The sequence below is a fragment of the Magallana gigas genome, chromosome 9 (assembly GCF_963853765.1).
Source record: "Magallana gigas chromosome 9, xbMagGiga1.1, whole genome shotgun sequence".
NCBI classification, from domain to species: domain Eukaryota; kingdom Metazoa; phylum Mollusca; class Bivalvia; order Ostreida; family Ostreidae; genus Magallana; species Magallana gigas.
In genome coordinates this window covers 19,510,584-19,571,531 of record NC_088861.1, presented here as the reverse complement: position 1 = coordinate 19,571,531, position 60,948 = coordinate 19,510,584, and the positions used below count along the sequence as shown (strand labels likewise).

General features: G+C 33.0%; 4 protein-coding genes across 6 annotated transcripts in view; all 4 read left to right on the top strand.

The window, feature by feature from the left end:
- Positions 1-2,715: 2,715 nt before the first annotated feature.
- LOC105319943 (uncharacterized) lies at positions 2,716-8,958 on the top strand. Its single transcript, XM_034478417.2, has 5 exons — positions 2,716-3,177; positions 3,400-3,443; positions 3,799-3,933; positions 7,831-7,921; positions 8,365-8,958. Exons 1-5 carry the CDS (start codon positions 3,053-3,055, stop codon positions 8,558-8,560), a joined length of 591 nt encoding a protein of 196 aa, XP_034334308.2. The 5' UTR covers positions 2,716-3,052; the 3' UTR covers positions 8,561-8,958.
- A 10,155-nt stretch (positions 8,959-19,113) lies between these two features.
- On the top strand, positions 19,114-26,703 carry LOC105319942 (scavenger receptor class F member 1-like). 2 transcript variants are annotated; one of them, XM_066071890.1, is made up of 7 exons: positions 19,114-19,301; positions 19,754-19,797; positions 20,122-20,256; positions 20,609-20,743; positions 21,479-21,607; positions 21,868-21,958; positions 22,831-26,703. In XM_066071890.1, the coding sequence occupies exons 1-7, from the start codon at positions 19,222-19,224 to the stop codon at positions 22,943-22,945; spliced, it is 729 nt and encodes a 242-aa protein (XP_065927962.1). In that variant the 5' UTR covers positions 19,114-19,221; the 3' UTR covers positions 22,946-26,703. The 2 variants fall into 2 exon arrangements, with proteins under 2 accessions (XP_065927962.1, XP_011415982.3); XM_011417680.4 differs by having other exon boundaries at positions 21,479-21,613.
- Positions 26,704-31,132: 4,429 nt separating this feature from the next.
- On the top strand, positions 31,133-33,590 carry LOC117691744 (uncharacterized). Its single transcript, XM_034478406.2, has 4 exons — positions 31,133-31,271; positions 32,133-32,267; positions 33,123-33,213; positions 33,302-33,590. The coding sequence occupies exons 2-4, from the start codon at positions 32,168-32,170 to the stop codon at positions 33,504-33,506; spliced, it is 396 nt and encodes a 131-aa protein (XP_034334297.2). The 5' UTR covers positions 31,133-31,271; positions 32,133-32,167; the 3' UTR covers positions 33,507-33,590.
- Positions 33,591-52,803: 19,213 nt separating this feature from the next.
- LOC105336903 (beta-2 adrenergic receptor) overlaps positions 52,804-60,948 on the top strand; it is an 8,684-nt gene continuing 539 nt past the window's right edge. The window contains exons 1-2 of one of the 2 annotated variants that reach the window (XM_011441387.4): positions 52,804-53,011; positions 60,239-60,948. The exon at positions 60,239-60,948 is cut by the window's right edge and continues 539 nt beyond it. In XM_011441387.4, coding sequence (XP_011439689.3) covers positions 60,239-60,948 — 710 coding nt within the window. In that variant the 5' untranslated portion in view covers positions 52,804-53,011. Of the gene's footprint in view, positions 53,012-59,199; positions 59,239-60,238 lie in introns of those variants that run through there. The other variant, XM_011441388.4, reaches the window with a different exon arrangement.

The following is a 60,948-nucleotide window of genomic DNA, read 5'->3' as shown; positions in this document are numbered from 1 at the left end:
CAACTAAACAAATCAAAGTATCGATCTCATAATCAAACCTCAAAACTAATCTGAACTAGAAATCACTCAATACATACGATGTTGCGCTGGCTTCGCTCAACAAAGCTTCGTCGCATGACTCCTTAGTATAGGTTTTGAGTGTTGAACCGATTTCATTTTCTCTAGCTCGCAAAGTGCTTGGGTGAATTGATGGTAGATTTAAAGCTGTGAGAAAGTTTGAAACCTGATACGGTCCAAGCCCTGCATGATCCATTGCTAAAATATACAGATATATTTTTTTTGCTATAAACTACATTTTTAATATTTTCTTATTTTTTATTTTTATTTCTTTATTTTTTCGTTTATTTAACAATTAATTAATTAAACTTTAGAAAAAAAATTATTTATCATACCAACCAAGACCGCACTTCGTGTTGACATCCCATATTTTCATTCCTTTGATCGTGTTTTGAGATGTTGTTTGCCGGTATATATCTTTTAAAGTTCTTTTTTGCATGACTGCCATTTGATATATAATATGCTTCCTAGGCCGTAGAGTCGCTCTTTTTTGTAACAATGTAGATAAAGTGGTGTAGAGCAGTTCGGACATGATTTCATTTGCTCTGCCAAATCTCCTAGCTCCACAATTTTTCGTCCAAATCCAAATCCAAATTCTTCCTTATTCTGATTCCCATTTTCAAAACTAGGAATTTTAACTTTTTTAGAAAACTGTGAATACCTTTTCGGATAAATTTACCCTTCTTGTCGCGGATAGTAGTCGCCATGCCTTTACAAAGCACTATGATTTTTACGTCAATAACACAAATATGACGTAATTTTTAACGTTATGTTATTTTCCCGATTTTTTACATCAATATATGGTGGGAAAAATATGTGACGTCACAAAGAGTAAAACGTCATTGTATTTCATCCAAAATCATTTACTAGATCTTGACCAACTTTTTGATCCTATATACAACACAATATATTTTTCAATATATGTACAACAAAAAAGTTCCAATGTTTGCAGGTCGACTATGTCATTTAAACCTTAAATATGAAATTGAAAATGTGTAGCTATCAGAAACTCTTCTAATGATAAAGCATAATGATAGATGGTTTGAATGCTTTATTCATTTCAATTTATGCAAAATTATATCAACTTGAATAGTTTTCGATATATATAAGATCATGAATTGTTTGTTTGTGGGTGCAAATGTGTTATAAAATGAAAAACTGTAAATAAAAGAAATAATGTTTTCTACAGGATGAAAGTCTTTAAGTGGCATAAATAACAAATAGTAAATGTATTTAATGTTCTTATCATTATATAGATATAATAATCCATAGAAAAACCGATGGTTGTGCCCATTTATAGACTGTATTTATCTCCTTTAGAGATAGAACTCTATCTAAGAATATAGTAAAAGGAATGTAATATTGATGAATTTTTCTTAGGTAAAAAAATGATATCTGAAAGTTTTAACTGGATATGATGGTTTATTTAATGACCATCGAACCTCCTTAAGTGCCTAACCTTAATACATGTACTTTCTGAACTTACAGCCCCGCAGTTGACGTGGTTTCCGCTAACTACTGTATAGTCTGCCCCAAGTAACTGTTTCCTTCTCTTTTTGAAAAAAAAAATAATGGAAATACACAAACCTATCAAAAAGAATTAAAATCAATGTAAGGTTAAAAAATAATCCATGATACTTACACTCCTCTGTGTTTTCCCATTAAATTATGGGATTTTTAAATGCCTCTGAATGCAACAACTTAATTACTGCGTATGAATTTACATGTAATTTACAGAAGTAGTTCCGAAACATTGATTTCTATGTTATTTTTTTTTAAGTTAATTTAATACATGTGAAAACACCATGTTCGACAATTATTTAACAATGAAAAAGATTTTATTGTTATAAGCATAATTTCAGGAGTTAATTTTCATGAATTTTATTTTTATACTCATATCAACGGTCTGTGTGATAACCAGTTTAAACCGATTTTAGAAAACAGCGGCTCTCGCTGTTACTAGTATACTCTCTCCGTGATCTACAATTTGTACCGATTTATTTCAATGAAATAACTGATTTCATCAATAAGGGACTGTAAATATAAACATTATGCACTTCAAGCAAAATCCCCGCAGAGACCTGAAGTGGTAGAGGGGGCGTTTCAAAACAGAATGTCTTGACTATTTTGTTCTAGTGAATAAACGTAGTTTAGGCGCAAATTTATTTATAATTATCTAGATATTCAGCAAAATGCTGTGGATTCAGAAACTTGGGTCAAAGTGAAGTACATAGGTAAAAATATAACGTTAAATACCTTCTAATCCCTGCATACTTAAAAGGTTTTGTTTACGGTATTTTTACAAGAAAGTCATTCTTCCTTGGATGTAAAATAAAGTATTTCGCAGAATGTTTGAGTATCAGTGTATTTTTGCAATAAGGGTTATTCATCCTTTGATGCAAATTAATGCTTTGATAAAATGTTTGAGGAGAAATCCAACCTACAGCCATATAATATAAAGTATTAATAATGCAAGAATTAATATATAAAACAAGTAAAACAAGCCTTTACCATATGAAGCAAACAAGATTCACAATAGAAGATTCTGATTGTTGAAGATACCAGTTAAATTATACAATTCTGATACTTTTAAACATTCTTTCAGAAACAATTTTTGTATGTTTTTTTCTGTACACACTTAAGTCCCTCTCACACACATAGTGATCATGTATTTCGGTTTGAAGAAATACTTATAGTTGCATATATGTAAAATGTTTATACAACTGGTAGGATATGAAAAGCATGCTCACAGTATACTTTTAATCGATCTGACACTAACACCACCGACTGAACGTATTTATACCGATCGGTCCAACACATGCCAGATAACGAACAAATAATTGTTTAAACGGAAGAATAATCCTAACTTGTTAAACATTTCACATTTTACAACCACAAAATTTCTCGATTTTCAAAACGTAGAGTGTCTTTTGCAGTGGAAGAGCGATTTCAATTTTAATTATTTCCGTGTATTGTTGAATACTCTCTAGCTTTAATGACACAATTTCGAGCATTGAATAGGAAATCTGAAGAAGTAGGAATGCAACATTTATGGTTCTTCTTCTGTTTTCTTCATCTTGGCTATACGACTGACCTTGATAAGAAATGCGGTGAACACAGGTTAGTAAATATACTAAAAATTGATCAAATTTGATAATTGATTTCCCGCAGTTCTACATTCTTGCTGTAAATGCATTGTATGTATAATTTTAAGTTTGTTTTAAAATGTCTTCATTTCTTATTGATTTTAAAAATTTTACACTGATAAATACTATTTTCTTCATATTTTATGCCTGATATTTTTGAAAAATGATGAAGTAAAATTGTTTAATTACTTTTTAGTTGTTGTTCAGGGTTCTATTTTGATTCGTCTGGGGATTGTGTAGGTGAGTTTTGTTTTTAAATCAACTTATTTTTTGCTGAGGTCTTTGGTTAATATTGCCTTTTTAAATACCAATCTACGTTAATCATTTTAGTTGCTTTTAGCTATCAAAATTGAAAGCAGTCTGAAATAAATACCAAATGTCAATTAAAGCCGACATTTTATTTGAAAATAACTTTGATCATTGGAACGTCCATTTAAAGGTTATTAATTTTATTTCCATGAATGTTTACTTCCATATCAAATGTTTCCTAAATAAACAACAAACGTACCAGAAAATTCTATATCATAAACAGTAAAACAAGTTAATATATATTTCTGTAGTTTAACTTTTTCATTATGAAAATTGATTGTTTTAGCTTGCCTACTGGGATATTATGGAGTAAATTGTTCTTTTCCCTGTCCGAACGGTTACTATGGAGACAGATGTCGAAAAATTTGTGGTTGCACTCAAGAAATGTGCAATGCAACATTTGGCTGCAAAAGATCGTTTGGTATGTTGTATTTCCATAATTTTTTTTATCTTAAAAGAATTCTGTTAACATAAAAAGTAGGATTATTATCACATTCAATTCATTTGCATTGAAAAAATATCTAAATGGAAGTATGACGTTATTTTATCTAATGTTTTATTAGGCAAAGTTAACAATTGTGCCAACAACATGAATAATAACATTATTTATCACTATTTGTACAAACGTATGTATCATTGAAGGCTGTATATTTTATTATCTTCCGTTAAACATGGTTGAAGTAAACATAAAATGCTTTCTTTTGGGTTTATGAGTATGATGGAACCAAGGTTATTCGGTAGACTTTGTCAGCAATGATCGATACCTTCATAACCCGTATAAACCACCAAAGAAAGCATTTTACTGTTCATGTATACATATCTCTCTTCAATTTTCCATATGAAGCGATTAAAGATTCATTTATGATCATTTATCATTATTGCCAATCAGTTAGTTACATAGACCCCCCCCCCCCCCCCCAAATAAAAACTATAAATGAAGATACATTGTACTATAACATTTTCATTATAAGTCCCATATCAGCCTGTACTCTTTTTCTAATTATATAAATCTCCTTCAGATGACGAAGAGATCTGCGCGGGGGTGTTAAGGTCGGACGACACGTTCCTAAATTTTATATAACTTTTTCCATGAATTTGTTAATGGTTTACTACTACTTTGACAAGCTTTCTTGCAGAAAATTAGGGTACCTTACCAGGCATTTCTGCAAAATACTAGAGTATGCAATGTCCTATATAATCTTCTTGAAAATACAACTGAATTGCTGATATAAAAATAAATAAATATACAGCACAGCTAAATTCACTATATTGGAACTCTAACTCGGCCGGGGCAGGGGTTTGAACTCGCGACCTCTAGAACCTATACGCTTCTGGCAGTGAGCGGCCACGGTCCTTACCACTCGGCCATCTTGACATATAACCATACTCAAGTAAATTTTAATCATTTTTAAAATAATTATAAAATCAATATTTTTTATTGGAACTCTTTATTACGAGGAGATACAAAAAAGATTCTCGAGGAACGTGTCGTCTGACCTTAAGGAAGCATATGGGCAATTTAGCGTCTTATTTTGACTGTTATATTCAAAATCGTGAAATTGAATAACTATTTTGAATAAAATCAAAAACTTAGTATTATCCTTTAAAAAAATTGGCAGTGCAATGAAATCGGGTAGTACATTACTGCCACATCGGTGCATTATCACGTGACAACTATAAATAGCCTACGTATATTCCTTAACATAAATGAGATAGAACATCACTACCCCGCGGTTTCCAAAATAAAACAAACATACCAAGTGAAGGCAAAACATCTCAGTTTAATCAGAACCGCTGCTAGAATTCTATGTTCTACTTAATTAAATAGTTATTCATCCGGCTCTCGTAAAACATTCCCAACTTTTATAAAGTTTGCACGGAAAATGGCATGTTGCATCAAAACAACACAAAACATGGGATTCTAGCAGCACTTTTCAATTTAAGCATTTATCAGACTAACGATACGTATAAAATTTCAAGTTCAATATATACGGGGTAGTGTTGTTCTAGTCGGATTTTTATATCGTAAACAACGACAGAGGAAAGCCTGGCCGAGAAATGAAAGCAAATTTACATACCTTTTAGCGAATGATTGATAAAACTAACATCTCTCCCAGTATTCATATGTCCAATTCTCAATAAATCACACCACAATACTTTATTAGAGTTCTTAGATTAGTTATATTTTGAATATGTTTACAATGCTTTCCATTCAACTTTTAGTCGTGACGTCATCAATGTGTAAATCTACGTAATACAAACTAATTTATGAAAAAAAAATTGTCTTCAGTATTTTTTATTTGTATTTGGTCTACATTTCGTTTCTTAGATATTTGAATATGTACATGATAACTAAGATTTGTGATTTCACGGAATTACATGTAACTCAGATTCCATATGCTTCCTTAACATCCATGCGTGTATGTAGATAAATAGAGGATATCTATATTGTGTGATTTTATATTTGCTTTATCCAACGAGTTGAAATGGTGTATATATTCGCGAGGCTTGCCGAGCGAATATAACCATTTCAACGAGTTGGATAAAGCAAATATAAAATCACACAATTATAGATGTTCTATTTATCTCATACAATTTGATTTATATTATGAAGCTTTTGAGACAGTCCCTTGTGGGACCCAAATTGGTGTTTTTTTTCAAAGATTAAAAACGATGATGCAACGTTGTGTTATGCGGCTATTGTGACCTTGCGCAATACAATTTAGTACGTCATTCCTAAGATAAATCTACTGTTTTAATATAAAGTTTCACTGAAATAAACCTTAAATTATTTTTTAGCTCTAGATAATTTTTCTTAGAGCTTATTCACTTGATTAAATGGAAATTCCGATTAGAAGACTTGAATAATCAAGTTTGTTGACAATCACAAAGTTGCGAATGCTCGTTAGTTTGAATTTACTCGAACGAGGAACAGTTGTTGATGCATGGTGTTTAATAAAACAAACACTATGCTAGCCTTATGATTCAAAATTGAAAATAGTGAATAAGGATGCTTACTGGTGGTGGAATAAAAGTCTCATGAAACATTATTTCGGTAAGTTCTTGTATATAAACACAACCAGAGCGCTCTGTTTTCATCGCGTCGTCAGGATAAACTCCTTGATAGTTAACGTAATTTGTAGTTTTATAAACTTCACAAAGCAAATTGAAAGTTGGAACTGGGATAAATTTATCAAAAATCTTGACAAACAAGAAAAAAGGGTCTTGTGGTTACGGTAATGAATAACTTTGCAAAAAAGGTGGGGGGGGGCTAACCCAACCCCCCCCCCCCCATCCCCCCCCACTCACAATAGCCCCCCGGTTCCGACGCCTGTGCTACGCAGTTATGTGTTTTTCTTCATATTTGTAATTTAAATCTTTGACAAAATCAATTTTATATTAATTTTTATAGTAGATATAGTTATGTTGAAAGTACTAGCAAATCTTCGAAAATGATCACTGAAGCGTTGAAGCGAGGGGCTGTGTCAAAAGTAGTTCCGACCGGAAGTATTTGATATAGCATCACCCGTGTGATATAGCAAAGGTTTATCACACGGGTAATATACACCACACGTATGAGATAAAGGAACTTATTTCCTATGTCGCTTATAACGCGAGATCTGACGTCACAATGCAATTCTTGTTTACAACTGCACCAATAGATCTTTGCGCAAAACTTTTTTTACGTTCAATGAAGTAAATGAATAAATAATTTGTCAAAATCTCTATTTCTTACTATTCTATTGGCATGAATAAATGATTTTCAATACAAATTCAATTCCATTTTTTAATATTAATTGATTTTCAAGTTGCAAAGCACTGGTAAAACATAATTTTAAAATTTGCACAACATAGGAAATAAATTTGTTATCCAGGTCCAGTCAATGGTGTACGGGGGTTTACCCCGGGTGGTATTCCATTCACCGTATGGAATACCTCCCTGAGGCCTCAGGGTGTATGGTTACCTACCGGGGTAAACCACCGTACACCCTTGATTGGACCTGGAAAACTAATAATATTCAGATTTTGAATATAAAATATTTGTGGTTTTTCTTAAGTAGTGAATAGGTAATGACCAAAATATCAGTTTTATAATTTGAAAAAAATGGGCAATTTATTAACCATTATGCTTTCGTAATTTTGGATCGATCTCAAAATCATCCATGCAATATCTACCTCAAAAGATTTATTAAATGGTCAGATATAAATCATAATTCTATACAGCGTTTGCGCAATAAACCAGATGTTTCTCCAAAATTCTTTTATCATAACATCTTATTGTTTTGTGCATTAAAATTGAATAGAATATCTCTTTCAGATGTGAATTACTTAGACCCTGTAACACTTCCAACGATAATCGTTACCGTCCTTGGGCTTCTCGTTTTGTTCATCCTTTTCGGCACTCTCATGTACGTATTACCCATTTTATCACTTTTTCCCTTTTTAACAAGAAAGACAAAGTTCTAGCGCATAGATATAGCTCATCAAAAAATATAGACTCAACTTGAACATCATGACCTTCTTATAACGGATGTAGATTTCACTATGATTATAATGCATCACTTTATCATCTAAACTTATTAAAGAATGATGTATAATCTACATTGGTTAAAAAAACAAAAGAATCGAGTCAGAGGATGATAATGTACCTTTTGATATCAACAAGCTACCTCATTATTGATGTCATATCATGTTTTCAAGATAAACAAATATTATTCTATATTTTCTTTTGATTTTTTGTTTAACATAATTGGCAAAGAGCTTCTAAATTGCATACCTTTACCATGTTATATCCCCGAACTTTATTCTTAACTTATTTATCTAATTTAAATATGTGTTTGTTTTTTAACAGAGTGTTAAAAATGAGACAAAATACACAACTGGAAAACTCGCAAGTAAAGTTAAAAACCAGTGACGTCACATCGCCTTACGAGAACGACTTACCAGTGGCAGACCTGTGTGGTCCAGTCGATTTTCCTCCATTTCAAGAAAATAAAAACGTCACCGACTCACAAGAAAAAATTTCTATGTATGACACATGTTTTTGATACATGGATAAGATGTACAAAATGGGATATTTAAATAAATGATTTGTAGGAAGTAGAATTATTCATACATTTTAACTAGTTTTGTATTTTTTACGTCAAGTGGTGTTACATGTATTAAACATCATGAAACATATCACGTGCTTATTTTGATTTAACTGTAAAATATAGTTCAATCTAAAATAAATGTCGATGATGACTTATGTACATGAAGCTGATGACTATCGCAAAGGTCCTGATCGACGTCCCTTAAGGTAAATGAAGACTTGTCTGTGTCAAACGATTTCTGAATCTTTTGCGTACGAAGCAGACCATTAACATGTTACTGTTACAGTTCTATTTCATTCAAGAGACAACACTGACCATGTTCAATATTTAAATATACATGTATATATACAAAAAAGATTGAATCGTAAAGAGAGATTAGAAGCACAAGCTTTCAATTAGATTATACTGTTCTCAATATATATATATATATATATATATATATATATATATATATATATATATATATATATATATATATATGTATATGGCATTTTGTGATGCATTTGATTTGGCGGAAGCTGCTTTCTACCAAAACTCTAAAAAACATTACCCTGCCAAATATGATCATTTACACTAGGATCCATACTGTGACGTGTTGACGATTCTACTCGGTGGAATAGATTATACACACGGAAACTGCATGAAAATTAGCAATATCAAACCACGTACATGTACATACAACGCTTACAGGACACAAATCAGTTAATTACAAATCTAAAAAGGAATTTCCTTCGGTGTTAGGAACAATGACGATTGTTGATTGAAACACAGGGACTTTTTTGAAAATAAGTAGCTTTATTAGCCAAATAAGGCGTAAAGCTGAATGTTTTGGCAGTTTATTACTCCAGTGCGAGCGATTGACCAAACGGCCAAAACTTTACCAAATATATTTGAGAAATAAAGTACGAGTTTTCGTGAATGTTGCAGAATAACCTCCGAGGTCGAGAAATGTTGTTTATAAATATTAAAGCCGAGGCGTTAGCCGAGGCTTTTATATTTCAAACAACATTTCGAGACCGAGGAGGTTATTCTGCAACATTCACGATAACAAGAACTTTATTTCTATTCTACTAACAGCTCAGTATTTCTACAGATCATTTCTCCTATAGAGAGACGATCTAGGTCATTTTGACAGCTGTTCCGTGTAACCCCAATGGTTTTGTTAGTAATGTTTACATGTGTATCGATCAAAAGAATCACATGCAGACGACAGAATTTTTCTTTGGATGTTTAATACTCTTTACTTATTTATAAAATATCTTTGAATCATGTTCCTGATATTTTAAGGGCAATTTAATACGATAATTACTACTACACGTTATATATTTTATGTAAAAACTAGAGACGAGCTCGTTGCAAGCAACGATTAGGTCTTCCGTCGTAGCTGCGTCATACTTGTGACGTAATACAAAAATTGATACCTGACCATGGTGCAATATTAGATGTGTAAACACTTTGTGAAAGAAACAAAGTACATGTATATAAGCAAATACAGATCTTTAAAAGTTGTCTGAAGTTTGATTCGCCGCATGTTGTTTTTTTGCATGTGCATTTTATTTTGAGAAACTTATCTAATCATCATAATTGACTCAATATACACAGAATATGGACGACGATTATAATGACACAGTGGGTATGCCCGGTATGAACGTAAAAAGACCAAACATTTTACTCGCATTTTTTATCGAAAGCAAAGGCCAATGAATCTTTTAGAATGTATGCGGAGATCCTGGAAATTTTACAGGGGGTTCTGAAGAATAATTTTGTTTTTTGAGGGGGGGAGGGGGCATGCACGGATAAGAAAAATTTTCCTGGGGTGGAGGTTGAGTGTCTGACGGTTATTTGAGTTTGCCTGGGAATGTCCGGGGCATATTTTTGTAATTTTATATTGTACATGTAATGGAAAGAAATTTTGCGGGGGTTGGGGTGGGGTCTGGAACCCTCACCCTACTCTTCTAGATTCGCGCATGGGGAAGACCGATGCCGGTAATTTAACGGTAATTTTAACCATTTTTATTTAATTAATCATTTTCAAAATTATCGGAATTCCAATATTACCTTTAAACGCAATTAAAACTTAAAATACGAACCATTTAGTCTCGGTGAGTATTCGGCCAACATGCGTCCGCGTACGAAAGAAATGGCAACTTTCAAGAAATTTGGATGGACGATCTGGGTCCTAGGTCGTCCATCCGATTCTTTTTCAGACTAAGAGCTACAGAACTGCACTTAGAGAATGTCAAACTGATTATGTCGATTTATTTTGTCTCAAAGAATCAGTTTTTTTAATCAATAAAGATTTACCTTAAAAAAAAAAGAAATCGGGCACAATTTTCAATGTTAGCATTTTACAATATAAAGGTCTAATAAAATTTTGAATGATGTTTCAAGATACTACTCTTCGTTGTTTTATACGAAATATTGCATGGAAAAAAGATTTACATCGCATATATATTATAGAACTAATTATACCCCCGCTCCGAAGGAGAGGGGGTATACTGTTTTACCCTTGTGTGTCTGTCTGTCCGTCCGTCTGTCCGTCCGTCCGTCCGTCTGTCTGTCCGTCTGTCTGTCCGTCCGTAACAAAAATTTCTGTCGCATTTATCTCAGCAACTATTTATTGCAGATGCTTAAAATTTTAACACAGTGTTTGTTAAGGCATGCCATATCGTGGGATATATTTTTGTACCAATCGGACGTCAACTTCCTGTTAAATGACGACTTTGCTTATTTTTTAACCAAAAATTTCAAACAAATTTTCGTCAAAGATTTCTCAGCAACTGTTTATCGCAGATGCTTGAAATTTTTACACAGTATTTGTATAGGCATGCTATATCGTGGGATGTATTTTTGTACCAATCAAACGTCAACTTCCTGTTAAATGACGACTTCATTTATTTTTTGCCAAAATTTTCAAACAAATTTCCGTCAAAGAATTCTCAGCAGCTATTTATCGCAGATGCTTGAAATTTTAATACACTATTTGTTTAGGCATGCCATATTGTGGGATATATTTTTGTATTAATCGGACGTCAACTTCCTGTTAAATGACGACTTTGCTTATTTTTTAACCAAAATTTTCAAACAAATTTTCGTCAAAGATTTCTCAGCAACTTTTTATCGCAGATGCTTGAAATTTTTACAGAGTGTTTGTTAAGGCATGCCATATCGTGGGATATATTTTTGTACCAATCGGACGTCAACTTCCTGTTAAATGACGACTTTGCTTATTTTTTAACCAAAAATTTCAAACAAATTTTCGTCAAAGATTTCTCAGCAACTGTTTATCGCAGATGCTTGAAATTTTTACACAGTATTTGTATAGGCATGCTATATCGTGGGATGTACTTCTGTACCAATCAAACGTCAACTTCCTGTTAAATGACTTCGTTTATTTTTAGCCAAAATTTTCAAACAAATTTTCGTCAAAGATTTCTCAGCAGCTAGTTTTCGGAGATGCTTGAAATTTTTACACAGTGTTTGTTAAGGCATGCCATATCGTGGGATATATTTTTGTATCTATCAGACGTCAACATCCTGTTAAATAATGACTTTGTTTATTTTTTGCCAAAATTTTCAAACAAATTTTCGTCAAAGATTTCTCAGCAGCTATTTATCGGAGATGCTTGAAATTTTTACACAGTGTTTGTTAAGGCATGCCATATTGTGGGATATATTTTTGTACCAATCGGACGTCATCTTCCTGTTAAATGAGTACTTTGTTTATTTTAGCCAAAATTTTCAAACAAATTTTCGTCAAAGATTTATCAGCAGCTGTTTATCGCAGATGCTTGAAATTTTAACACACTATTTGTTTAGGCATGCCATATTGTTGGATATATTTCTGTACCAATCGGATGCCAGCTTTCTGTTAAATGTCGACTTTGCTTATTTTGCATATTCACATCAGAGCGGGGGTATCACTAGTGAGCATTGGCTCACAGATATCTTGTTTCTTCTCTTTTTTATTTACATCAAAATAAATCCAAGAAAAAATCTAAATATTTTTTTTCCTTTATATTTGTTAATGAAAACGTTGGTCAGCAAGGGCCGGTTCTATGTCGTGCAAGCACCTACTTAATATATTGCTACAAGGATCTACCATGATGAAAAATATCGAAAAGGCAATATTGTGGGTGAAGGATGAAAGTGTAGTTGTTTTTTAGGTTTAGTTTTGATAATTATATTTATCTGGATCAATTTGGTCTGTTGGTTTGTTTTGTTTATTGAAAAGGGGAATAAAGAAAATGAGTAATTTCCGATATAAAGTCAAGCATATATTTTCATATTATTATTGACTTAAAACATGTTGGAAAAAAGAAATATTGTATCAAGCAGTTAGTTATTATGCGCAGATCATGCATTCCTCTATGGTTTTCACAATTGCATGTATCAGTTACTACACGTATTTGCTTACGGAGAAATAAATTTCCAAAGAGATGATATAGTTATCAGTTAAGTTCCAGATTGTCTTCTGCACATGCAAGCACGTGTGTAATCCTGATTTTAAAATAGGTATAATGGCCGGGGGGGGGGGGGGGGGGGGGGGTCATCGCAACAAAATTGTGTATTAGCGTACTAGAGTGTACATTGTTAATTAATAATTGATGTTGAATTGTTATGAACAAACAAAATCATAAATTTATAATAACATACACTAAAATGCCAGGGAGTTCTGCTGGACGCAATTTCATTTGTCTTCAATTAATAGGGTGTAAGGATGCCCGCCTACTTAATACATATGCTCACGCCTCAACCGATTAAAAATGACTGTATTTTGGATTTATAAATCGTTCTAAAACATTCGATCTGATATATCGTTGTTAACAATTCAAAACTTTGAACGTTATACCTACCCCGACCCTCACGGAAAAATCCATTCAGATCAATGGAAATTTCATTTACAAGACTCCGCGCCAGAATCAGAATGTCTCATTCATTAATTTGTTCGTAGTTAAAGTGGACGAGTCCAAAATAGGAATAGAATAGGAATACCATGTGAACATATGCCGTGAATGCAGTTTACTTTGCGTCTATTTTCTTATTTTGAGAGTCCTTTTTATCATGTTTATCATGGCTTGAAAATGACGGAAGACCCTTGAATGTTGTTATCTTTATGCAGGCACGTAGCATCCTTTTTGAAAGTGGTGGGGGGGGGGGGGGCAGACTCATCCAAAAAATCTTGACAAGCAAAAAAAAAGAAAGAAAAAAAGACTTTTCCCAAAATCTTCAAAATCCTAATCCGGAAAAATTAGTTGCTGTGAGAAAAAGTGTGGGGGAGGGGGGGGGGGGGGCACCCACAAGCTTGAATTAATAATTGCCTGACGATGCATCTTTAATGTGTCAACATTTATATTCATAATTGATGAAAACGTTATATGGGATGTAATAAGCAACAATGAGCAAGAGTGTTCAATTAAAAGGGCTTTTCACATTGCACGTGTGTAATCCTGATTTAAAAATAGATTGCCATATTTGAAAGGTCAAAAAAAAAAAAAGAGGGAGGTGTCATCGCAACAAGATGATACACATTGTCTAAGTAGTACAATGTAAGTAATAGTTGGTGTTGGATTATCATCATTAACAAAGAATCATCAGTTTGGATTAATTAAAACAAATATAAATTCATATAATTGGAATATTTACTGGAGGGGCTACGTACAAGTAATTCGCCGAAGTGGGGTACGTGTGACCCGATTTTCGATCAATTGGGCGATTTCATTCATCTGGAAAAGGGTTTCACTCGCGTGTACAAATGTAAATGTACATCAAACAATTGCTAGTCAATTAAGTGTGTATGTTAATTGGATAGATTTCTTCTAAAAAAACATTCAATCCAAAGTATAATATATGTAGTTATTAGTTGACACCTTCCCAATGGATCTATGCCGATGGATCTATCCGAGATCTCAGCTGTTGCGTGAATGGTAAAGAAAGACTTCGCGCCATAATACGTCTCATTCATAATTTTGGCTCGCCGATTAGTGGGCGAGTCCAAGTTAGGCAAGAGCACATGATGTGTAGATGGTCTTACCCACTCTATTTTCTTAACTGGTCATATAATAAATAGAGATATCATGGATCTTTCACTTTTGCCGGAGCATGTAATAAATGGAACCAAAAAATAGAGTAATTCTAACTGAATTAAATTGAAGTTAAAATGTAAATACCCCCTCCCACCTACGGATTAGGATTTTCAAAATTCCCCATTTTTTAAATTCCTTGTCAAGATTTTTTTTTGATAAAGCTGCCCACCTACCCCCCCCCCCCCACACACACACACACTTTCAAATAACGATGCTACATGTACGTGTTTTAATATCCTTTCCTATATGGTTAGAAATAACAAAATGTCTTTGATTTTGCATCTAATATATAACAAATTCAATTTTCAACTTGGCTGTTTGAGATTATTCGATACATGTACATTCCTAAAATGATTTAAAATAATGAAATGATTTAATTTCCAGTGATATACAGGTACATGCACTCGATCGAAGAAAAAGATTTAAATTGCTTCTAAACTCTGCACGTTCAGTTTAATAATTTATGATCCGCAGCGAAAATTAAATATCATTTCTTATAAGATAGCCTAATTGATACATGCATGCTTCCATTGAATAAATTTGGGTAGTCAGGCAAGCTTTTTGGAAAGCTATTGCTTGTATAATTTTAAGGTCAGACGCGACCTTCATGTATCTTCCATTTTTTCCTATCTCCACAATGTGAATTAAGATTTCCACTTTGTTATTTCATAATTAAATTTTTATGTAATATGATTTTTTTGGTTTGAATATAAAGTGTTCAAATTAAAATATATAGTATGACTTAACTTATAAGCATTCAAATGCATTTTGCGTGCTATTTTAAGGAAGGTCGAAATATTCTAGCTCCAAAACGAGCCTGGTAATGTACTCTAAATTTTTGGAATTTTAATGAATTTATGAACAGCGGCAAATTCTAAGGTAATGTTAGCTGCAAGTCTGTATAGCCCTTGTATGAAAAATTTCGGATGGTACTCAATTTTTCCAGACGGAGAGCTACATATATGCAGCTAAGGTAACTAATAATGCTTCCGATGAAATACTTTGTTTAGTAATGCAAGGTTTTAAGAGAGCAATACTTATTTCTTAAAAAAATAACACCCTAATACTTCGCATTTCATTCGCTGTTTGTAGAACAAGCAGAACCAGTATCAGTTCGATCCCTACCGTATGTACATTGTTCGAATTTAATAGCCCTTGCATTGCCTTGCTTTGCATGTACAAAATATCTTTTAAAAATTCAATACTGAAAGTTTTTATCTATATGGCTATTAATCTGTATGTACATGTACACATAGCGTACACATGTGATTCAAAATACCCCAAACGGAAAAATTCACTTATTGAGTCTACATTTTATAGAATTTGCAAAAAATACATTGCGGGTCTAAATGTTTGTTAATGTGTCAATCTATCAATATACAGTTTGTTAATTATTTTCGATTGCTAAGGCTACATCGTTTTTTATGAACATTGAACAACATTTTTTCCATGCCATTATTTCCACGGAAGATAGCGAGTACAATTATAAAGCACAATTTATTTAATTATCTCTTTAATATTGTGTACTAGTATGTAATAAATAATTTATAAATTGCTGCCGAAGGTTGTTTGGTATTTTCGTTTGTAGATGCATTGCAAGTAAAAAACGTGAAACGCGGGGCAAGTCATAATTAATATCCCTAATAACCGTTACTTAAAAAAAGCGGCTTTGGATTCATATTATCGTATACGAATATTAAGTTCACTTTTTAAAATCATCTCCACGATGATAATATTATATCCATCGGAAATCAGTATTTGTTTTGCTTTAAAAGAAATGTTCTATCGGGAGCAATCCGCGTTCGTTTAAATTGCCAGCGTACATTTGTCATGTCAGTAATACACATTGTGCTTTATATGACGGCCGTGTATACGTACTGTAGAAAAGTTGAGTTTAATTACCATGCATTGGAACCATTTTATTAACACATCTCCCAGTACTGAAACAATTCAAAATGTCTCTGTTACAGTAACACAGTGGGGCGTTAAACATGTGTACGTCCAGCTCTACAAGCATATGCACTGTCGTCAAGGCGACGGCCTGAATACAGCTAGCGACTCTTCTATCGATCGGTTACCTGAGTCTCGTAATGCATCTAAATATAGAAAGGGGCACAGTTATGAAACAAACAACAAAAATAAGGTCAAAGACGTTCATCTTTATGAAATGAATATGTACATATGAATAAAAACATTTGGGAATTTTATGTAGAATTTATTTTTGCGCGCTGCATGTATCAGTTAGTGCATTACAAAAAGCCCTTTCATAACCTCCTAAACGTGCGCACCCCCACAAAAATGGACCGAACTGACAACAATTGTTTCTGCAAATACTGGCTATAAATTACGAAAACATTAAATTGAATACCACGGAAGGATTCAAAATTAATTTCTTTACAACTTTGCTTCAATAATGCATTAGAAATTTTCATTCCTTTACAAGTTATTGACAAGAAACTTTTGACGCATCTAACTCCCTAATTATAGGGGCCAGCCCCTTTTTCTGTATACCGAATGAAAGGTCTTGGTAAGACCAAGATCTTTTAAAATACATGTTATAACAAATTTTTATCAGGTAGAAAACTAACACGGAAAATACGCGAATTTTTTTGAATTTTTTTCTTACCTTTGGTTCAACATCAATACCACCCCTTTTAATTGCATTTAAATAATAAATAAAATATATCTCGCACAAATTCAATGTATTAGCTTCCAAACCAGCCCATCTTTGAGACTCTGCCAGTCATCGTTATAGCTAAACCCCCCTGGACAAAAGAAGTCGTTAAATTTTACTAAAAGGGGAATAACTCAAAACCGGATGGGGATTTTCCTCAACTAAAATATGCAACGACAACATCACGCGGCATGTTATCAGTCCTGAAAATTTCAAAACAATCGGTGAACAAACGAGCGAGATATTAAGGATCAAAGTTGGCGTCTAGAAGAAAAAAAAAAATAATAAGAAATTTGAAAATTTTTCAGAATAATAGTAAGGTCTTCCGTTGGAAACGGAAGACCTTAACAAGCAGTGAAAATGTGCTAGGGAGGTCCTAGGAACAGCCGCATTGATCTCTTAAAAATAAACATTTGAGGCAATACACATCGTTTTGACTGGAACTAACACGTGAAATTGACATGGTTTTAAAAAATTTTACGGTTTGAAGTTGTACTTTCATGATCAGTGCGAGACAAATAGGTGTTTCTGATCTGATAATTTACTGATGACGTTCGTGGTATATTGGAGAATAATGTCCGCGGCATCTCTTTGATCTCGGCAATAACTGTAGTAGAATGACATACAAACTGTATATGATGTTGTAGCTGTTTTTTTTTTTATAGTTTCTTTCAATTGCAAGTTTTAGTTGTAGTGCTATTTTTTTGTTTTGGATGTTTCTATTTTTATGTAATTTCTTTGTCTAACTCAGGGACTTGCTGTCCTGAAAATTTGACAATTTTTGATTTACTGTAACAGTATAATGTAAAAATGACAAACAAAAATTGCAAAGAGATAACTAAAAATCATAATTCTGCTGAATAATGATGGAACAATAATATTATTAAAAATCAGTTAAACGTGCCTATATATTTGTTGGTTTATTTAATAGTCAATGAGCCCAAGACTAATTAATGGACTTATTGATAATTAAAAATTACTAATTAGTAAAAGACATATCTTTTAGCTAAATTAGTCTTGTTTCTGTATTTTATATTTCAGAGTTTATTCATCAGACTGATGATATACTTTCAATTAAGAAAATTTCAACCATAATGTAAAATTTTTGAGGACATTTTATGAATTTTCCACTTTCCACTTTCTAACCTAGTTTTTGAAAGTAAAATAAAAAAACCCCACTATAATCCAGGCTCTGTAGGATACAAAATATGGTGTTCCATTATTATTAGTTGATTTTTTTTCATTCTGAGGAACAAAAAAAAAATCCATAAGTAACAAATCAAAAATAATGTTCATGTTCAAACTCGAATTATTGGTTAACTCCATAAAGGCAACTTCGCCACATATGATCAACATATGTTAATCATTTGGGTGTTCATATGATCTGCCAAAGATGATACACATTTGATTTGATATAAATACATATGATACACATATGTTAATCATTTGGGTGTTCATATGATCTGCCAAAGATGATACACATTTGATTTGATATAAATACATATGATACACATATGTTAATCATTTGGGTGTTCATATGATCTGCCACAGGTGATACACATTTGATATAAATACATATGATACACATATGATTTGATATACATATGATACACACACGATTCTCATGTGATTCTCATATGAGAAATTGTTATGAAACATCTTATTAAAATCGAAATATGTGATTGCAAGTTATTACGCATGTACATGTACGTCTATTTTTCTCCCATGCAACAATGCCGGGTATTTAACTATAACTTCCCGATGAGTGTTGTTAGTTATCGTTGATATAATTATAATTTTACAGACAAGACTTTAGGCTGATAAAATAACGCAAACCATAATAATACGGAAGAAAGATGTGTAGTTTCTATTTCATAATGGCGGTATTTGTTCTTTATTTTGAAGGGACAACTGAAAAAAGATGTAGCAATACGAGGTAAGAAACGATTACATTCTGATAATTTGTATATATGGTAACAAAAAAGGAAGTTTTGGGAAAATGATACAATTTTAAAATTAATGCACAAAACAAGAATTGATCAAAAACCAATCACAATGCACAAGTTTGTGAACATTGTAACTACGCAAAAAAAACCAAAAACTTTCAAAGACAACATTGCATGCTCATCCTAACTTTTGATGAAAAATATACATCTAAATCCAATAAAATTGATTGTAAGAGATAATAAACTGACACTGTAATTCTGTAACTTTGCAATTACGATCAAAACTGTTAACCGTGCATTTTGTTTTATTCGCGTGATTTTTATCAATATGTAGCTATAGGCTGTTGTATCCGTTACTCTTCACTGTCTCCCTAATGTATTAATTTGGTATGCATTGCATTCAAAAAGGCAATTGTTCAGAGATAATCTTTGTATATTTCAGTTGTTGTGCTGGCTACATGTTTGATTCGTCCAAAAATTGCGTTGGTATGTTAATATTTGTTTCTTGTGTGTGTAGGTTGTCAACTTGATCAAAGCTTTCGTTTAATTTGCAAACGTATCTGAATTGTATTGATGCACAGTTTTGAGAGAGAGAGAGAGAGAGAGAGAGAGAGAGAGAGAGAGAGAGAGAGAGAGAGAGAGAGAGAGAGAGAGAATTTGTTTATTTAAAACGTTAAAACGTAAATTTTCAAACAAACATTCACACGAACAGATTAAATACGCACACATACAAGCCAAAGTGTACAAAAAAAACCAGAAGCGCTTACAATATCGAGTGACATTCATTTAGCGGTTCTGTTTGTATTTCAGTTTGTCCAAATGGACTCTATGGATTTCACTGTTCCGCCCCTTGTCCTCGAGGTTACTATGGAAAACTATGCGCACATCAGTGTGATTGCCCGGTCGAGTTTTGTAATGCAACAGTTGGCTGTGTTCTTAAAAAGGGTGCGCATGTGTTTTCTTCTTTTAATAACCAGAAATAGTTTTTTGCTAGTCAATAAATGAGTTAGTTTTGTATTTAGTTTGATTTAACTTCACGAGTATCTAATGAAATATATTATTTACATTAAAATATCATAAATAGTCAATCATGGAATCTATTTTCCATAATATTTCTGTGGATAAAAAACTTTCGGGAAATTTCGCAAATTGACAATTTATCCCAATTTTTCTTTTTATCTTCTAAAATGAAATTCACGGGCCCTTAATTGCATGGGTTTGGTTTCATGCATAACGTTTTATTTCTTTTGTTAGGTTGTTTCAAGGGCATCTACAAATGCCTTTGTGTTTTTTTCAGAATGTCTGCCTGGTTACTCTGGTGAAAACTGTTCTACAAATTGTCCTCGGGGTTACTATGGAAATGATTGCATAAACAGATGCGAATGTCCTGATGAACTTTGTAATGCAACGACTGGATGTGTCAGTGAAAAAGGTTTCATTTTAATTTAGAGTTTCATGAAAAATTGAATCGTGATTTTCCTTGTAAACGGGAAATGTGTTTCTTTATTCGAATATTGCCATACCAATAATTAGATGAAATTGGTTTGATTCCTTATTTCATTTGTACGCAATTGAAATAATTTTAATAAACATAAAAATTCTTAGAAAATCTAATCATAGTATACTTTTTCTCAAGTTACAATTGCTCATATAAAGTAAAAAAAAATGTTAAAGATATCATATTTGATTCTATAATGTTTCATTTTAATCTTCATTCGGTCGTATACCTTAGATTATTCAAGATACAATTTACTCAATAGTGCTCTGTTTCACATAGAAAAACGTATTTTTTTATGCTTTGATCTCCTTTTAAAAAATACAGTAACATTAAAAAATTATTTCCTGTAAATATTGCTTATACCTACTCTGTAGGAAATATAGTTTAATGCTTTTGTCTTCGCATACTCGGTGTTCACACAAGAAATGTTTTCCTACATTGATGTATGAACTTTCACAACGAATATTTCCTAATACATTTTTGTGTTCTTGTCAACATGTAAAAAAAAATGGATGAAACGGGTATTTCTTTAAAAATGTTGAAAAAGTTTCCTCGTCAAAGTACTAATGATTAAGCTTATTCATATTCATATCATATTTTTTCATATTATATTACTGTAAAAAGTTGATATTGACACAAAGACCAAATGATTACCCCTCTTTGCTTCAGTTTGCCCTCCAGGCTATATGGGAGTCAACTGTTCTACCGCTTGTCCGCGCGGATTTTATGGAAACGAATGTGGAGAACATTGCGATTGCTCTGAAGAATTCTGCAATGCAACATTTGGCTGCATTGAGGGTGATGATCTGTATTGTTATTTGATTAAAATATATCGTAGAAAACTTTGACATTTTGAAAATTACTGTAATTATGTAAAGCAGGGTTTAGCATAATTTTTATTTGTATTATGTTGATACGCTGATTTAAAAAAAAATAATGAGACGGAAAAATACAATGCTTTATTCATACAAGAAATCATATTACTTAACAAACAAGAATTTTCAGTTGTATAACAAAAATAATTATAAAACATGGTATAACATAATGTTTCTTTTAAGGTCATATCTATTTTGATGCTATTACACTTCCCACCATCATACTTACCACTGTCGGCCTCGTCATTTTATTTGTTCCATTCGGCACAATCATGTACGTATTTTTTTTTTTACCACTGACATAGTTCCTTACTAGAAAGACTAATCTAAGTTGGCATATTTGTTAAATGAAATACATTTTCTCTTAAACTCATTTGTCATTAATATTCTCAGGTGCCGCAGTCACCATTTTTTAAAAGTCAATACTCAGCCTCTAGTCTAAGTATTGACATCGACTTAATGCACGTTTCTTTTAATGATTTTAGTTGGTAACCGATACGAGAAATTTAAAAATTTTGGTGACGGCAGGGCCTGACTTATATTACAAAAATACCGGGAAACAAACTAGAAGTTCGGTGATAATTTTCAGTAAAATTCTGTAAATAAATGTTATTACAAAATTTATTTTAAATCGTCTGTACATAATCTATAATAAACAATATCTTAAAATTTATGATTTGAATGGTTACTACATGTTCTAAATCTAAGGCAGTCAGAATAAGTTTGATTATTAAAGGTCTTAAGGTGCAGTCACACTGCGACTTTTCATCCAATTTTTTTTTTCTCATTCCATTTGCTTCCGACTAAAATCTCAATGAATGACACCCTAGGTAGAAAGTCGAAAGCAAGGTATGGAAGTCAATTAAGAATCTGAAAGTGGATTGAAAATATTGATGATAGTGTACGATTTTCAAACGACTTTTTGATGAGAATCGGGACATCACAATGACTTTTTACTGTACATTATCATCAATTTGAATTGATTTTCTTGACTGAAAATTGGTTATTAGTTCTTATAGTGTGAGTACCTCCAAAATCGACTCCAATCGATTTACCTGAGCTAGTTGATTGAAAATCAGGTTAAGATAAATAGCATTGTGTGACCGCAACTTAAGTGAAAGTAAGATTTTAAACTCTCCTTTATAGTGCATATAAGATGAAAAAGAATACCGAACGTAAAATCACGCAAACAAAGTTTATCCCATCATCATCTGAGGATGAAAGAACTTACTTTGAACTGCGCACACCGGCCATTTCTTAACCACCTCTCTGAAGTAATGCTTTAATGACCATATCATATCGTCGCCCATCTAGTGACGAAGTCATAGAGAAGAGATCAGAGATCAATGGAGAAAAAAGCACGTCATACTACTAATATTGACCAAACCAAGTTAAGGATACTCAAGTAGTCGGAGATAACTGATTTTTTAAGTTTAGGAAATGATTATTTAAATAAGGAATGTTGCTTATTGGGAACGCTGTCACGCATGACGTCACACACATTTCAACACCATGTAAATATTAAGGTCAACGAACGTTTTTGTGAAGATCAAGCCGCTGTTGGTTGAAGAAAACTTCAAACAGGCTTTATGCCCTTACTGAAAACAACATTGTTTATTGTAACAAAAAAAAATGTATAAAACAAGTGAATGATATATCAAAATGTTGTAAATACGTGGTTTTTAGCTCACCTGAGCTGAAAGCTCAAGTGAGCTATTCTGATCACATTTTGTCCGTCGTCCGTTTGTCCGTCTGTCTGTCCGTCTGCAGTCTGACTGTCTGTTCGTCTGTCTGTCCGTCTGTAAACTTTTTACATTTTGAACTTCTTCTCTAAAACCGCTTATCCAATTTCAACCAAATTTGGCACAAAGCATCCTTATGTGAGGGCGAATATAAATTGCAAAAATAAAAGTCCGATCTGTATTCAAAGCGGAGAAAACCTTGAAACTGTAGAAAAAGGGGGTGCATTTTTAAAAATCTTCTTCTCAAGAACTACTGATTCCAATTCAACGTAGTTTAGCATAAATTATCCTTATGGGAAGGAAAATATAAATTGCAAAAATTAAGTGCTAATTCTGTTTCAAATCTGAGTTATTACGAAAGGAAATGCGTGTTTCAATCAGTTTAATAGCTTCGGGTTCGGCATCCGGTAATCCGGCATCCGGTAAAATGGGTAGGCAAGACTTGGTCTGGGCAAAACAAAGATTGGCAGTTATTAATCTGCCAATCTCATTAAAATTTCAGGATATTTGATGGAGTAGTATATTTGTATTCGCTGTAAATATTGCTGCAAAATAATGCGTATTTGGAATTGACGATTGTCGATCTGCCTTGGCTTTTATTTTGCCACGGCCCGGGTTTGCATACCCATTTTACCTAGACTCGTATCCCATACTTCTAAAACGAGGTTCTTTGTTTAAAGCAGCCATGACATTATACGAAAAAGGGTCGATCTGACTATGATGAATTTGCTTGTTGTGCAACAGTTCGCGTATGAAGGGAAATTTTTGAAACATGCAAAATATATTGGTGCCGATTTTGTGAAGTAAATTGAGGCTAAATATTTCAATGCGTGGACAGTTTTCACACATGACGTTGGTGTTAGCTTGTTCCGATTTTCGTTTCGTTTTCATTATTTCTGCTTGTAACCTGGGAACTATCGTCTGTATTATTTCGTGATTTTTACGTATCTAATCAAACAGAGACTTTGGTAAATCAAACAGTTAACTGTTTACCTGCGCAAATTAAGCAAAATCTGATGTATCAAAAAATAATGCAATACAATTCATTCTATAGGTAATTCGATCGGCATTATCTTTTGCGTAATGGTAGATTAATGCAATAGGTTTTGTTGCGATGCTCGGCATTTTCTCGAGTTTATTCAGTTTAAATAAAGTTTGACATTGCTGACGGAAATATGTAGGTATATACATGTATATATATGATTCATTTCGAAAAAATAAATTTGTGTTCTTTATTTGTTATAGTGAATGTTTCTTGTGTTTAATTGTTTTCAATTTCTATTTACTAACCATATTTGAGTGTTAAGCTTAAAATTATAAGCAAGATACTGAGATTTGCTCACAATTCTAAGTTTGTACACAGATCTTAAAACCTAAAGATTAAAAAAGTAAAAAATTTGTCAATATTTATTAAGAAAATTTTCAAAGTCTGTTCGTTCAGAAACCAACTTTAACATCTTATTGTATTGTAAACTTAACATTTTTCGTCATTATTACTCCTACTGTACATGTGATCCTTCACTGTGTTTGTGTACATTTGTATACACTGATTTTGAACCTCAAGTACCAGTGAACTGGTCTTGAGTTAATAAAAGAATATAAAATCTTAGGCCATTCTTTTTTTCCATTTTAAATGCTGAATAGGAAATACCAAGTTAAAAATCATAAGCTGAATGTAATAAACTCATGTGAACAAAATATGAATCAAACCTAGGCAAACTGTGAGCTCTGTATCTTGCTTATAATTCTACAATTGACGCTGAAATTTTGGTTGAACATTAGAAAATCTCTATGAATTAGAGCATGTTAAATACTTGTACAAACAAAATAAAAGAATGATACTCAGTATTCTGTATATATCTACTCTCTGGGGCCCTCTCTATATACAATAAATAATGTGAAATCTACATCAATTTTGATAGTTTTTCAGACATGAGTAAATAAAAACGACATCTTTAAAACAGTTTCCATATTTCTGACACATTTCTGTTGCGGAGATAAAGTAATTATCGCTATTCCTAAGAATACTACAGCGGAAAATTATCCTGGTTTGTACGCGAAGTAAATAACAGTCATTTAATTATAATGGAGAAGACAAATAAAATTTTTGAATGTTTTTAATTTGAGGAATTGAGCACATTGAGGTACAATTTTCTTCTTCACATCTATACATGTGGGGTTTTTAAAATAAAAAACAATAACTACTATTTTTTTTAATACAATAACTAGTAAGTACTGAGTAGTTGATGAAAAAAATGTACCTATATGCTCTCATATATTTTGATCGCTTTACAAAGGGGAGGGGGGGGGGGCAGAACGAAAATATAGGGATTTGGAAGTTAACAACTTAACAGTATACCTCTACCAAATGTTTAGTTTTATATCTTGCGTAGAATTTTCTTATTCTGGTAAAAAATAATATTCCATGAAGGTACAATGTCAAAGATTACATGTATACAAAAATAAGTGTAAAATTCGAATACTTTACAATATTTATTTTTTGTTTTTCTACCGAGGGACCATATGGCACAATATCTTTTGAACGCCCATTGTTGCTCAGGTGAGCGATGTGGCCCCATAGGCCTCTTGTTTTTATGCAGAATCAATATGTTTGGTTGTCATCTAAATGGTAACTAGAAAATATATATGTGGATACATTATTTTGAAATAATAGATGACGAATTAATCTACTTTAAATTAAAACAATATTTTTACAAAAATTCATGTATCATTATGAGTTGTCATTGCTCGGGTCTCGTAATCAAGAGTAAAAATTGTTTTATAAGTATATAATAATGCAATAGAAATATAAAATGATGATAGCTGTATAAACTCTTAGTTTTTGAATAAAAATGCAGAATGTTTTACTAGGCGTTTAAAATAATTTGTTATTAATATAACCGGTAACGATTGCTTTGATTAGCTAATTTGTATTTTCATAAAAAACATGTGTATTTACATTAAATGCATTGTTATTTTTGTGTTATATTACTTTGCAAGAATTTGCTTCATGAAATGGAATTGCGATAAGCAACCCTCACAGACTTTTAAAATCTTTTCTTATCACCTGCTATTTTTCTGGCTGTTGTTCACGTTTTTTTACTTATTCTCAAGAACCACTGGCCAAATTTAACTAAACGATACAAACATCCTTATGGACAGGGGGATATAAATTGTTAAAATAAAGGGCGAATCTCTTGAAAAAGGGGAGATAATTACGGAACAGTAAAAAAGGCGTGCGACATAAAAACTTCCTTTCAGGAAACACTGAACCAGAAATGCAAATATTTACTCTAAAGCTTCTATATATAGTAAAGAGTCTAAATCTCCTTATGAATTACATGTAACAAATTATAAAATTACCATGCAAACATCCTCAAATAGTATAGAACACTGTGCCGGATAATCATGCCAATGCCAAGGTGGCATTTTTGCATCCGCTTAAGATGCAGTTTTGGAAAAATCCATGTAAACCAAATGATAGACCATTGTCTAGAGAGTATATAACCACTTTTGTATTTAGTGTGTTTCGCCTGACAGGTGAGATATTTACCTTTAAAAATTAATATCCCATCGGAAAATGATAATTCCCATTGGATAATTGATTCTCCTACAGGAAATATTGACAATCCTATAGCAATTTCTAAAGTCCTAAAGGAATTATATTTCCTATAGGAGAATGGTATTTCCTGTAGGAATTTTATTCAGATATGTAGTTTTCCTATAGGATATTAAGTTTTCCAATTGGATTTCATTAAATCCTATCGGATTTGAAATTCCTATAGGAAGTTCTTGTATTCTGATAGGAAATTTCAAATTGGCTATAGGAATATTGTTTTTCCTATAGGAATTTATTTTTGGAAGGTAAATATCTCACCTGACAGGTGAGATCCAATGATAAAAAAGGTGGTTGTTAACTCTTTAAGCAATGGTCTATCATCTGGCATATTTGAATTTTTCGATATATGCAGCTTTAGCGGGTGCAAAAATGCCACCTTGGCACTGACATAATTATCCGGCACAGTGTTATAGATTCTTAAAAGTTTAAAACACGATACCCGGAGCAGAATTAGGGCCCCAAGAGTAATTCATAGTTCAACATAGAAATATATGGGAAACATTTTTTAAAATCTTCTAAAGGTTTTAAATGCTGTAGTTTGTGGAATTACTAAGCAAGCATTCTCAAATAGTGTAGATTCTGAATTGTTAAAAACGGTAATCCCTGGGCCAATATTGAGGCCTAAAAAGGGTCCCAAGTTCTAAAAAGAGATAAATGGAAAACAGATTAAACATCGACTTCTCAAGAACTTCAACACCCCTGCGAATGTTATTGTCATTTAAATCTAGACCACGTGGTTTTATTAGACCCTTTCAGTTTCGCAGTAAAAATCGTGCCTCGTATTTACAGTCTATTTCCTAGAATCTTTTGGTACTTGTAGTCAAAAAGTCTGCTATTGCAACAATTAACATGCTTAGTAGCGATCCCCTTTTTAGGATTAATATTTGATCCGAGCCTGACCTAGTTATAGCATCAATAGTGAAACAAACTTTAACATTTTTTTAACATTTTGTGCAGAATGTTCCTTTACAATAGCTCGATTTACTAAGTTTTCAGACACCCATTCTTCTTAAAAAAAAAAGTCATGGTATTGCATGCCAAAAGTTTCAAGCATGGCTATGATTTTGTTGAGCAACCCATGTTTATATTGTTAATCACGTGTAGAGTGGTTGAACACGAACGATAACTCTGTTTTAAATATCATCGTTTAGTTTATATAATAGCTACATGTAGCTGATGAAATAAGACCTGTATTTAATAGATTTTTATGTTAATCTTAAAATCAAAGTAGGATATGTTATAAAAAATGACCAGTACTTGCGTATTTTGAGAATAATATCCGAACACTAATACGTCCGCTCGAAATTTCACAGGAACTGAACAAATCTCCACTCGATGAAATCTTGTGAACTTTCATTCGAGCGCCTCTGGATTTATAATGTACAAAGCAACGATAAAGAAAACATTCCGAACACATTCGCAGGGGTGTTTAATGCTTCAGGTTTTTTTTATAATGAAAAAAAAAGTTCAGGTGAGTGAAGTAGACCATGGGCCTCTTGTTTATTTATCTTTCACTTAATAACCATAGAAAACTATAATTATGATGAGATACCGGCATTTGCTATTTGATATTCTCGCGATATGTAGCAAAACGGCGAAATCGTTGTGTTAACAAGGAATCTACAGCAAACAAAATCTATAAAATGCAGTCCCTAAATCTAAATAATTAAAAAAATTTAAACAAGAGGCCCAGGGGCCACATCGCTCACCTGAGCAACAATTGCTTTAATTCTGTTCAAATTAGCATAACAGTGTCAAAATATCTTGACAACTAAGTACAGTAGATCTTGCTTAAAAAAAATTGAAAATCTGCCAATTTTTATTTACCTCTATTTTTTTGGTAAGCCCCTTTTGTTGTTGTACCTGTAAGAAGATTTTTCTCTATTCTTATATACCCCCCCCCCCCCCCCCATTTGTTGGCCCCACTTTTCTCTAGGGAATCATGGTTTCATCAAACATAATCTTGTGCTTTCACACTAAGTACTGAGTTTTTGACCAAAAACTTTGCCAGAATATTTTTAAAGATTTTCTCTATATATTCCTATGTAAAAATTCCAACCGTCATCACGGCCCCGCCTTACCACTAGGGACTGTGATTTTGCAAACTTGAATTTACACTACCCGAGGATACCTCTACACAAGTTTAGGCTTTTCTGGCCAAAATAGTCTTTAAAAAGAAGATTTTTAAAGATTTTCTCTATATATTCCTATGTAAAAATTCATTCCCCATTGTGGCCTCACCCCACCCCTAGACTATTATTTAAACAAACTTGAATCTATACGATCTGGGGATGCTTCCATTTAAATTTGGGCTTTCCTGGCCTAATAGTTTTGAGAAGAATTTTAAAAATTTATCCCCCATTGTGGCCCCGCCCTACCCCCAGGGACCATGATTTGAACACACTTGAATCTACATTATCTGAGGATGGTTACACGCCAATTTTAATTTGAGCTTTTCTGGCCTGATAGTTTTTGAGAAGAAGATTTTTAAAGAGTTTCTCAATATATTCCTATGTAAAACTTGATCCCCCTCTTGTGGCCCCTCCCTACCCCCGGGGACCATGATTTGAACAAACTTGAATCTACACTACCTGAGGATGCCTCCATTTTAATTTGAGCTTTTCTGGCCTGATAGTTTTTGAGAAGAAGATTTTTAAAGAGTTTCTCTATATATTCCTATGTAAAAATCCATTCCCCAATTGTGGCCCCACCATACCACCAAGGGCCTGTGATTTGAACAAACTTGAATCTACACTACCTGAGGATGCTTCCACTTTAATTTGAGCTTTTCTGGCCTAATAGTTTTTGAGAAGAAGATTTTTAAAGAGTTTCTCTATATATTCCTATGTAAAATTTGATCCCCCAATTGTGGCCCCACCCTACCCCCGGGGACCATGATTTGAACAAACTTGAATCTACACTATCTGAGGATACTCCTTTTTTAATTTGTGCTTTTCTGGCCTCATAGTTTTTGAGAAGAAGATTTTTAAAGATTTTCTCTATATATTCCTATGTAAAACTTGATCCCCCTCTTGTGGCCCCTCCCTACCCCAGGGGACCATGATTTGAACAAATTTGAATCTACACTACCTACCTGAGGATGCCTCCATACAAGTTTAAGTTTTTCAGGCCGAATAGTTTTTGAGAAGAAGATTTTTGAAAAATACCAACAAATTTTCAATAATACTCAATTATTTCCCCTTTAAAGAGGGCGTGGCCCTACATTTGAACAAACTTGAATCCCCTTTCTCTAGTGGTGCTTTGTGCCAAATTTGGTTGAAATCTGTCCAGTGGTTCTTTAGAAGAAGATGAAAATGTGAAAAGTTTACAACAACGACGACGACAACGACAGTCAACGGACAAATTGTGATCAGAAAAGCTCACTTGAGCCTTTGGCTCAGGTGAGCTAAAAAGTATTATTTTGTTGTTTATATATCAACATTTTTAAATAATTTTATATTAATGAATAATGTGTTATTATGTTGCTTTCGTTTATTTCCGAGTCAGTTTTTCTTTCCATTTTTTAGGAGTAAAATTTCTTGAAAAAGTACATTTAAACTTGAAAGAATGTGTTAAATGTGTGTTGCCGATTGTCTAAAAGACCACGGAACAAGAGTTTGAGTATTTATAGTTTAAAATGATAAAAGATTAACTTTGCAACACCATAACTTGGAACCTCTGCATATCATATGGAACACTATATAACTTGAAAAACAAAGTTATTTTCCATTTGTGGATGCTTTTCTGTATCTCCAAACATGGGGGCTGTTCATATAATGAAAAGATGCGGAAGAAAGGGAAATGTTTCAAACTTTAAACAGACGACAAACAAGGAAAAAAACAAATAACCTAAATTAAGAATATACACGGAAGTCAATACATCAATAAATGATTTTACAATTGACATTATAAATACAATGCTGTTAGCTATGAAATATAAAATCAACATGCCAATTGAATTTGTAAATACAACTATACCATTTACATTAATGTTATTTTTGGTAACGAGAGAGAGATCGTCAATTACTTTTATTTTTTTATTGTTTATTTTAATTCAAACAATTAATAATTTCCGCAAATTATCAACTTCCCTGCAGTTGGGTTAAGTGGATTCTGAGAACACTACAGAACTGGATGAAGGAGGAAGTCATATGTTTTATTTTGACATCTGCCGTTATCGTTTCTTGATTTTGAACAAGCAATTGGCAAGAAATGCGCTGAAACAGGTAAATGTTGCTATATATGATAAGAAAATAATAAGGTTTTGAATCTGTCCATTTTTATTTCCCTTTATAATTTACAACAAATATAGGTGCCTACATGCAGTTGCATTTTGGTCAACGCCAACTGGATTCGATTTGGATGTTAGCTTTTAAAAACTTATTCTATTTCTTTGGTTTACTTTGTAGGTATTAAAAAGGCTTTTTTCTTATTCGTCTGGAAACTTTCTATCGGGAATGATTATTTTATTCTAAGTATTAAAACTAAATTATTGTATAAAATGTTTTAAATTTACTAGTTGTTTGATTAATGGAATACCTTTAAATTAATGATTACATAACGAGACTCTCCCACAGAAAATATCTTTAAATTAATATATTTTTAAATTTGCAAATAAGTTTTCAAATACGAACTTATAGAATAGCGAAAACGTCCAATTCTGTGTAAACTTTTTCATTTTTGATCGCGTACGCGCTTACCGCTTGTTCTATCCTAAACACAAAATCTCGGTAATTTTAACAGTTCTGAACAATTTGCCAATCTGAAACGTAAATATAAGTAATAATAGGCAATGTTAAAAAGTTCAGCTGGGTTTGAACTCGGTACGTGATCTAATCTTTACCTTCGGACTTCACATGGTTTGATCACGTGACGAACCAAGTTTATATCCCAGTGAACTTTTTAAGTTGCTGTTTATTTCTTAAGAAATATTCCTCATGTGACAGTACTATATTACCCGAACGTAAAAACATTTTCCATATTGATTAGAAACACTCAACATAATATTTAAGGCAAGATTGTGATTTCAAAAAAGTTTTCGTTCCCCTAAATGAAGTGATATTATCATTGTCAGTTTACCTTTTCAGGCTGCCAACGAGGCCACACTAGGGTTATTTGAACCATGTCTTGCCCGTCTGGCTATTACGGAGACAACTGCGGGAAGACTTGTGAATGTTCTGCAGACATCTGCAATGCTACTTTTGGGTGTCATGACAGATATGGTATGTGGTATTTCCATTATTGTTTATTTCGTACACTTACTTATTTTTGATACAATTAAATACACTTATTGTATATTGCCAGAGATGAACAATCCAGACTCCTAATAAATATAATTCGATATAAAAGATTTATAATTATAGTAACAAAGAGGATGGAGTAGAGTCGTTGTTAACAAAGATTCATTAAAGGAATGTTATGTTCAGTGTGCTTTACTGTAGATACACGGTAAAATATGAACCCTGTTTGGGCGTAATGAATAAATAATATCAATAATATATTGTTTAACATGTACATCGGTCTGATCTTCCACTAGAAATATAATTATACTTCACAAAATGTGTAGTTACATGTCTACCATGTATGTACATATATAAATGTAACATGTATGAATATAGGCTTGACAAACTAGAATGGAATCACAATAAGTTGGGTCCACTAACTAAATATAAATTTATTTTGTTTTTCAATTATTTGTTTATATAAGATATTAGGATTGGGTAGAAATGTTTACAAACGTTTTAGTTATAACGACTTTAAATGAACAATAAAATAGAGACAAATTCATATGTATATTGTTTCCTGTGCGAAACAAAAGAAATCTACTGAAAAAACAGAAATACAGTCATTAAATCAAAATATTACAAGCGAAATTTGATTTTTGCTCGTTTATTTATTTATTTATTTACTTTTTAAAACTGTAACATAAAAACTACCGTATAAATATAGTCGAACTTTTATCATCCTTAATTGTAAAGTTATAACAATAATAAAGAAGAATTTGCTGTGCCGAAGAAGATACAATGTTCCTTGTAATAATATTTGATAATTGTTTTATATTAATTAATTTTTTTCAGATCTGAATTACTTGAATCCAACAACACTTTCTATTGTCATTCCTACCACCCTTGGACTCATCTGTTTATTTATTCTAATCGCCACCCTCATGTATGTATGATCACAATTCTGTACAGTGCTGTAATCTATAAAAGCCAACTGAAGAAATAATTCGAAATTTGATTATTTTCTTAAACAGGGTACTTAAAATGAGACAGAATGCTCAAAGACCCCAACCCGAATCAATGCAGAATAGCATCAAAACGTATGACGTCACCTCCGGTTCCATTGATACCAGAACTTACAATGATCTTGATTCTCAGGACGATTTTCCACCGCCTCCATATGATGATGAATTCATTGACTGTACAGTGGAAAATAAAGTGTATGAAACATGTACATAATACAGAATAATAACAGTTGATAATGTGTATGCACAACCTGGTGTGTAATTTGACCGACGATGTTAAAAAAATCATCATCCAATGCATATGTTTCTATTTATTGTGATGTTTATTTGTATGAAACAGTTTTGTATCGTCGCTTTAAAGCCACTGTATTCGTTCTTTGTCCTAGGGCTGTATAATAGATGGAACAGCCATAAAACATTTTAATTAGTGCGCTTCTGTGGCTTAACACATAGTGCCAGACAATTTGCCAGGGGAACTCTTTTTTGAAATAGGATAGATATGATTTAACGATTATTTATACATTTCATAAGTTCATATCAAACTGTTAAGAAATTGTTAAGGTAAATTTGAACAATATTAAACCTAACGATAATTTATTCGATTCAACGCGCGTGATGGGGTTTACTTGTGCTCATGTGCCGGATCAGGTTTGGTGTGTGTTACTGAATATTGAATGTCGTAGATTCTCAATGTAAACATTAGGGGAAATTAACATTCAGTGTAAATATTTTGCTGTATATCCGTATAATGATTAAGTACTACGGATAACGAATTTGTAATATACAATGTACATGTTTAATTGTCCCAAAGAATTAAGTTTGCATATTGAAGTATATACATGTAACACTCGATCTGTTAATTTGTTAAAATAGCATAAACAGACCCGTAATGATTTACATCAAACATATAAGAATTTTTTGAGTTTTACTTATCTATAAATGTGATAATTATTGTTATACTGCTTTATTAATGTTATTACTATGTAAATATAATTTTTATCAAGATCTTTAAAATGGTTTTCTCCTTGCATTTTTTGAAATTTAAATTTCAAAGTCGATGACTAGGAAAAGAGAACCTATTTAAGACAATGTTTATTGTTTCAATGAATTTCAAAATTCAATGATTTTTCATAAACTCAATTGCCTGATTAATGCATCCTAAATTTAGTTTAAAAAATAACAATTTGTCTAGTTTAATTAAAACTAAAATCGCCGTTAGAAAAGAGCACTGTACCATTACTTAACTATAAATCAAAGCCTTTAATGGCTTTTAATACAAATACATGTAATACCATGCAGTTGACTTTTCAAAGAATATTGGTGCCTTTCAAAGCTTTCGGAAAATATGTCAGGGTTAAAATGCACAAGTGTTTAAGATTTTTTTAAAATCATAAACAAATACAGTAGCGAATTCAAAAGAGGGAGTCAAAACCCACCGTATTACCTTGCATACAAGTTATTAATAAAACTTAACATTCTCCTTACCCCTAAAAGTTCGTACCAAGTATTTTTGAGTAGGAGAAGGTGAAATCAAAGTACTGAAAGCCAGGCTCTTTTGATGTGTCTTTATGCATATTGTGTAGTAAAGACTGAAAATTTCTCTCTCTCTCTCTCTCTCTCTCTCTCTCTCTCTCTCTCTCTCTCTCTCTCTCTCTCTCTCTCTCTCTCTCATGCTTTTGATGTCGGCAAAGCGTCAGAAAGCGGCCAAATTATGTAAGCGGCTATAAACAAAAATATGTCTGTACAGTGGAAAAAAATTCAACAGTTGCTGCCGTGAATTAATAAGAACACTAAGAAAATAGACAATTCTCTCGGAATTAAAAATAAGACAAGCAAAAAAACCAACACTCTTGACAAAACGTGGCTCTTTGTGTAACTATTTGGTATAGCGGAAGCTTTTACTTTGACGCTGTTCGGTTTTTTGTTTACTTTTGAAGTAGTGCTATTTATAGTAACATTGGCGATTTGCCTGCCTACAGCCAGGACTCTGCTTTCAGCAGAGCCCGGCTAATTAGAGATGACATTTAAGTATGTATGGAGAAATGATTTGTGTCATATCTATACATGCATTGAAATGAATAACTACAAAAAAAAAAACAAAAAAAAACATGTAAAAATATCGACTTCAAAATCTCATGGGAACTTCTGTAACAGCACATTTTTGTTTAAAAATCCAACAACTCATATCTACATTGGAATATTTTCAAGATACATACTGTAAATTGTATGCTTTTTTCAGTTCATTACACGTTAATGCCTTTTTTTAATTTTTATTTATCGATATGTGTATTTGAATTTAATGATAAGGAAGAATGTTTCTGTTGTTTCTAATATCACTCTTCCTGGTTCAGTCAAGAAAGTGAAACGTACAAAGGATAACTTCCTTAAGCTAGTATCACAATAACAGTACTCATGTTCACTTTTGTTGTTTTTAATTAGAAACCAATAGGGAAACGATAACACTATGGGAAGAACCGTCACTAACAGTTAAACAATAGTGAGTTTCTAACATATTTCCTTCCTATTTGAATAAATATTTGAAATTGTTTCAGGCCATGAAATAACTGCCGCAAGAATAGTGTATGTTCGTGACGATGTCAAATTTAAAATCATATTTACAAAATAAACTAGTTGAATTTCAAATCTTTAACCAAAGAACTATCATTAAAAAAAAAATAACTTGTAGTTTACACGTCCATATTTACGATATTTGTCTTTGATTTAAGTGAAACATCAAAAATACTTTTGAACTCTTGGATTAAAATTTATATATTTTCTTTTTACTTTATCCGAATATTTTGTAAATATCTTGTAATATGAAAACAATTTAGATACAAGTTATATCAATCGTGGAGGTTTTAATTTTAATTCTTTAAAGTTCAAGGGGCTAATCTGGATCATTTAGGCTCTTTACTCAGTAAATGGTTGGATGACTAAGAATATAATACTCACAGACGCACTCGTTCAAACGCTTGATAACCTCGTTAATCTTTATTAGATGTAGTATTGTAAAATATCATCATCAATATTTTAAGCAAATTAAAAAAAGAACAATATCATTTATAACTTCTTAAAAACAGGAAATGGAACAGGCGTCACAAGAGCCAAATCGTACATATTACTTGTCTATTAGTTAATGCTTATCAACCTCGTTAAATGTAATTAGATGTAGGTATATCATCATTGGTTCCTAACATAATACATGTACAAACTGTTTTTGTAACTAAATAGTATCTTAAACAGGAAATGAAAGTCAATAATTTAATACTAAGTTACTGTCTGTTCAAATGCTTAAAGCAATATGAGCTGGTTTTTTTTTTAAGAATTGTATTTTGCTGCAAAAACCTGCTAGTATGATAAGTCTGCCTGTAACTTAATCTTTTATGATAAATAAGATTTGAAAAAAATCATTAATTTTGGTTAGGAGAAAGATTTTACTTATAAAGAATATATAGCAGATCAATTTTTGTACAGGGCGACAATAATTCAATTTCGCTCAAATTAAGGCTCCTTAATGGCTTTTCCAACAAAAACAGAGCTAACAAAAATTTAAAAACCATGATATTGTTTGTCATTTTAGTAGAAAATAACATTTTCTTTTAAAAAAAAAAATCAACATGAAATTTGCAGCTCATATTGCTTTAATCTCTAATTTAATAATGTATAACAATTCAAACCAAGGTACGATAATACAAACTGTATTGTAACTAATTAGTATTTTAAAAAGGAAATGAAAGTCAATAATTTAATACTAAGTTACTGTCTGTTCAAATGCTTAATCTCTAATTTAATTAAGTGTGACAATTCAAACCAAGGTAAGTTACACGTATCATTACATTGTAGTTCCAAGCACATCACGATATGTTAATGTTATCTATAACGTCTTTCAAAACAGAAAGAGAAGCATTCAACAAAATGCAGAAATTGAAAACTATCACATTTCAATTTTTGAAAAAGAAAACATAAATAAAACAACGAATCTAGGAAACATGCGTTTCCTCCCCCTTTTTTGGCTTTTGTTTTTTTGTTTGTTTGTTTTGGTTTTTCTTTTGGTTTTAATTTTATTTCTGTTTCTTTAAAATAAAAATATAACCACTGAGGGTCGCGTATTGCAAGGAATCTAATGAAAAACGATCATCAATATCGGAGAGATTTCACTTGTAATTTTGAGCTCTATTTGTCTATATTTGTATTTTTACAAACAAATCGTTAGAATATAAGAGACTCCATCTGTTATACGCATATTACAATCAATTAGTATTATTTATAAATTAATTCCACATATTTCCGAGATGAAATTGAAGCACGTGTACATTACTTTTGTCCACTTGTCCATATTTTTATCTGTTTAAGTTTAAAATTAATCGTAATTTTTTAATGATAGTACATTTTCCCCCTGTTAAAATAGACTGAAGTAGATACTTCAACTTGTAGTAATTCAGCATGTAATAACCATGTGATGTAATATTATCAAAATTCATAAAAAAAAATGCATGGGCTAAATTGCACGTAAGTCATCACTATAGCCGTCAACTGCTGTTACTCGTGATGCCAATGTTTTTTTTTTCAATAAACATTCTCTTTTCGCTAAGCTTCCTTCTCTTCCATAGCCATTTACTGCAGACTTTTCTCACTGCAATAGATGAAATCCTTTCCTTGATTCCGATGGGTTTCTTCTCCTTTACAGTTTTTTTTCCAGTTTTTATGGTATACGAGGCCTCTCATCATACTGTTCGACTGGCCATATGTTTTTGATAATGAAGCAAGAAAAAAAAATTCAAAAAACCATTAGGTTTTTAATACAATAATTTTAATAATATTAATAATTCTGGAAATTTAGAGGCATTAAAAACTGAATATTTTTGTCTAAGAAACTCAGAAATATAATCCAAGTCTACTTGAAAGTGATTGCTAAGAAAGGTATAAAATAGCGAGAGTATTGCGTGATAAATGGGTAAATCGAGTGAAAGGCTGGGATATCCTAAAAATGTTGATCGGTAATTTCTTTTTTATCATATTTATCTAGTTTATATATCTGCGTGTACTAATTCTTAGACAAAAACTGAGTAAGATTTTCATTGCTTCGTACAATTCTTTTTATTCCAGTACCAAGCTGTAAAAGTAATGGACGCATATAGCCGATCTATAAAAGCTGGACTCAAAAAGCTACAAACCTAACCATCAGAAGATCCCGGAAAACTTTATTAGGACAAGCACTCAAATTATTATTAATAATTTTGTGTATATGATGCATTAAACTACTAGAACCTCGGAAGATAAAAGACGGGTATAAACCCGCCTATATTAGTATTAACTAAACGCTACAAAAGTACTGATCAGAAGTACTTCAGGGATTACAATAAAACCCGTGCGCATTATTTCTTCTGAATAAGTAACAATATTCATAATAGAACCTAGAAATAAAACCAACCTATTCAAGAAAACAAATTCCAAGAGCTCAATCAGTTAGCAATCCTTTTTAGATTATTTTTTTATGTTAATCGAAACATTAAACACACCACTATAATCAGGAATAAAATCAATGCGTATCAGGATAAAGCAATATCAGACAGTTAAATTCCCAAAGGAAATGGTACCAAAAAACGGCAATTAATGACGAAATCGGATACTTATCTTTTTATAATCTCTGTCTATATGGGACTCACTTTCCGATTAGAGCATTAGATGGAAATAACCAATTTGACATTTGCGACTCATTTAAGACCTTAATAAAACCTACTAAAGACTAACGACTCAGGAGTAATCAGGTAAGCGATGCCGATCGTCTCTGATTATTGAATTAAAGACCAATTTTATAGATTATACATACTTGAATCTAGAGAATAAATGTCGACAAAACGACCCCTTCTTAAAACGTTTCAGATGATAAAAAAAAAATGTACGATTTCGAATGAAGAAAATTACTCCGTATTTCGTCTTTGTCTTCTATTCCCCTGTGTAATTTTGTATACGGGGTTAATGTTGCTCCAATGTTTTTAATCTTTAGCTTTCTCCCTTCTGCACTTGCGAACGATTTTGCATAGTTTGCACAGTCACAGTTATACAAAATTGTGTGTTTTAATTTCGCCAGTTTTAAATTTGCCCGGTGAAAACGAGGGCAAAAGTAAAAAAAAAAAGGGCTTATGTTTCCCCGTGAACAGTAGTTATATTTTTGATTCCAAAGATCTTGTCGAGTAGAATGTTGTGTCAATAAACAGCAAATACTGTATAAATTCATAAAAGTTATATCCTTTTAAATTATTTTTTACACCACAGGATTCTTTTCACAATAAGATAAAAACATTTAAGGGCGACAATTCTCCATATATCTATTTTATGTTATTTGTTTAACATATAGAATATTATATAGAATTTTACATTTGTACACAAAAGCTTCGAAAAAAAGCGTATTTCTAGGAATTTTGTACAAACATATATATAATGCATACAGAGAAATCTTCACTCCCGTTTTACCCCCCCCCCCCCTTTAGCCCTCGTTGTTAGCGTCCGAATTTAATACTGGGCGAACTCCACTGCCTCAAAGAATCACTCCTTAAACTCACAGGTATCTTTGCGAAATCAAGACGAGGCGAAACTGTTAGCAATCGTAAACGGGCGAAATTTACAAGGGCGAAACTGACCCTGTATACAGTATATATATAAGGAATAAGGAATCATTCTTTGAGTATAATGAGGTGATAATTTTGATAGGGCGTCGTCAAATCCAATAAAACCCGAAGGGCTTTATGATCATGATGGATTTGACCACGCTCCGACCGAAAGTATCACCTCATTATATATAAAGAATGATTCCCTATTACTTATATTTATATTATTTTTAATTTCTACACTTGAAAACAACATTTTAAAACTACAATGTACTATATTTTTCTTGTAGCACATGCTATGTATAACTACGCGGCGCAGCCAATACCTTTTTTCGGTTATGCTATAAGACACGCCCATTTAGTGTCACTCATCTTTTATGAAATATTTTATGAAATAATTGGGCTATAGGCTTCAAAATTTATTCGTAATGTTATCACAGACAAAGACAGTTAAAAATGTAAATACAATTATTTATTTCGGAATGAAGTGTTGTAGGCTCCGGTTCCGGCATCCGGTTTTCATTTGATTAAGCAAACATGTGGATAATTGAAAAACTACGTAAAGTAACATTAGTAAAAAACATGAAATAATTCCAAAATTCAAGCAAACAATTATCAAAAACAATATGAACCGTTTTCCCTCAAAAGGGACCTAAACTCACATGCATTTTAGTGTCCAACAAACAATTCAACTACTGAAAGTTGAAAAATGACGAATTCTAACGCTAGTTTTATTTCCCCCTTGAACAGTAGATATTAGACATGCTTTTTAAAAAAAAATAAAATTGAAATACTGTAAATGAAATAAATCTTAATTAAACAATCATGCAGCAACAATACTCTAATTTTTTGGTAGCAGATTAACATTGGAAAATAGTCAAAATAAATCCAGACGAATTAAATTTCCCCCAAAGACCCCGACAAATCCAATATAAGATGGCAAAATCGGACAGCTACACTGCACATGTATCAATTTGGCAATCTCTATCGATTCGGTCGGGATTCCGTATTCGATTAGAGCTTAAAGAGAGGAGCCATAGCGTGAATGCACGACTCCTTGAAGACCAAATTAAAATCGTTGTAAGACTAACGACTTCGGAGTAATCAGGTAAGCAGTACCGGCAGTTTCTGAATATTGAATTATATATCCATTACGAGGAAACTATAGAGACTTGAATTTAAAAATAATAAATAAACGTTGACACGGCATTCCCTAATTAAGAATCAGAAAGGGCAAATGAATGCATAGTAACGAAAGATAAGGTTTTTGTATATTTTAACTTACAAATTATTCACGCACTGGAAATGCTAAGAGAATTCGGGAGGTTTACTGTCTTAATGAATTTGCGATTGCCTCCTCTGTAAGTCGCAAGGGATAACTATTTCATATCAGTTCTTCTTTGGGGGTTCCAAAGATTCTGTTGGGGAAAATACATAGCCTCAAAAGCATACTTATTCGAATGAATAAGTACTGATATGAATAAACCGACGCGCTGTAAAATGGTTTCCTGTCCTTTCCATTCTATTGCAATTTAAATTTTGACTTTAAAAAACGTAAATACAAATATATATTCATCTGCAGTCCTTTTTAACGCAGTATACGAATTTTTAAAATTCGTTTTAAAATATTTCAAATGTGATCGCTGTTGAAATTTGAAATGCAGTTTTTAATTTTCAATTCTTATCTAAACTTGAATCATTATTTATCTAGATTGAATACTAGTATTATAGTAGTATACTATGATCAAAATTAATCAGATCAAATGTCCCATTGTAAATTATACTCTAAAACAATAACCGGTTAGGTACAATGCAATTTCGAAGACATTTGTCGTCTGGCAAAGAAAATATCTTTGTCGCGAAATAAAGCTTGGTAATGTCTTTTAGAAAACAATTATTTAGATTCTTTATTTTTAAATCTGTGTAAGAAATTTCAGAACATCGAAAACGATCGGAGACAACATCAAAATAGGGAGGAGCGGAAACGCGGTAGCAGGTACCGCAGAAGACACCTTATCACCCCGAGGACGGGACTGCTTCACGTATTCGGGGCGGCCTGCGATTTTGATGTTTTGTATCAAATCTCAACAGAATATAAAATCGCGATCAGCAATTGTTCTGTCATAAATTATATTTAGTTTAAAACTGTCTGAAAAAAAGAGGAAGTTTTTTTAAAATTCGCTAGGGTTGCCTCTCGCGATTTCACGCGAAAACTATTTCCTCGCGTTTAATTAGAAATCTACATTAACAACATGGCTTCATTGAACATGCATGCTACACAATGTACATAAATCCCTATCAAAGATATATCAGTATTACAAAAATCGATAATAAATCAATTATTATCAATATAAAGGTCAGAACTATTCAGGACATCAGCTAACGTTACATGTAGAAATTTTTCCCCCCAAAAGACTATAGTCTGTGTGCTGCCTGTTTTCCGACAGTCCCGTTTTTTATCTACATGTACATTGTGTTAGGAAATGTCAGTAGTAAAATATAATTTTTTTTAATAATCAAAATTAAAAATTTGTAGTTGACAACGAGAATGAGTTTCGCAAGGTGAGAGTTCAATCATAAACCCCGAGAGCTGATGAATTTTGAATACCAAAATACGTATACTTGTATGCAATTTTAGTAAGAAGTTACTATTCGTGCTGCAAACCTATTGCATCAATACTTAATAAAACACACGGCTATTGCCAACATCTATGAAGATAGCTTCCTAAATCATCAGCAACTAGTCACAGCCAAATCGTCTTCATTATATGGTCCAGACGAATTCACACCTCAACAAACGAGGTGAATATTGGGAATCGCTAGGTCGTTAGCTATCGAGGGATGCAGGCATTATTTAATGGCCAGAGCAAAAATATGGTAGTCCATATCTTGAGATGTGAAGGTTCATCTAGTTTTTGGTTCAAATACACTCCAACAAATGATTTAAGAAGAAAGCTGGATGATCAACAAATTAAGCCTCAGATCTGCATAAATTTTCAAGATATGATTTTTTTTATCTATAAACTATTCTTTAGTAAAGATAGAATCAATATATGTTACCGTTTGAATGAGGGTATTTCCGATATTTTCATATAGAGTTCTTCTTATAAAGGAGATCAAAACAGTCTAAAAATGGCCACGGCCATCGAGCCCGCTTTATGTCTAAACGTCTCCATAAAAAAATCAGCGTTTTGTAGAGCAATATTGTACACCCTATCTTTGGCGAGTCATAATTAATAATTGATATTTACATAATTATGTATGATGATACTGATGCCTTGTTTAAACATTTAACTAGTTCTCAAAATTTGCTATACTGGATATTCTTTAACTTGGCAACACCTTCAGAAACATGCTTCAGTTGTACTATAACAACCTTTGGTTTTAGATATTTGCAGTTTCTGGAATAGAGCAGTTATTGCAGTTTGATTATAACTGGAATTAACCGCCTTGATAGTGTGTGGAACTTGCTGAGAGTGAAGCGGTCCTTTTCTGTTCTAGTCAGTCCTTACAGTTTCATACACCCTGGATGTTGTAATCAAAGAGATCAAAATATTGCAAAAAAGGTAATCAGCGCTGTCATCTTTCATCTCTGCACACGCCAGGTGATCAGACGACAATTTTTTATTTTCATTAATATGCATTTTTTGCATGGGGTGCATTCGTGTCGGAAAATAAAACTAATGTAAAAACGTACCTTTGGTACCAATGTTTGAATTTTTATTTAATATTTTTTCCGAGAGGGGGTAGAAGTTTGCAAAAGTAGAGGAAATATCCGGAAAAGTCAAAACCGATATAGGTTTCGGCAGTTAGCATTATCAAGTCCACTTCTTGTTTTACCAAAATAGCCCACACCAGAAAACACACAAAACTCGGGAAATTGCTAGGCCATTTGTAGTACTTTCTGACCCTAGTTCTTTAATAAATATATAATATGTTGCTTTATTAAATGTCGTTTCATACAGTTTGGCCGAATCATGTGACGCAAGTGTTATTTAACTCCGCGAATCCCTGCACAGATATTCGCAGCTTATTAACATTTTAAGTAGTTGTTAAGTAGATTTGCGAACAAATAATAAAGAGAATCTTATTAGCTGCATGGTCACATGATATCAAACTCAATACACTCTCATCCGATAGGAAAAGGTTATTATTTTTGCAATAGATCTCCTTATTTACTTCAGGGTCTGAAACTGATGCAGGCATAAGTTGTTCAGTGCTAGTAATGCCTGTGGTAATCTTCATACGCGACGGAATCGGGGGGGGGGGGGGGGGGCTTAGCCCCGCTCATTTTTTTTTGCAAAGTTATAATTTTTTTGATTTTTTTTAAGCTTGTCAAGATTTTTTATGTCTGCCCCCCCCAACCACTTTCAATTTGCTCCCGACGCCACCGATCTTTATCTTGCACTGAGAGAGGTACTCTAGTGTTTAACTCAATTGCACTGTACATACCACTGAATAATTTAATACCCAAACGTCTCCATAATTATAATGATCGGCGTTTTGGAGGGTCATCATTCATTGTTGATATTTATAGATGTAGTATGATGATACTGATGTCTAGTAGAGGCATGTAATTATTTCTCAATAATTCTTTTACTAAATATTCTTCAGCATGCCAACACCTTCAGACACATAACATAACTACCTTTAGTTGTAGATGGTTGTACTGGAATAGGGCAGTTACTGCAACTTTTTACGAGTTTTAGTCTCTCTTGAAACTGGAACTAACCGCCTTGATAGTTAGTTTGCGGAAATTGCTGAAATAAAGGGATTCTTTTTTTCCAATCAGTCTTTACATTTTAATTTTGTAATTGAAATATATAATATGTTGGTTTAATAAATACCATCTTCTACAATTTGGCCGGATCATGTGACACATTTGTTATTTAGATCCACGAATCCCTGCACAAGTTCATGTATTTAACTGGAGCTAATTAAACATTCTGATTCGTTGTTAAACTTCAGATTTCCGAACAAATGATATAGAGTTTCTTTTTAGCTCTATGGTCATATGACATCAAGCTCAAAAACACTCTCAGCCCGGCGATGGGAAAAGGATATTATAGTTGCAATATTGATCGTACATGTACATGTATATGTTGACTTCGAAACAGCTGACGAATGTATTTATATAAGTATTCAATCGATGAAAAAAATGACAATAACAAACCCTGAACCATCTCAAAAATCCATAAAACAAAATACAAATTCAAAGCAGAGCAACACGGACCTCCAAACAGATAGAGGTAGGATCAGGTGCCTAGGAGGAGTGAGCATCCTCTGCTGACCGGTCGCACCCGCCGTGTGCTCCTTGTCACAATTAGGCATGTCATGATCGATGTAAATGTCAATATCGGGAAAAATGTCATGAAAAAACGAAACGTTGATGATTTTGTTGGTTTGTGATGGTCAAAATACAAACCTTGAGCAAACACGGACCTTCATTACATTGGAGGTAGGATGAATGAGCATCCTCTGCTGACCGGTCACACCCACCGTGTGCCCTTTGTCGTAATCGGGAAAACCCCCGGAAAAGTCCGTAGACAATTAGGTGATTAATTATGGTCTAACAATTAGTATGAAAAATCGATATTTCCCACCCTGATTGAAACTTTGAATTGATGGTTTCGTGTTCTGGTAAAAATTAATTATCAACTCTAAGATAATAGGATGGCAATCACTAGATCATCAGGAAATATTTCATATTGAAGAAAATGAATTATTTTCGATTCAACTAAAAGAAAGTGAAGAAATATATATTTTATAGGAATTTATCTTTTTTATTTTCTTTGTTAACGACACTTTCATGTACCTCATCGAGAAAAGTCACCCACATTTTTATAAATATCAAGACACTCGGTGAAGCTTATATCTCCTTGTTATCGAAAAAATGTGTTTTATATATAAAATTAAAGCGCGGCAATCTAAAAGCAGCAATGGATAATTAAACTGGGTCTCGATATCTAAGCTGCCGATATGATGATATGGTATGGATACATGTGTATGGTTACATGAAGAGCTTTACTATTTTTCTGTTAAGGTCCTGAAGGCTTCATCTTCAAAAATGAAAATTATTTAATATTTATTGATACCTCCTTACTAAATCTGACTTTAAGGTCAATAACCTTCCATCATTCGGTAAACATCAGCTGATTCCATCGGTCACATAATGGTCACCATCTACATGTAGTATAACTTGGGTATTTACATGACGATAACGAATAAGTCAAATTGGACAATGACCACATTATAAGCAGGCAAATTTTAGATGATACAGTATATCTGATCATTTTCGCGATGATCTAATTTTCGCTTTGTTCGCGATCTCTTTAGAATGCCAATAATTAATTCGTAGAAATTGTATCCTGTAGCATTTTCTATAAAAAAAAGTTTTGAATCGCAAAATATGACAATCGCATATCAAAAATGTTAAAGATTTTCCCCATTTTCGCATATTTTGTGACACGCGAAAAAACCCCGGATAATCGGTATAATGAATGGAATCAATGAATGAAAGTAGAAACATTTTAACAAGAGCTTGGACTTTGGGTAGTTATGTCAAACAGCAATGTGACGTAGGCCTGTCAATTTCATTGCTGGCCACTTAGCCAAGACTCTGTGAAATCAACAAGATTTGTCTGGCTTTTGAGCTAAGACTACGCAATCTGTGTATATTCTACTTGAAACAAGCGTCATTTAAACTCGTTTTGATGCAAGAAATAGATTGTTAGGTCCTATCGAAAGTCCAAGGTCTTTTTAAAATGGTTCTAGGAATAAAAATTAAGAATAACCCAAAAGATAACGTCCCTCATGCATTCGAATTGACGATCGGTGTTCGAAAGCAGATCTTTAAAGAGAAATAAAAAGCAATTTGAAGAGGGTGTAACCAAGAAAGAGACGTAAGATTACACAGCACTTTACGCCACAACGTCTATTTGTAAGTCTTGCGATATCAGTCTTTATAGCACGAGTCTCGGTTTTCTTTGGACGTGACATCTAATTACGTGTGAAAATAGTATACAATATTTAAAAATAACGTATGAATGACGTCAAGTGCTGAATTTTTATTTACAAAACATTTTGCTTTGCATTCCAGAGAGTTCATTTCTTTGACACCCCCGCCCCCACCAAGAATTTTTTTTAAAAAGTTTGTTATTTAAATTTTACTTTGAAACTAAAAAGTTGATAATTTCTATTTATTTCTTTTTTAATCATTTTTATACGAAATTTTGAAACTACAAAGATGTGATGTGAAATAGTTGAAATGACTATACAAAATCTACAATCAGTACTAACAAAACGAATTACATTTGTTATGTGAAATAATGCAAACATATATTTTGAACATCAAACATAGATTTTGAACACCGACAGTCTTGCCAATGAATGTAGTACTTTATGTACTGGTAAATTCATGTCCTTTCGTCAATCAAACTGCGTTTTATCGTGGTTGGCTTTAATGACAATCAAACAATTTGATAAGCGTCTTGATAAATACAAAAAAAAAGAAAAAAAAACCCCCACAGAACTGTGAAATTTTTAAACGCGGAATTTCAATGGAAGAATAATTAGAAGTAATGTAAACGTTATATTAATTTCACTTGGATATCTAAGAAGTCTACACAAAAAGATACACTGCCGCCTAATTAACTCTCTCTCTCTCTCTCTCTCTCTCTCTCTCTCTCTCTCTCTCTCTCTCTCTCTCTCTCTCTCTCTCTCTCTCTCTCTCTCTCTCTCTCTCTCTCTCTCTCTCTCATAGGCATATACTGTAATCGTAGTACATTTAGCTGTATATCTTAAAGCTAATTTGTTTTGAATATCAATTTCCGCTTTCGCACAATAAATAAAATACGTTAACATCATAATATCGTTCTTGAAGCCCTGCCTATAAACTTCATTAGTTGTAACAGTGCGGTTATGAAGGAGATCAGTATCGCGGTGTTATATTAGACTGACACTTAGCTTACTCATGCGCAGATTTTTATTCCGGGGGTGAGTGGGGGCAGGAGACCAACGGTTATTGGTAATTTGAGTTCGCTAGGGGGGGGGGGGGGGTCCAAGGCATACTTTTTTTTTTATATAATGCAATTGAAAACAATTTGAATTTTGCAGGGGGGGGGGGGTCTGGACCCCCTGATCCACCCCCCTGTAGATCCGCACATGGCTTACTCGTATCGGACAGATAAAGGTAACGCTTCGACATATCAGGATCAGGGGGATGGGGTCTCACCAGTGTTTCACCAGACATATTTTTTATCTAAAAATTAATTTGATAAACAAATTAAACATTAATCGAATGCAAAAGTGCTTTTTATGATAATATGTGACTGAGCTAAAATAATTTTGTAAACAATATAGATACAGTTTAAGGTGGAGTGTGACATTACCCAGAACCAAACCTTAACAAGAGTTCTAAGTTTAAACTGAGCTACGTTGTTCGGAACGGGTACGCGCCTGTTATCCCGTCTATCAAGTCCTTTGTAGTGGACAAATCGCAAATATGGATGACTGGGTAGTCTGTCTAGTCTACCGAGCAATCGCATCTTCTCGGGCCTTTCCGGCAGGCTCGGAAAAATACCTCGAATGTATTACCTAGGCGTCCATGACAACCCCCCTTTTTTTTATAGAACTTGATATAAATACAACACATTTCATGATCTGTTGAGATGTGAGCTATACTTCATTAAAGTAAACGATATACACTAAAATATAACACAGAAGCGACATACAAGACTGTCTAGCCGATACTTATTTTAATGGGAAGCGACTCCATTTTGTATAAAATTCTAACATCCGGTGATATTAATACATTCGTGGTGTTTTTCCGAGCCTGCCGGAAAGGCCCGGGGCCGAGAAGTTGCGATTGGTCTACCGAGAACTTGAAACGGTCTCTTGGTTCCAAATGCCACGACCTATATACATCTGTGTAGTAACAGTTGACGGAATTAGTTCAAATGTACTTGTGTTGAGGAAAGGAAGGGAAAAAAGGCGCTGTCACCGCTGACCTTTTACAATGGTATTAAAATCGCTACATGTGGCAAACGGCTAATTATCACTCGGTATGGTAGGCGCATCCTAGAAAGAATAATCTTACTGTGACCAGGCTACGCTCAGGTCACAGTAAGAATTCGTCCCACTTGTAATGTAGCAGCCGCGAAGCGGATCAGCTTCGCGTCGATTTTAAGTCTGTTAAAAATAACCTGCATGGGAAAAACACATTTTTATACATAGCAAACCTTTATGAACATGCATATGTAGTTTAATCCACAAAATATCCATTTAATGAGTCGTACCAAGGCATTTTGTTAAAATACACGTTTGAATTTGCCTGCCATTTTGTCGGAAATCGCACTCGGAATGTCTCGGATTTTATCATTAACATGGCGACCATAAACAGCGAATTTTCAAACGTGATTTTAAAAGTCGCTGTCACCGCTGACCTTTTACAATGGTATTAAAATCGCTACATGTGGCAAACGGCTAATTATCACTCGGTATGGTAGGCGCATCCTAGAAAGAATAATCTTACTGTGACCAGGCTACGCTCAGGTCACAGTAAGAATTCGTCCCACTTGTAATGTAGCAGCCGCGAAGCGGATCAGCTTCGCGTCGATTTTAAGTCTGTTAAAAATAACCTGCATGGGAAAAACACATTTTTATACATAGCAAACCTTTATGAACATGCATATGTAGTTTAATCCACAAAATATCCATTTAATGAGTCGTACCAAGGCATTTTGTTAAAATACACGTTTGAATTTGCCTGCCATTTTGTCGGAAATCGCACTCGGAATGTCTCGGATTTTATCATTAACATGGCGACCATAAACAGCGAATTTTCAAACGTGATTTTAAAAGTGGCAGTGATTTTGTTGCAAAACTGTTAATGTGGTAATATGGGATTATAAAAGAGCAACATTGTAGGTATATGAGACCAATCATGAAAATTTAGGCGAGATACAGTGCGATATAAAAAAAATTTTTTTTGCTACGAAGCGAGTATATAGGACGAATTCTATCGTTTAACCGGGTCCGTAGGACATCTGTCATTATAACGATAGAACACTCTGTCTAGGCGCATCCAAAAGCTGTGAACAAGAGCAAAAGAAAAATTATCTGCGATCAACAAAGACACTTGTCTCTTAGTTTCAGTGAAGAATATAATTTAAGCACAGTGAAGTTTTGATAAACTTCATTCATGCCAATCAAAAGACAATTAAAACTATTCTGAATTCAATTTCAAAACCAATGACCCAGGTGTTCAGTAACCCTACTATTCTTTTTTTATGATATAATCTTGAAGTAAGTTCCTGCCCGGTTGCCTCATATTACCGCCAGATGTACGCCCTTATCAACTGATGCTTTGAAGGTGTGCTTTATTTTTAGAATATTACACGATAAATGATTATATGGGGGAGAACAACAACAATGATGTGGATTTGGAAATGTTCATATGCCGACGAGGAAATCTTTTAATCGCATACACATAAAACGAATTAAGCCGGCGTGGAGAAATACATTTCATCTTCTGTTGATGACGGCCCGAAATGACGAGAATACTTCAACATTTAGATTCCCAGATGTTGACAAGTATACCAGTTTTCTCCCTATAAACAAGATTAGTAAGGAATATTATGCAATTTGCATGTAAAGTTGTATGATGAAAAGAGTACTGGGCGCCCTATTATGGTTTTTTTTTGCTGTGAATTTGATACGCACATTGCAAGTACTGATTGAAATAATATTAATACTGTAAGTCTATAAACAGTGGGCGAGAGGTTCTATTAGATTATGAAAACTGTTTTGGAAAAAAAATATCTCTTATTTTCTTGTTTATTTAACAAGATGGAGACAAGAAGGAGACAAATTGTATTTGAAACTTCAATGAACTCATGTAATGACATGTCTAGTCTTTGCCTTTTTTTTCTCTTACGAAAAACAGTGTTTTTTGCCTAGCTCTGTCGGAAATTCCCAGTGATGTTGCAATAGCTATGAGACAATATGGCGCAAACTTTTTATTTCGTTTCATTTATGTTAGCACCACAATTTATTAATTTTTATTTTAATTTCTGTATTAAATAAGGTGGCTCAATACACCTTGAAACATTTTCTCAAATTAGCAGAGAAATACTTGAATATGATAAATAGAATGATGCATCAGAAATATATATAAACGTCAAAGAGGCGAAAAATATGCAATTTTGATTAAAACAAAATTATGATCTTAAATAAGTAAATTTTAACAAAAGCCCCAGGGTGATTCGAGTTCATACAATTCCCAAGGTTAACAGGTACATCTTATTCAGCATATTTACAAAAAAGAACCGTCATTATTGGGAATCGAATCTCCGTTTCCCCCCTAGACATTTATTGGTTGCAATTCAAGATCAAAAGCACTCTGCGTATTTCTACATATAAGCATAAAATCATATAAAGTTATAGATTCTGCGGGAGTGTACTTTCTCACCTCTCACTTTCTGCTGAATACGGACATTTACAACCACGCCATCACGGGGACGTGGTTTTTATTGACTGATTTATCTATATCATCGTTAACTCTAACCGCCAATCACCCCCCCCCCCCACCCCCACCCCACTCCATCCCCCGAAATCGTTTTATGGTCAATCATAATGTGTTGATTATTTTAAACGAATTTCCAATGAAATACAACAAACATATGTACGTAAAAGCAGAAGTATTATTAGAGTTTCACCTCCGCCTCGGTCGGGGTTTGAACTCTCATATAGACATGCAAAACCTGCTTTCCTAGCATTGAGCGGCCAGTGCGTAAACAATTCAGCCATATAGACAACCCAAAAACATGCTTTCGACGACAAACGGAACCTAGCAACGCATATTGCATACATGTATGTACATATTATAAGCACACATATTACAATAACTCTCAAATGGGCATATACCTGCTCATATTGAAGAAATAAGATATATACATTTGTGGAGAAATTACCCTCATTGGAGTTCCACCACTACATGTACACCACTAGCCCAACACATTGATGGATCTTATGAGGGTTTCCATATAATCATGTGGTCCCGTTTTACTATCATTAAGTACATTCTTTTTCTGCACCGTATTTTCTATTTGGCTTGGAGCAGTTGATAACATTCGGGCATGAATTTTTTTTCTCTTCTCTCTGACGGAAATTAAAACAATTTCTTTTTATTTGCTAATCCCAGTCCTTATACCTTGTGCAATATCTAATAATTAGCCTTTGGAAAGCAAGAAAGTCCAAAACAGGATATAGTTATTGACAAGTCATCTTTACTTTTCCCCCTTGCATGGCTAACTGATAAGAACTTAATGATACAAATGATGCAGATTTGAACAAACAAAATCAATATATGACAACTCATAGATTCTATCGCATCAAAATTGAAGTCGATTTCGCTTCAGTTCACGTCTTCGTTGATTGCTGCAGATAATTATTGATATATACACGCTGTGTCACGAACTGTCTGCTTTATATACACAACATAGTGGCAGATCATCAATCTTCAATCTTAGGAAGGGAAAAAAAAATCATTAATAAGTGTTTCTGGTTGGATCATTAATAATGTTCGGGTTTCTTCTTCATAGCAAAAGAATAAACAGTTCAATTTTCTCTATTTTATCATCAACTTTCTGCTGACGATTATTATAGTAACCAAATCTTTAAAGGTGTTAATTTCGCGTTTTTATGTTGTAATTATTCATTTATTTATTTATTTTTGCTACTGCGTATTCCATGTAATTGTTATTAATATGTTTCACATTATCTATTATTGATTGACATCTAAACAACCATACTGATTTCTTTCTTCTGAATAGTTTTCAGCATGAAATACAGTAGCGTAGAAACTACTGCTGGCGTTTATAAGACGAACTCGGCAGGCAAGCGAGCGATTTGCTGTTCGCGGCTTGGCTCACCAATTACTGTACAACAGGCACGTGAGCCGATACATCACTGGATGCCGTTTTATTAACATCAAACTAATAAAAAGGAGGCGGCGACTGTTATTCCTGATATCAGGGCTCTCCTCTTCTTTATCCTTCACTTCTGCTTTGACTCTGCATGGAAACTTGACAGAGATTGTATCAGTTTCAAGGTAAGACATGTTCCATATATATATTTCGTATATTTTCTTATTAATATTATATTCTTTTTTTACTTAATAATATAGAGAAATTGTTAGATATACTACTACTAGTAATATATAAAATAAACATTTTTTTGTCATAATAATAATTTCTCTGTAGAAGTGATAATAAATTTGAGGCTTGTGATTATATGAGGGAGTACAATGGAAATAAGACCAAGAAAAAGGGGGGGGGTCTTTTTTTTTTAAAACTAATTTTTACATGTATCCATTGACTGTATAGAAGCCACTTTAATAAAATGTTAGTTATAATTGAATTGATTACTATCATTATTAATGATTTTCATACCAGATATTTTCATTCGATATTATTTGCAAACGATATTTAGCTGCAGTCTAATGCGTGTTACATACAGCAAAACTTCATTAGCGTTAAGCCAAGCATGTAGTTGTTCTTAATGAAATATAAATTAAGTCTTTTCGTGTTTAGAAATATTTCTAGAATTAGATGATATTTTTTACTCTGGCATAACTTGAGGGAACACTTGCTTTAAAAACTTAAACGAGCAGCCATTTAAAAAAAGCAAAACTAAGAGCTTCGCATTCGTTATATATGTATTTCGTGTGAAATTTTAAGTGTGAGTGTGTGTATCGGTATGTTAGGGGGGAGAGGTGGGGGGAGGGGGGCTATCGAGGTCCGATATACATGTATATACCTCACGGCAAGGGCAAAAGTCACGAGATTCGATCATTACAGTCTAAAAATGAATATAACGACACTTGAATTTTGTGTAATCACTATTATTATAGGGGAACAACCTTTTATTACATTTCGTGTCTATTTGTGTTTCCAATGAAAAAAAAATATACCGATTAGGCTGAGTGGTCAAACAAATAAACCGTCACCGTCAGATCTGCCTTAAAATTTTACGAATTATACTTTTGGCCATACAGCACAAACATACCATTAACATTTTAGGATTAAAATTGAATATGTTTCTTTATCTATATCTATATATAGGGCTCTTCTTTTTTTTTTTAAAGAGATTTGATGTAACCTCAAAAATAGTCTCGACCATCCGTTCCTCTCAAGTTGCTTCATGACCTTGAGTCCAAATGCTCCAATTTAGTTAACACGATAAATATCTGTGTAATATAAAGGCACAGCAAGCAGAACAGAGACCGAAATTAGTCGCTATTCTTCGGCTCTATAAAAAATATTGGCGATGTAATTACGATTCAATAAGGTTATTGGGATTTTTTCAATGAAATTACCACGTATTATTAAAAATATATAACGGTGATTTCTAACGCGGTGCACTGTTCAAACGCTATGAAATCCTTATACAATACAATAGCAAGAACTAAAATAGCAACTCTTTATCGGCACTGAAAATACATGTATAATGACGAGGCTGATGAGTTTATCCGGGTTACTTTTTTTTCAATAGATATGACGAGATATTTTTATTTTGATCGCCAGACTCTGTTCGAGCCGGGGCATTTCCCTCAATATGAACCATTAACGATTCTCAGAGTATGGCACGAATATGGTGCACGCACATTAATGGAATATTTTTCACACATTTGTAAGAGTATAGTTATATAATCAGCATTTCAATACATCTGGGTCGTTTCAAATGAAATTTCCTCTAATGTTTAGAAAGGGTAATCTTTTGAGAACGTGTTTAACATGCCATGGATAACTGCTACTTTCTATATGTATTTTTTTTACTAGAACGTTGTCTTTAAATCAGAGTTTATATCACGGAAATAAATTATCAACAAGTGTCCCTTTGCCTGCGCTCAATTGTTAGTCCCAAGCAAAGATGCCTCATTTCTCAAACATTCATTTTTAGCCGGACTCTGGCTGTAGGTAGGCAGATCGCCAATGTTACTAAAGATAGTACAACTTCAAAGGTAAACAAAAAACCAAACAGCGTCAAAGTAAAAGCTTCCGCTATACCAAATAATTACACAAAGAGCCACGTTTTTTAATTTCTTTTTTAGTTTTCTTATCAATAACGTGTTTTAAAAACAAGACTATGCATTTTGGACACATACAAAGCGCATGAATTTCCATGAACTACTTCGCTTCGCGATGAACAAATGGGGATTGAATATATTACGCTTGTTGCAAAATTCAAGGCAGCAACTGTTGAACTTTTTTCTACTAGACAGACATATTTTTGTTTATAGCACTTTACAAAATCTGGTCGCTCTCTGACGCTTTGGCGATATTAAAAGCATGAGAGAGAGAGAGAGAGAGAGAGAGAGAGAGAGAGAGAGAGAGAGAGAGAGAGAGATTTCAGTCTTTACTACACAATATGCATAAAGACACACCAAAAGAGCCCGGCTTTCAGTACTTCAATACTTTGATTTTTTACTAGTAATTTTTATCTCCGTTTTGTTTTAATTTCATTAGTATTAACTTTTTAATATAATACCACGAGTCCGTTAATTAAAGTACTTAATACAAAAAAATATCAACCGTAATGTAATTTGAGTCAATGACGCCATTAGGTATAGTTTAATTGAAATTTGAAATAAAGTTAGAGATATATAAGTGTATAAGACATGTGACTAAATGTCAACAGTCTAGCAGACGCGTGCCAATCTTTATTGATGGAGATAATCGTCCTCTAGGTATTACCCTGCAATTTTCACTTATATGATTATGGCTGACCTTGTACACATGTTCCTTTAGTCACGTGCACCAATATCTTGTTTTATATGTAGCCATAAAAACCAAAATACAAAACCAAAAAAAGTATGTGCATGTTTTATATCTCTCAAACAATATCATTGGTACATGAAAGAAACAAGAAAATTCACACAAAGACATGAGGCAGGATATTTATAATTATCTAAAAAAAATTTTTTTTTGGGGGGGGGGGTGGGGGTTGGGGGTGGGGGTGGATTAAAATTATTTTATAGTTTCAGTGCGAGCGTCATAATTAGCTAATTTATGCAGTATCAATTTAGATTAATATTATTTATCTATATACGTATTTGCATTACACATGTATTATTTACTATATGGAGGTTGCTAGAAATCGTAGGAAAAATGTTTTAATTTCAAAATTCTAATTGAATACTGAAATAAAAAAATTCTAAAAATAGAACGCTAATTCTAATTTCAAAATTCTTTCATAAAATTTATACTAAATATACTAAATGGATCATTCAATATTGCAGTTTTTTCTTTGCTGTTGAATGGCTGCCCCCCCCCCCCCCCCTTCACCCGGCTCGACTTTTTTTTTTAATCGAAAAACCAATACCTTTGTTTGGTTTACAGCCTGTATTTAGGACCAAGATCCCTCTACAATTCGAATATGCACACTGTGTACATATATATCGTTTGTATTTTATAGTTTATCTAAGGTTCAATAACAAATTACTAGTATGCATGTATAATGAATGAAATCACATATCAAACTGATGTCTTTTCACGCTTCAAAACAATTTATAATCTGATGAACAATGATTTCCTTGAGAACACTCCTTCCCGACCCTGTTTTTCCTCTATTTTTATAAACAACTAATAAAAAATACAATGTACTAGCCGTTTAAATTATTGATCGCCTCTGTATACATGTAATTAACCTTATATATAACTTACTAAAACATATTATCATTATTTTCTACGCCATTTTTTTGTTCAATATTCGAGATAAGACAGTTAATTGCATGAATTCCGGTATGTACAAGTTCAGACATACTCTCCTGAGAATGTCTCTCGAGCTCCTCTTAGATGCGCCCCAAACCCGTGTATGTGTTGATACATTTAGCCTCATTTCTCAATATTATAACACATACATCAAAGAACATTACAACATTCCGCCTGATTAGAGGCATACTTGGCTCGATAGTGGTTCCAATTAGATTTCCAGGATGCCACCACAAACTCCCCATTGTTCGTCAGCCATCGCTACAATCGCTTGACATCCAAGTTTCTGTTATTTTCAGTCTAGCTTGTGCCCTATCTCCGTCTAGCGTAGAATAAATGGATCCTATTAAGAGGAGCAAAACATTTCTCTTAGGCTTATGAAATCACTGGTACTTTTTCTGTGATAAAGTTTACCTCATGGAATCGTAGTTTTTATACTATTAGGTGAAGGGTTATTACAGAAACAAGCGCCTGTGCTTATAATATACTATCAAACGATGTGTATACTTAGTATATACTAGATGAAACTTTTTTTTACAATTTGATGCTGGTCTGAAGTTTAAGGAGAAAGACCCCGAATTTTCCCATAGGGCTATTGACCTACAACTTATTCGCAATATGCCGGAGATTACAACTGAAACCCAAGACATAAAAAAAGAAGAATATACGCAATTGTCAAATCCGCCTGCCAGAAGAAAATGGTTCGTGTGTAATTGAATTTGGAAAATTAATTTAATATTGGAGGATTGATTCTTTGGATAAACTTACCACCCCTTCTTTCCAAATTAAAACAAACGTTATCTATATTGCAACGAAGACACTTTAGGAGAGTATATTAAAACTTATTCCATATGCGATCTATACGTCGCTGTAATTCTATACTATTGCAAGTTCGAACGATGTAACATGATGAAACCAAGTTGAGCCGGTAGCTACCAGTTGGCGTGATGATAAAACAATTGTGATTTAATTAAAAAAGGTAAAATTCAATATCCATTTTGTTGAAAATAATGTGTAATATCATCACTCTAATACAACAAGATGAAACAATTTAGTTTAGCAGGTTTAGCAGTTTTCGTTTCTGCGAAATACAGAGATTATAATTGTCTGATTAAAAAAAAAAGATTTTGGAGGATAATAAATCTTCATATTTCCCTAGCCTTACCATCATGCAATAAATATTTACTGTTATTTAAGTACTTTTATATATACATATATACAATATAAAAATTAGATGATTTGTTTGTATATTCAAACCAAAAAAACCTTTTGCGAGTATTTAATGATTGCATTTACAAGAATTTAAAAAAAATAATAAAACCAACCATTTCTTTAAAAAATAAGCCATTACAACCGTTGCAAAGAATAATGCGACTTTTCCATTCTGAAATATTTCGTTATTGAAATGCTAAACTGCGTATAATTGTAGTAGAACTATCACTAGTGGTTTACCTACATAATTTTTGGACCCAATAGCATATTAATGATTTTATACATTAAAATTTTGAAATTTGATAGAATTAAAAACTATCTATAATAAAAGATCATTTTGAATTCTACTTTAAACTTTAAACAAACACTTTAATAACAGTTAAACCGAATTAAAAATTGCCATTAACTATAAAATTTAGAGAATCAAACACTTGTTTTCGATTTTTTCATTAAAAGCAATTTTTCTTTTAATTTTGAATTATCTTAGAGTACTAGTATTTGAATAATCTTGTTTTTGAAATTTTGAAACGTCACGTAATTAAAATTATTGAAAGTATAAATCAGTTTGTACATCCTCATTGCATGTATTTGTCTCTTCAAAAGGATATAGCTAATTGATTAGAAGAGGTTCATATTGAGTTTATGTCTAGATTAACGTGACATCTTCCACACCTTTGCGTTGGCATGTAATTAAAAATAAACCACGAATGCGACTTATAAAGTGAGATAAATAAATTTTCATTAAAAATCGTGATATTATGTTTTTCTTTCGTAAACTTTCTTCGCGTACATCAGCGATACAACACCTACAAAACACACACAACCACACAAAAAAAGAAAATCAGTTTGTACATCAAATACATGTATTTGTCTCTTCAAAAGGATGTAGCTAATTGATTAGAAGAGGTTCATATTGAGTTTATGTCTAGATTAACGTGACTTCTTCCACACCTTTGCGTCGGCGTGTAATTGAAAATAAACCACGAATGCGACTTATAAAGTGAGATAAATAAATTTTCATTAAAAATCGTGATATTATGTTTTTCTTTCGTAAACTTTCTTCGCGTACATCAGCGATACAACACCTACAAAACACACACAACCACACAAAAAAAGAAAATACGTTTATTTACATTCCATTATCTTTTGACGTATGAATGAAATTTGCATAAATGATATGTTAATGAGAAATACGAATTTATACCTGTGTTTGTCTCAAAGTTAGCTATGTGTTAGGAATGTGCATAAAATTATATAAATAGCGGAGTGCTGATATGAAACTTTGTCTTTCAAAACAAACTGCAGGAGAGCGATGCATTGAACTACCGGAGTTCGACGTGGGCTTATATTAAAGGTATCAATTTTGTATTTGCCATTTACACTGAAAGACATTGCAAAATGACAATGTAAAGAAAATTTTGTAAACCTGATTCTTGTCTGTCTAAACCACATATCTAACGGTGGATTGTGATTTTTTTCCCGAGAGAGAGAGAGAGAGAGAGAGAGAGAGAGAGAACGAGAACATCGTAAATCTTCTGTTTTTTTCTTGCACCGATCATTTCTAGAATGCCTACTTTGAGACAGTGGCATATTCAATAAGATTAATATTTGTTCAACTACACTGTGTTTTATAATGATCTAAATGTAAATACATTGATCGATTTGTTGATTGTAAAAATGATTTAACATCGTACGTAATGCAGTTGTTTTCTTTGTTGTAGATATGATTTAAATTTTATTTATTTTAAGAAAAATTCCATTAAAATATTTAATTCATAACACATTTTTTCTACATAATTCCACAAAGGACAGTGATAATTTAATAAAACAACGATACAAAATGTTCATAAAAGGGCATGGTCACGATTTTAATTAAAAAAATCCATTATTATTCTTTTCTTGTTTTCTTATTCTTATCCATTGCTTTTTAAATGAATTTCAAATGAAAAAAACCATCATCTGAGTGTTTGTCGTATATTTATTTAAGCAAGATACAGAGCTCATAATTCTTTGCTTCATGAAGGATGCTCGTGCCATTGCAATACTGAAGCAGTGTAATTATTAAAACGGAAAACTAAATTTTGATAAAAATCGTGACCATGCCTCTTTAATGCGTCTTTCATAGCCCCAATTGTTTTAGAATTTTTAAAGGTAATTTCAAGAGTTAATTGTCACAAGAAAGATTTAGTCAAAAGATCAAAAACGACAGTCATCCCTTTTCAATTGCAACCTCTGGGACACAGCATACTTTAACATAACATCCTGCAATGTCTCACTACTTAACAATGTGTGGTCGTAAATGTCCAGATTAAAATGTCAACCTTTTTTTAAAAAAATATCCTTTCATTTTGCAGATGAACAACAACTCCCTCTATGAACACAACAGTATTTACATGTATGACTATGCTGCCAATTCTAACTGGACTTCGTTTATACTGGAAATAGGAAAAGCACATGAGGTGCATTCCCAACCTATTGCTGTATATGCCATCATTCTGACTTGTCTTTCAACAATTGTGAACTCCGTCCTATGTTATGTGACACTTGTGACCCGAGAATTACGACGCCAACCCCTGTACGCATGCGTGTTCAACTTTTGCTTTATGAACTTACTCATGGGACTGTTCGTGACATCTTTGGTTGTGTATCATGAACTGAGTCCCACGTGGAAGCTGGGACTGTTTGTTTGTAGGGCCTGGGTCATTCTGGATGTCTTTCTTCCTTTCACGTCTTTCATGACACTGATGCTTATGTCCATTGACCGTTTCTTTTACGCCCGTTTCCATTCCTTCTACCAATCGGCGAAATTCCGATTTCAGAGAGAAATCTACCTTCTTATTCCTTGGATCATCGGAATGGTGGTGGTGATTCCACTGTGGGTCGGCGGATTTCAACAGTCGCCGATAGAAATGACAGACATGTGTGTCTTTGGCTTGGTGGACGAAGCTTCGGTAGCATCGCCTATACTGGTCTTCTTTCTACCAGCCTTTTTCCTGATCTTAGTGATGATCGTTACCCATTTCTTCTCTTTCCGCAAAATCACACGAGCTAGCGCTAGATCAAT

Bases quoted from the DNA above. Each gene is read 5' to 3' on its own strand.
- LOC105319942 (XM_011417680.4), top strand. From the start codon at position 19,222: ATGTGTAGTTTCTATTTCATAATGGCGGTATTTGTTCTTTATTTTGAA. The intron at 19,302-19,753 runs GTAAGAAACGAT...TGTATATTTCAG, and splicing joins AAAAGATGTAGCAATACGAG to TTGTTGTGCTGGCTACATGT. The intron at 20,257-20,608 runs GTGCGCATGTGT...TGTTTTTTTCAG, and splicing joins TGGCTGTGTTCTTAAAAAGG to AATGTCTGCCTGGTTACTCT.
- LOC117691744 (XM_034478406.2), top strand. From the start codon at position 32,168: ATGTCTTGCCCGTCTGGCTATTACGGAGACAACTGCGGGAAGACTTGT. The intron at 32,268-33,122 runs GTATGTGGTATT...AATTTTTTTCAG, and splicing joins TGGGTGTCATGACAGATATG to ATCTGAATTACTTGAATCCA. The intron at 33,214-33,301 runs GTATGTATGATC...TTTCTTAAACAG, and splicing joins ATTCTAATCGCCACCCTCAT to GGTACTTAAAATGAGACAGA.
- LOC105319943 (XM_034478417.2), top strand. From the start codon at position 3,053: ATGACACAATTTCGAGCATTGAATAGGAAATCTGAAGAAGTAGGAATG. The intron at 3,444-3,798 runs GTGAGTTTTGTT...TGATTGTTTTAG, and splicing joins TTCGTCTGGGGATTGTGTAG to CTTGCCTACTGGGATATTAT. The intron at 3,934-7,830 runs GTATGTTGTATT...TATCTCTTTCAG, and splicing joins TGGCTGCAAAAGATCGTTTG to ATGTGAATTACTTAGACCCT.